Genomic DNA, 72,089 nt, shown 5'->3' with positions numbered 1-72,089 from the left:
TCCCTATTTTTTTTCCTTGCCAAGCTTGCTGGGCTGTAATGTTTCCCTTCGTGTAATCCATCACAGACACAATGTCGCTTGTGCAAATTAAAATGCACCTTGGAATAATAAAAAAGGGTGAGTTTTTTTTCTTCCTTCCCAGCAGCAGTTCCTCAACACAAACCATTTGTCTCTGGAAAGAAATTCAAGAATGTTAACCCTGTGTATGCTCCTATGGGGTACCCAGGACCTCCTGTGAGAACAACACTTAAAGGAGACCTTGCAGTTGTGGACCTTGCAGATGTGGACCTTGCAGATGTGGACCTTACTGATAGCTGGAACTGTAACCCACTACTTTTCTAGTGAAAACATTGGTGGTAGGGTCCAGTGTAACAAATTAAAGATACTCCCTGTCAGGACAAAGAGATACAATCCAGGAAAACTACACAGCAAACCTTGTGGTACTCTACAGGACTAAAATTGGATATTGGACATTGGGACCTTTAGAAGGAACCATTGGAAACTATTTGAGTGGCAAAAGAGTCACCAGGTTATCCCATACTGATGTACAGTTTTGGAGGCTATAACTGGCTCATGGATCAGGCACTGGTCACTTGTGATATAGAAATAAACTTACAATAAACCACTGCTGAATGAATTCCATCCTTGATGAGATGCGCATGTAAAAGGTTATGTCAAGGACAGGATTTTATATTTCTTCCTTCTTTCATTTCAGGGGAGGGTGTGAATTTCTCCTCAGTGGCATATAAATTCCATTAAGTTAAAGATGCATTTTAAAAATCCATTTTATGTGGTAAGAAAGGTCCAGAGTTGGATTGAGAGGTAGGCAGGCACTAGATGATTTGAATACTTGGCCATAGAGGTGTTGTGGCATTGCACAACTATCTAGGCTGCAATGACATGGAAATAGCAGTGTGGACTGTAGACCAAGAGGAACTACATTCTCTGCACAGAAGCACTGGTGCTTTGATACAGGATGCTTTCACAAGGTCATTATTGAGAGATAGGACATCTTTTTTGTTTGTGGCATAGGCTTTTCGCTTATGGCTTCAGATTTGTGCATCCTAGATTTTGCTCAGACACAGATGGATGATTTTTCTTACTTCTGCCAAAACCTGTTTCATCTCCTATCACAGATGTTGTTTTATTTACTATCATAGTAAGAGGGCCAGTGGGTCACCTCATACTTCCACAGAGTCAGTATTCTTTACTCTCCAGTTCCTCTCTTTCTTGCTGTTTTCCAGTTTAAGAGCTCACTAAGCTCTTCAGTGTGCAATCATATTGGGAACTTATGTTGGTGTACACTTACATGGCTTTCCATGTCAGGCACAGGGCTGGAATCATCCACTTCAACATGGGGAGAAATCATATCCCCAAAACAGGAGCTAGACTAAGCCATGAAGGATGCAGAAAAGACAGCTGGTGTGTGAGAGAAAAAGAGGACCAAGCTTGGCTGGAAAAAGGAACTCAAAGCTTCAGGTCTCCAAAAGAGGGGAACATCTTCATTGTTCTTCATCCTTACTTGGAATAAGACCAGTAGTGCTTAGACGAATGGGCATGTATTCAACAGTTTAAAATGCACAGGCATACTGAACATCACTAGCTAGGCTTCCAGAGGAAGCTCTTCTCTCTTTGGAATGGCCTGATTTTGCCCTCATAATTTGAGGTTTTTTATTTTTACAGTTTTGTAGAGCTTGGGTAGGTGGCTGGAATTCACTCTGTAGAGTAGCAAATTCTTTTTCTATATTGTGTTTTGTCTCAGTAGCAATGCAGTTCTATTTTTCATTTTCTTTAGGGGTCTCAAACAAATGACATAAAATCTTGGGGGATTGTTGCTTTAGAATTTTTTTCCCCAAGTTCTTCCTTCTGTGAGTCTTGCTGTTTCCATGCTTCACCAGTATAATCTGAAAATAATAATTCCAAGTTCAATCTCTTCTCAAAATTTTTGTTGCAAAAGAAATAGTGCTGTTTTCTTACAGTGTGATTGTCTTCCTTAAGCTCCCTCTTATAATTCAAATTTCATAATTTAAGAACCACCCATTTTCTGGTAAACTTTCTATCTCCAGTGGATACAGAGAAGATTTAAATTCCTCTAAAGCCCAACTTCCAAAGGAAACAAGGCTTAAGAGATCATACTGTCTGTCCATGATGGTCTTTATCTGTCTATTTCACTCATTCCTCACAATAACTTTTGAATTGAACCTCTCACCCACAAATAAATACACCTGAAAGAGATGCAGGGATCTTAAATGTGCTAGGTCCCATGAATTTCCCTGGACAGAAATGACAGTTTTTCAGTATCAGCTCTGAGTGAAAGATTCCTAATCTTACCACTTGCTAGAGAGACAAAAAGTCCTGAAAAGCGGATGCATGAACATCTTAGTTGTGGGGAAAACTCTGACTGGAGTTTACCTGTTTTATATGCAGCATAGTAAATTCAACACAAGACAAAAATCTCTAGGAAGCTGGGATTCATTCATCCCCCTGCTCACAAAACTACTTGAAATGGGTGCAGTAGGTGCTTTCAGGATTCCCCATACATGCTCAGTTGAGTTCTACCTGCTGTGTGAATTTGTAGGTTTTTTCTATTGCTTTCTTCTAGGCTGAACTTGCCTTTTCCACTGAATACTCACACTTTTCCCATTTTGCTTGAGCTCTTAATCATAGGGTGTCTTTAGCAGTGCATTCTGTTTAGGTGTCTGTGTCCATGGTCATCCTTCACAGCAGGAGGGGAAGTATCCAGCAGTGCTCAGATCCTAAAGAAGACAAGTCCAAGCTGGTGTGGCAGAACCTTCCTGCTTGATGGGGCCTTACAGAGTTGTTGTCTGCAGTGAGATGAAAGTGTCTACCTATTTTGTGGACAGTTAAATATGTGGTTGGCTGTGCTGGTTTGGGCTGCAATAGAGCTAATTTTCTTCACAGTGGCTGTTACGTGGCTGAGTTTTGGATTTGTGCTGAATGCAGGGTTGATAATAGAGAGATGTTTTTGTTAGGGCTGGGCAGGGCTTGCACAGAGCCAAGGCCTTTTCTGCTTTCCGTACTGCTAAGCTGGTGAGGAAGCTGGGGGGAGACTCAGCGGGGACAGATGACACCAGCTGATCACAGGGATATTCCAGACCACGTGGCATCATGCTCAGTATTTGAAACTGAGGGAAGAAAGAGGAAAGAGGAATGTTTAGAGTGATGACACTTGTCTTTCTGAGTCACTGTTACATGTGATGGGGCCCTGCTCTCCTGGAGATGGCTGAACACCTGCCTGCCATGGGAAACAGTGAATCTATTCCTTGTTTTGCTTTGCTTGCGTGTGTGGCTTTTGCTTTTCCTATTAAACTGTTTTTATCTCAATCCATGAGTTATCTCACTTTTCCTCATCTGATTTGTCCCTGATCACACCTGGGGGAGTGAGTGAGTGGCTGCTTGGGACTGGATCGCTGGCTGGTGTTAAATCATGACAGCTGGTAAAAGTCTTAGGTCAGCTTGAGAGAGAGCATCTGCTAAAGAAGGAGATTAGAAACAGTATGGAGAATACGGAGTTGAGAAAGCTTGTATATGAATCCTTGCTGTGTTTGGCCTTGGAAGCTCCCTTCTCTTGTAGTGTCTCAGTTTCCCCAGATGCAGGCTAAGAACAGTAACAGCTGTCTGTGTCTCTTGCCATTAGTGGAGTAAAATGAGATGTGCTTGCCAGTGGAAGAATCACTGAGTATTGTTGCTGTTCTGTTAAAGAGAATTGGGACTTTAGCAGGATATACTTTCACTGGAGTTTAGCAGGAATTACTTTCCAGTGCCCCCTAATATTGAGAGGAACAATCTGTCAGAACAGTAGTGTTTGAAAGTCATTCCTGGCTCAGGCACACAGCTTCACTGGGTGTCAATGTTTTCTGTTTGATTCAGTGTGGGAACAGGGCCAACTTGGGTCATAGAAGGAGACAATAGAGAGCTGGTAAAGGCAAAACTGGGCATGATACCCCATTCCATTCTTAATTCTGTGCTGGCCAGTAACCTTTACCTCACTGCCAAGCCTTGGACTACAACAAGGGCAGCTACACTGAGCAGAGCACTTATTCACCAAACCTGGTCCTCAGGATGCCTTACAGAGGTGATTGCTTTGGAAGCCTTGCATTCACTCGTTACTGCCATGGCCCTGGTGACCTCCTCCTGTGAGAGGATGGTAAGATGAGGTAAGTCTCAGGAATGGATTTTTATGCTCCCCTGCAGGAAAGCAAAGCTTTGTGTGGAGTCTGAATCTGGGGGAGCACTGAATGGTATTGGACACTGTGATACTCATCTTCTGTAGTACTTTTCCCAATCTGTCTTACAGCAGTGTCCCATAGTACCCTTTGATACTTACTAGGGCAGTGTGAGAAATGATCATCTAGAGCTCTGTGATCCACATCCTTTAACAGGTCTTCTGCACTGGCATCCAGTGCTGTCCTGACCCTGTCTATTGAATTCAATGCTCTATGGAGCAGCTGAAGTTCTTAGCTAACTGAAGAGAAATGATTGCCTCTTTCTCCCCTGCCCTTTTCTGCAGGAACCTGGAGAAGATGAATTGGTCTGTTGATTCAGAGCAGAAGTAACTTGATCGTTGTGTGCTTCTCTGGAAAATGACCACACTGCCCTGTGCCCACGTCTTGGTGCTTGCTGGTTTCACTGCTCTGACAGCATGAAAGATGTTTGGTTTGTTCCTAATGCTGTTGTCATTTATCATCCTCTTGTAAAGTCAGAACCTGCTGCTCCCCCTTCCTCCCTCTATGTTAGGTTTTCTGCTCCCCCTCCACTCCTGCCCTGGTTGAGAAACTGCTTGTATGCCAGAAACAAACTGTCTGTCCACTGGGTACTAGAAAAGACACAGGATCCTTTTTGCTCCCTGAAATCACTGTTGTGATAAATGGTGATGGTTTGAATGGGTTTCAGCTCTTGGGTTTTGGAGGAGCAGCTCCAATCATGGAGTGGAGAGCTGATAGTAACCTTATTTTATCCCATAAAGATGGTAGTTGGTCCTGAATCCAGGGCACTCTTCTACAGCTGATGCCTGTGGAAGGACATAATCATTCAAATGTTAGTGATGGTGAAGGGGAGGCAGTGTGTAAAATCCCTGTCCTTCTGCTGAGTAAGTATCTCAAAGCTGCTTGGACTATAGCATGCATGTGTCAGAGCTGTGGAATATGTGGGGCTAACACATGACTGAAAGAGCATCCTGCCATCTTCTGTCTTGTATGCATGTCCCCAAATAATTCACAGGCAGCCCTCTAACTGCAGATCAACGGTACATCAATTTCTGTGGATAAGCTGAAATATTCAGAAGGAAGCAGAAATATCTTATAGGACTTGGAGATGACAGGGTGAAGGAAGGAGACTTACCATTAATCCCTTCATTCTCTCTGGCAATGTTTTCAGATAGCAACAGCCTGAAACCTACAAAAATGTAGTTTGGGACTAGAGGTAGGCAGCACACTGCTACCGTTTGTGGTGTTAACATGGACTATACTGAAGGATGTATTTCTCCTCCCTTCCCTGTCTCACTCCTGGTTCAGCAGTAATGATAAGTCTCATCTCTAGAAGCCTACAAACATTGTACTATGTTTCTAGAAATGTTGTGTACTCCCTGTATGGGATTCCTCACTCACCTTGCAGAGCCAGGCTGGGATGAGCCAAGCCAGACTGCTTGCAGAAGGACCAGCTCTGTGAAGTTAATGATAGGAACTCCTGTGTGGGAGGACGGGGTCTGGTGTCTTCCTTGTGATTTAGAGGAGCATACATCATAAATCTGCAGCTGGGATGGTGGCACCTTCTCTGATGTCAAGCTCTTCATGGACCAGAGTGGCCTAAACTTTCTAGGAAAGCAGAAGTTACTTTTCACTGTCTGGTGTTGCTGGACATTACTTCTTATGTGAATTCTTTGTAATTCCGTGTTGCTTGGCAGCCAGATGTGCACTTGTGGGAATTGTTGCATCAAATTGGCTTCCTAACACAGCACTAGCTTTGCTCTTGCTAGATGGAGAAGGATTTTGATAGGTATTGGACCTCATGCAGAAGCCCATTTTGATATAAAGTCTTCCTGTAAGCAGAATGATTTCATTCCATGGGCAGGCCATCATCCCTTTCCTATACATCTGCCAGAGTTGCCAGCATTGGACTCTTACTATCCTTATTTATAGAACAATATAAAGATTCTGAGCATTTTACAGATACATAAAAGAGAAGATTCTCTCCCTTCAAGATGTTGACAGTATCTCATATATATTGGAGAGATGGGACAATAACTCATGTTCTGAGGAGGGCTAACAGTGCAAGAAGAGCTCAGAGCAGAAGTCTGCAACAGGAGGCTGTGAGAAGAGGGGAGATATTGGCAACAATTTGGTGCAGGAAGCAGGTGTGGGTGATGTGGCCAGGGACATGATGAGAAAAGCTGAGAGAAGGTGGCAAGATAGAAGTCTTAGGACTTGACTAGTAAGATAAGGGGAGCTAGGGGTCAGTAAAACTGCTACTGATGAACGGATTAAAACCAGCCTAGCAAGCAGTGCTCCATTCCTTTTCTGCTCTCAGCACTGGGAAGATTGAGAAATTCTGCACCCTTCCCACTCTCCTTCTACTGCTCTGGTTGCTGAGAAAGAGAGGAAATTATGTCAATGACTTCAGTAGCAGTACTTACAGTTTGTCTGCCAGAATGGGACAAGGGCTGAAGTTCACCTGTAGTGGGTACAATGAGAGTTGTGGTGTTTTTTCCCTAGTGACTCTTGGGCTCCGTGTACGATGTGTTTCGCTCCTCCTTCATGACATGCTAAACAAATAATTGTTTCTATGCAACTCTAGTTTCTTGTGTTAGTTTGTGGGTCCCTAGGCTTGATGCAGACCCCTGTTTTAGGTCCATATAATCTTAACAATGGTGGAGTTGCATGGTTTTTTACCTCTCCTTCATGGACTCATGTTCCCCTGTGACTACAAACGACAAGTCAGCAATGTCATCTGTTCAAGTCAATGCATGTGGTCTGCACTGACCTTCCTCCACAAGTATGATAATGATTGTGGGAGAAGGCTGCAAGTTTTGCTTTTTTGTGTGTCTGTGGTAATGGGCAACAGCTGCTAGACTGAAAGAAACCCTTGTCCTCCCCCCTCACCTCCCTCCCTGACTTTGTGCCCAACTGGGGCTAAGTACTCCTGCTGCCTTTTATTAATCTTCTCCTGGGACAGCACTATCAGCAGCCCATCAGCGTTCAACATGCCCTCAGTCACTAGTGCTAACTCGATTAGGGCAGTGAGGAGTGACTTACAGGGGAAGCTCTTCTCCACAGGCTGTGTTTGCATGCAGTGATTGATGCTGGTACCTCCTCTAAACACATCCACATTTTGCATTTTAAACAAAGCAATTGCTGCAGAGCTGCTCTCTGTTGCTCTGTGGGATTCCCAGTACCAGTATAGGAAGTACCTACTCTTTCTTGAAATGGCCTCTCCTTCGCAGAGGTCACTGCAGCAGGATGAGGAGAAGGTCACTGACCCCACCTTATGTTTGAGCGCATGACACTAAAACCTGTTGTGTGTCCTGTCTTGTGAAGTGGCTTGTGGAGAGTTCTGGGCTGTGGGGTCAATGTCACACAGTTGGTAGACTTTCACCAAGAAGATCGAGCTCATGTGGAGTACATAGCCTGAAGCGTCCTGAGTTTCCTTCAGTCTTTCCTTGTCAGATTTCAGGCTCAAAGTATGCTCCCACCATATTCACCATTGTCTCTGTCTTGGGAATACATGAGCTGACTACACCATGGAGCACTGAATGAATTGTGTGTGTTATCCACAAGCATTTTTCATATTATATGTATGTATTATGTGTATATATTATATGTGTACACCCCTCTCCCATATATATGTATATAGAAAAATCCATCTTGCAAATTGTCCAAAGAAGCAACAGGTGCCATACTTTATTACAGCTTTTACTGTGGATTTTTAAGCAGGGTGTATCCAAGTGAAATTCTAATTTGGAGGGAGGTGTCCTAAGCTGTATCTCTGAAGAGAAAAATGTACAAGGGAGGAAATGGGTGTGTTTAACTTCTGTTTGAAAGAAGGACAAAAGGAACAAAATAAAAAAATCTGTGGTGATACTGCTGGTATCACAGATTGCTTTGCGAAGTGGCAGTTGTTTTATCTTCTTTACTATATCCTAAGTGTTTCCTTTCTTTCAAAACAGAAGTAAATTTGCCTGGAAAGTAAACCCCTTTGAACAGCAGCAGAGACTTATCTGTAGTTGGGTCTGTGAGTCCCTTGGAGCAGGCACTCAGTCCTCCCCTTTGTCCCTGGGGTGCAGGGATCGCTATGGAGGCTAAATAAACAAAAATCACTTCCATCCACTGTCTAGTGGTCCCAGAAAGAATGGCTCTAGAGGCCCAGTGCTCTTTGCCTTGCGTATTGCCAGCTGCACTGTGAGAGTTTAACACCTTCAACAAAACTCAGAGGCCTGCTGACACAGTGTTCCAGTGAGGCCCAGAAGAGTTTTGATAAGGTTTAGTAGGAAATACCTATTTTCACTCATTCCTGTCATTATTTTATCATCTTTGTGCTTATCTTAAAGGACTTGCCATGTGCTGCTAATTCCCAACTCCATGTCTGAAAACTTCATGGTTGTGCAAAACCAGGCACTTCACCATTGAGCTCACACTGTCTGGCTCTGTAGACGTAGGAGCTCCACAGTGAAGGTGGCCCTTTCATCTCCTGCCACACCGTATTAATTTTGCAAATGTGACAAGCTCAGCTTTGCAAAAATAACATATTGCCCATGTCTTGTTCTATTTAATATTATATTCAAACGGTCCAAGTGCTCAGCAATGTGGGCTGGGGGAATGGCTCTGCAGACTGTTTTGTCACTTGAGTGGCGGCTGGCTTCCAGGAGTAATTATAGCTGTTCTGTGCTGTGGTACATCAAACCTCTTGGGGATTAGTGAGGCATCAGGTGCATGGTGACTGAGAGGCAAGAATAGAGATGGTCCAGTTCCCAAGCCATAAAGGTCATAATCTTTAGAAATCCTGATGTCCACTTAGACTTTGGACTACAGTAAAAAGGAAGCATTGCAGTGACCTTGCAGAGAGCATTCTAATTTTCCATAAGTCCAAACAGAGAAATTTAGACCTTAGGAGTTAGAAAGTGAATTGCATTGCCATCATGTGGATGCACGGAAGCTAACGTCTAGTCAGAAAAATTCTAGAACCTTCATTTAGTAGTTAGAAATAAAACCAAAGTCATGATAGTTATGAAAGTTGTTAAGTCAGAATGCTTATCAAAATGTGGAGTGAAATTATAATAACAATTTAACTATGGTACTGTCCAAATAAACACTGAAGTTAGTTTGACCCAAGTAATAGGGGTTATTAGTATGAATTAGAGTCTAACATGTTCATTAATGTCACTACTTAGTGACATTTGAGGCTTACAGAATTAAGTGTTAGAAATATTAAGTAATTAGAAAATGAATATTCAAAATAGCTAAAGTGGTATGGGATCAACATGATTCTTTTATGTGTTCTTCAGGGTGGTATTTCCAGACACAGAACTGCATGAAGAGGTGTTAGGGAAAATCCTATCTGCTCTGCTTGAACAATTACAGCTGTTAAAAGTGGTAGCTTCTTTCATTTCTACTTAAGTAAATGTGATTTTATGTAGCAATTGCAGTACGAGAAGCAAACCTGCAAAATTAATGAGTGTTTATTAGGCTCTATATAAGCTTAAATTAATCTAAGTCAACAATGGCTACTCAAGATAGGGTAGGTTTACAAATACTCATGGTGCAAAGATCTAAACAGAAAATGAAAAACTGTAATAGTGCCTGTCTGTGCTCTTTCAGGGCATGTCCACTGCAGGCTGGGTGCCTGCGTGCCTCCAGCTTAGAGTTTTGCAGGACACATACCTGTGCTCTTGAGTTTTCTGATTATGATCTTCTACCACTCTGCCTCTAGCCTCTGATGTTTCCCCATGGGTGAGAACCTAGCATATTGCCTGGCTGTCCCAGAAGGAACCCATGCTGGTTTCTGTCTTCTGCTTCAAGCTGCCCCGCTCCCAGTTCCTCAAGTGGAGCATGCTCTGTATCTGTCACATGCTCTGCTCCTGACTTGTCACCTCCTGGCTGTGCCCTCAACAGCCTGGCCATAGCTTGGCCAGCATCTTTCATAGGTCACTGCTACCTCCCACGACTTGTTCAGAAAAAAGTGTTGTGCTGCAATGCAAAAGCAAATCCTAAGTCAGGCACAGAACTGAGACACTTGCTGGATCATTCTCTTCAGTGTATCTTACTAAGGAAACTGAAGAGGTGATCTGGCCTTTCATTTCATCTTAAGACTCCATCTGGATCAGGAATCATATAAGGGTTTGTGTAGAAAACTCTTTGCTAGAATGTTCTTACAGGTGGTTGCATGATCTTAACATGGTAAAGCACAGTTTGCAGTAGTTTAAGCACTTGTCCTCCTAGAATATATAGTTCTTGTCTGTTAGGACTGGGGCAAGTGAGAGACTGATGATGGATCACTGGTACATCAGGTAGGATTTCTGCTATTGCCACTTTTCTCTGTAATACCCACAATGGCAATAGAGTTATGACATGAATAAATACAAATATTTCCTCATGCAGTTTTCCCCTGGACAGAATTGGGTGGAAAGAAGGAAGAAGAAAAGCCTTTTATTTCTGCAGGACATAACCAAATGCACAAAAAGTAAAGAGGAATAACCTAAGCAGGAGAATTCAGAAGAATCAACAGGATTTTTAAAGTAGTGAGAAACAGTGGAAAGAGGGCAAGGACACTGGAGCAAAACTAAATGAATTCTTTGTGACAGTCCTTCCCTGTGATTCTAATTTTACTTGATAATTCAACCAATTTACCTGATTCAGAGTAAAGTTCAGTGGTCTGTGACTTGCCAGATCATCCCAAATGCCTTTTTTAGAACAACTTACAGCATTTGCTACCCTTCATTACTCCAGTATAACAGATGACTTTAATGAGAGAATTCATGTCTTCAGCAGCTCAGCCACTTCCATTCAAAACTCCTACAGATCTCTTGGATGTACATGATGCAGTGTGCTGGTGATTTATCTGTTATTTAGCAGCTTGTTCCAACATCTTATCTTCTGACACTTTTGACTCAGAAGGTGTCTCATCTTCATTACTTGGAAAGGGTAATTCTAGGAGAGATGTCTCTCCAGTGGGTCTCTCTCTCTCTGGTGCAGTCTGGCACAGAGGAGTGCCATCTTCTGATGTCTGGGCAAGTACTTGTCTTTAAGGCCTGCTTCTCTCTCTTGTGTGCTGAAGAGACTCAGCCATTTCTTCTCCACAAAAAAAGAGCACTAGGGAACCACATGAATGTGGGAGCAGGAGACACTCTGTGTCTCTCACAAATGTGTATGAGTTGAGCTGCATTTCAGCAGCTGCAATTTTTGCTGCTGGGAAGCAGTCCCAGAATTTCTAACACTCCTCACTCCTTCTTTGGATTCTTTGCTCCTGGCTATCAAAACACAGATTTGGGGTAATAGGTTAAATTCTGTTTTTTAGACAAAGAGATGATTAGATATTTGGAAGATTAGATATTAAGAAGAAATTCTTTACTGTGAGGGTGATGAAGCACTGGACCAGGCTGCTCAGAGAAGCTGTGCCTGCCACATCCCTGGAAGTGTTTATGACCAGGCTAGATGGGACTTTAAAGCAACCTGATCTGGTAGAAGGTGTCCCTGTACATGGCAGAGGGGTCTGAACTAGGTGATCTTCACAGTCCCCTTCCAACTCAAACCATTCTTTGATTCTTTGATCCAACAGAAGATAATATTGTGCCCATGTCTCCCTACTCCCATTAAGAAGTGGAGGCTGGGGACTGTGAAGGGGAGAAGTAACAGAAGAGGGATTGATTATTTATTTATTTAACCTGCTTAGCAGCAGTAGCTGTGAAGCATAAAGTTATCTGCAAAGGATGATTGATTCCTCAGCAAAGTCTGAAGCACAGAGAGGCTGTGGTACTGCTTAATGTTCCCTTTGTGTTATAATTATATATTTTTCTCTCCTGTTTGTTTCAGAGTTACTACGTGTTCCTGACTTGCTGGGTAGCTGGTTACCTGATGAGTGCTCATGGAAGAAATGATTATTTCATTTCTCCATCACGGGTAGGAGGTCATGCAGATTCTTTTGTGAAGGACATCTAGCCAGGTCTGCTCACCTTGTGAAGCATTGCCCCAGTGCAGATTAGCTGCTCTCCCTTGGCATCTAGAAGGTGAATTGCAACTATTCATAGACATAGCCCAGACAGTTTCTGTTGAAGTTTCTGTTCTTTGACTTTTTCGAGTCTGACAGATGAACAGTTTGTGCCATGGAGGGTGCAGAGCCAGATTCAGTGAAAAGGGCATTTGCTGTGATGACCTGTGTGAGAATTAATGTAATAAGCAGAGTATGAGACTTGCTACTAAGGAGGTGACAGCATCAGCACTTAGCATGATGTCACTGACAACTTGGGGGTAGGTTATTTATTCCTTGTATTGGAACAAATAGCACACGCAGCAGGCAGCTGTAGGTAGCCTGCTTGTGGAGATACCTTTGCTTGTGAAAATGTCCAGAGGATTGACAGGAGCAGCTCAGCAACAGGCTCTAGGACACACAGCAATCACAAGCTCCAGAATGAGTCATTGTTGCAGACTTTTGTGAATGTGCTCCACGTGAAAGCAATACCCAAAAACAATTGTCAGTCCGAGTCCAAGCTAATTCAGCCAACACAGTGATTAGGTTTCCCAGAATTTGAGAGGTCCCAGGCATCTTCTATGTTAGGTTTTCAGTCACTTTTTACTTATTTACAAGCCCCATTCCCTGGGGAAGAAGAGGTGAGCCAGGGGCCTGCTGTGTGCGTAGTGAGCAGCCATGGAAGGAAAAGGACCCTGCCCAAAATGCTTGCGATAGGCAATGGATGGCAGAAGGAAGTGCTGAGCTATAATGGCTCAGTGTGCTGGGCAGAGGTCCTATCCAGCTGCAATCTCTCTTACAGAGCTCAGAACACACTCAGGGTATATTCCTCTCACAAACTTTTACTCTGCTTGCAGCACAGTCTGGTGGGCTCAGAGGAGATCTGCAAAATGGTGTCACATTTGCTTATCTATCAATTAAAATTCTACATAGTATTTTTATAGTTATGATAATAACATTATAATTCTGGTAAACTCAAAACATTTTATTTGCCTGTCTTTGGAGGTTTTGTTTATCCCTTACTCATTTACAGATGCCAGAACCCAGTCCTAAGGTTGTCCAGGCATTTTCTTTTTCTTTTAAAAAGGTGGAGTGGTCTCTTGATTCAAGCAAATTGTGAAACAGAGCCTAATGTATGTCCAGGCAGGCTTTGTTCTTTTGCACTGGTTGTTTCTCTCATGTTTACATTTCTAGGCACATTTAGAAGGTGTCTAGGATTTATTTATGAAAGGTTTTTATTTTCTGTGATAATTTAGTGTGAATTTCATAGTGTTTCTATAATTGCTATAGCTCAGTTTGGATTAATAACTATTTGCAAAGGAAACACAGCATCGTGGCAATGCAACTGTTCTAGTTAAAGCACTGGCAACCCCACATGTGGCTGTGTGCTGCTGCATGGCCTCGCTGGCTTATACTGGCAGGATTTTGAGGTTCTCTTGAGTTGTGCAGTGGAGCCTGAGGTGAATGTGGTATTTCTCTGATTTGTCCAATTAACTAGAGCTGCTGCAGCAGCTGCTGTGATCTAATCTGGCTGTGGACATAAGTTTGAGAATGATAGGAAAGGATAGCATGACCTAAAGGGCATCAAAGGTGTAATTTTACAAATATCCTCCTGTAGTTCTTCCTTTGGTTTGGAGAATGACGTTTGGTTGACATTGCATTTCTTGCAGCACTGGAAAACCAGGACATCTGAGGAAAGCTTCAGCAATGGGGAACAATAGACACTGTTAGCTGGGGTGACTCTCTTTCCAAGTGGAATGTGTTCAGAGCAGTGATCTGGCTGCCAGACACAGGGACTGTGTTTCTAAGGAAGCTGGAACAGTCTATCCCACCAGAGGTCTGGAGTTCAGTGTGATTGGCTGCCACAGGGGATGCCACTCATGGCCTCCTCATCCACATGTTTCTGGCAGGGTGCCAAAAACAGGACAGGAGGAGAGAGCCAAGAGAAAAAGAGACTGTCTAGTAGTGTAAAAACAAACAAACAAACAAACAAACAAAAAAATCCAAGCTAGCCAGGGAAAGAGGCTGGATCAAAGCAGGAACCTTGTGATGAGAATTCTTAGAGCTGTGATGAAAAGAAGAAATGTGCAAAGGAGTGATTTAGGGTTTTCTGCAGCTAGAAAAAGAGAGTCTGAGCTAGAAGAGCTCAAGACAGCAGAAGAGATGGGTGTAGCACCCCTCAAAGCTGATGTGTGTGCCAATGCTGGAAGCATCACTCCCTTAGGACACTGCTGAATTTTTGTGGTATAATGATGAAACCAATGGGGCACATAAGTGATTACTCGAGTCTTGGTTACAAGGGTTCATTAGGTCAAAAAATATCTGATGAAACCATAGTTCCTAAGACTGACCCAGAGGATCATTGATTTGTAGTAGCATTAACTACGGACAAAAAAACCCAAAAAACCAAGGGTTTGGTTGATGTGTTTGTTTGAGTTTAATAATGTAAATAGTGATAGAAAATTATTTGCAGCATTGACTGCTTTCAGTGCTGCAAGAGAAAAGAATTTGCAATGCTGGAAATGCAGTTATTGAAGGTGGTTATAATTTTGGCTTCAGCTAAAGAATTTTCATTCCAAGTATAACACTCTCCACTCCAATGTGATTATTTATAACTTAGGTATTGCACTTGAATTAATTGGCATATGGTGCAAATTAACCCCTCTCAAAAACATGATTTATGTGCTTTGTTCTAACTGATCTATTAAATGCAGCTTTGTTTTATGTTGATTCTTGCCAGTTTAGACAAAGTGATTTGAGTTTACACTGTCCTGGCTTCTCTTTATCTGATCACTGCCCTGCTTTTTATAATTTAACAATTGCAGTTATGCCAGGGATATATAATAAGGCTTATTGAAAATATAATGCCAGTTTCTTAAAATCAGAAAAAAATGTGTAATAATTTCATTCATCAAAATAATGAACTTGTTTCTGAGCCTTTTTATGCAATGGTAAATGTGCTGAATTTAAGTACTAAAAGAAGTAAGAGGTAGGTATTTCTGAATTAAGCAAGCTGGGACTTCTAGACAGAAATCAACTTCTCACTGTGCAATAGGAAGAAATAAATTAAAATTATTTTGTTCAATATGTCAAGGAATGCCTTAAAATATGCAGGGTTTAAAATAGTAATTTGTATTATAATAAAAGGATTACATCAGAAAGAGTGCCTTATTTTCTCTGTTTTTCAGGTAGATGAAAAAGAGATTGAGGAAAAGACTACATCCATATAAAGGAAGAAGGATTCCAACCTGTTATTGTTGCTATTATTAGGGAAATGTGATTTAAATAGGCTAATCTTATTTCTAAGTTACTTTGAAGGCAATTGTGAGCTCCAGTAGTGCTGTGAATGAGAACATAACTTAATATTGCAACGGGTGTGTACATTTGTGTGTAGCTAGCTACAGCAAGAGAGGTCTCTATATGTCTGTGGACCTCAGATAGGGATTAGATTTTTGTACTTGTCTTTAAAACATCAAGATCAAGTGATGGAAGGCAGCCATTTGCCTTTCTCATTGTCACATTTTCCTAACTTAATTGGTGCTGAGTGTACCCAGGGAAGGTGTAAGGCTGGCAGCCATACTTCCTCCCTGAGAAGAAATGACTGCGGGTGAAAACAAGACACCTAGAAGATTGTGAATGGTAAGGAAAATTGAGCAGGATCTTTGATCCTTAAATTGCTGGAAGACTTAATTATACCTCTTTGCCATGTTTTTACATTCTTCTCTGGTCATCTGCTGCTGGCCATGTTAGCAGAGAGGGGTGGTGGGATAAATGGGTCTGTGGTCTGAACCAAGCCAGGCGTTCCTGCATGTGCTCTGTGTGCTGCCAAGAGATGGTTGCAGTAGGCATGTGACTCATTATATTTATGAAGGACTCTGTGAAGCACTGAAGTTTTTAGCAAATCTGTGATATGTCACTGGTAGCTGTTTTCTTTCTTCTGTTTTTCTTGCACAAGATGCTTTGAGCCTCTAGCCAGTTTTGATCTTTCCTGTGACTTCACTTCTACTTATAATTATTTGTATGCTGCTGCTCTCAGCACACTGCTAGGTTAGTCCTCCTGCTCCCCAGGCACAGGTGTTCTGCTTTTCCCATGGTGTCATTTCAAAAATGCTGCAATGAGAGAAAATGTCTTTCTAAAGAAAGCCAGGCACACAGTGTAAGCTCTCCAGCTTTCCATTACTGGAAGTTGAACATTAAAGTTTTCTGTACCTCAGCCAAAGTTGGCTTTGATTTCCTGTGTAATACCTTGGCCTGAAAGAGAAAAATCATCATAGAATGATAGAATGGCCTGAGTTGGAAGGGACAGTTCTCTTGCAAGTTTTCCTTTTATTTTGTACGTAGGTAGCCACAAAAAACTACTGCACTCATGTTTTAACATCTGAAATTTAAGCACATATCCCAAGAGTTAAGCATGCCCTTAATTTTGGTGGGAGGAATGTGTTTAGAGAGCTCAACATTGATTAGTAAAGAAACCTGTTTCCCTCTCCAGCTAATCAGAGAAATTAGAGTATTTTCCTAGTATTTCCTGTGAAGCTCATCTGTAGGAGGGTTGGCCTCAGTTTCTCTCAATGCTACATGGGCTTACTATGAAGACAATCCCCTCCTCTTTCTTTCTTTAATTCCAGCGTGAGTGAACACTAGTAAGCAAAGCAAGGAAAGCCTCAAACAAACCTAGACAAAGAAGGATGCCCAGGAAATGCCAGTAAGGCAGCCACAACTTTAAAGTAAGGGACTGAGGAATGCAAACAGCCCTTAAATCGTGTTTGAAGAGTGGTGCTCAAGCTCTCTGTAGTCTGCCAGCTATCCTTACTAATCTCTTGACACCATCAGCTCCAGTGCCAAGGAACTTTTCAGAACCCCAAAAGCCACACATTTACCTCCCTTTGCTATATTTAATTTGAAGTAGGATCCATTTTAAAGTCCTACTGAGGTGGCCAAATCCAAACCTTCTGTGAATGGCTACAACATTGAGAGGACTTATGCACAGAATGTAGGAGGGCTGTGTGTGTGACTGTAAGCTGCTATGTGAACTTGGAAGGGGATTGTGTTGGTTCCAAGACTGCATCTGTCACAGTCAGGGTACTGCTGATGTGGGGCTGGGGGTAGCTGTTTCCAATGTAGAAAAAGCTTCTCACACTTCATGTCCCACTGCAGCTCTGTGCTCATCTTGTTTTTTCATTCAGGCTCATTTTTAGCCCTTGGCCTTTCCCACTGGCCACCACTAATTCAGCCATCACCTCCTCTTCAGAGGGCAGGCTGAGCAGCCTCTTGATTGCCTGGTTTGATGCATCATTAGGACATTAGCAGTGTTGGCTGAGGTGTGTTGGAGGTGCTTAAACAGGGTGGGATGGTGTCTGGTACCTGATAGAATCAGAGGTAGAACAAAAAACTGGGGTCCTTGTTTCTCACATCTCTGCCCCAATTAGCAGAGTGCATTTCCTTCTGCTTTCTCAAGCAGCTATGAGCCTTCCCTCTTGTGCTGCCTGACCAGCAGATCAATGCCAATGCCACAACTTTAGCACTTGCATCCACTTCATAAGCACTGGACAGCTGCTGTAGTGCTTGCAACACTCATGATGTCACTGCTGGTTTTAAGCCAGTGGTCTATTTTATGATTAGAGGTGTTTCTTCACTGGAACAACTTCAAGATTTTTTCATCTCTAGCTCCTGTTTATCCCTTGCACCACTGAAGTGTAGAACATGGAAAGAAAAGGAGTGAGGGGGAGAAATAAACTGGTCTGTGGCAGAGACTGGCAACGGTGCCTGTCTTAAAATTTCTCAGCAAAGCTCATCTCACAAAAACTCAGAAGCTTGCTGAGAATTTTTTTTTATATATGGGAAAACATGAAATGAACATTTCTAAGTGAGAGGGCTGGGGGTTTCCTGCTCTTCCTTAGCAAATACAGACAGATCACACTTTCCCCCCACTGGCCTTTTCTGTGGAGCCATGTGCCTCCTGGGGGACAGAACAGAGCAGCTCCTAACACAATAAACATTACTCTGTCTGCATTAGTTTTTACATTTCTTTGTTTTATTTCTTGTTTTGTTTGAAATGACCTGTACCACAGGAATACAATTTATTTAACAGGTTGTTATTTTTTTAGGAGCAGATAATAGTTAAGTAGATACTGTTTATTTCACTGACTGTCTATGACTACCTGCATCATTCTCACAGCCTCTGTCTCTCTCTGGCTTCTCCATGTAACCCAGCCACAAGAACAACAGAGCAGCCTTTGGCCATATGATTGATTATAGCTCCGATTGGTAATAAAAGCTCAACATGTTACATTCTAGGGTCTTTCTCAATTAGTTGCCCCTCTAATAGCTGCTTACATGTTTCTGGTGAAGCATGTTTTATTTTATATATTTATAATAGTTTAAAAAAAAAGATGATATAGCTTACAAAGAGAAAAATAATGCCCCCTTAGCATGAGCAATACTGCAAGGTTCTGATTGTTGTGGGGATATTTCTTGTAGCTTCACAGTTTTGCTGCGAGGTGTAATGCCCAAGTTTCCCTAGAAACCTAAATTCAGAGTGGTAATTTACCTTTTAATTGATCCCCATGAAATTTGTTTTGCATTACAGGTCAGACACTGCTGTTCCCAGAGAAGAATGTGCCCAAAACAGAAGAGCTGGTCACTTGGGAAGAACTGCCTTTTGTAGTAGCTGGCAGGTATATGGTTTCTGTTATCCACACATGCAAATCAGGGGCTGGAGCTGCTTTTACCATAGTTGCTGGTGTTGATTTATTCACTGTCACTGCTATACTTACCTCTACTGCTTCTCTTTTCTTTAAGTCACAGAGCCCATCCGTGTCCCGAGGCTCAAGCTCCATCATCTTTTGCCCCATGAAGAAGGACAGCTGTATGACACTGACTCTGTGAATCCTATATTACAAATGAGCAGCATAAAGACTACTGACCTAAAACCCATCTCCTAGTTCATGTCTCACCTTCCATATCCCCAGACCTTTTTGTAAGAGACTGTGAGCATTCAAAGACCTAAGCAGTTGCTGAAGCTTTATTTCCTACTTCAAAGTGCATTGGGGGGACTACACTGTTACCCTTCTCTGCAATCCCAGCCCATTGTGTAGCTGGAAATGCTCCTCAGCTGTGTCAGTGTGATAGTACTACTGATGCACAGCAGATGAGAGTAACTGGAAAGAGATTATTGTGATTCCTGCACTTGTTTGAAGGGCTCAAGAGACCTGATCTGCTTCCCAATTTAGGATGGTACAAGTCTTTTAAGGGTTAAATCTAGACAGGTGTTTGTGTCCCATTTCCTGGGAAAGAGTTTGCATTCCTTGGTTAGAGAGTTTAATATATCCTAAGTACTGTCTGCTTCACTTCCCATCCTATTTCAGAAGAAATGCAAACACTTCCCTGCATATTATCTTCAAGCAATGGAGAGTATTTGGATGGGGTCCAACATTATGCAGCTTTAATGGAGAAAGAAGTTCCTGGAAAAAATGTATTTGGTATCTTCATATTGCTATGCCAAGGCAGGAGTTGCCTCCATCCCATAGCCCTAATCTAAATAGCCAGCAGTCTCTGTGAGCTAGAAGCTAACTCGGCAGCTCTCCATAATCATGTTTTGTAGATAGTTTCCTGTTATGGAGAGCAGGCCTGAGTTCAAATACAGCAAAGCTAGAAGAGCCTTTTGGGGTTGTTTTTGGGTAGTTTTGGGGGTTTTTGAGGGGGGAGATTGGGTGGGTGTGTTGGCATGTGAGTAGTGACCTTTCTGGCAGGGCCCAACAGAGTAAGAATTGCTTCTTAGGATCTTTTCAGCCCATTTTGGGCCAGCTACCTTTGCACAGCAGGCTGGGACACAATGTGCAGCAGCTCAGCTGGGTGGCACTTGGCAGCATTGCAGCAGTGCTCGAGTGAGTCAAACTTACAGGTGATAATGCAACACAGCACATCTGTGAAAGCAATTCTACCACAGCCAGAAAGAGTTGCCAGAGTGCAGCATATGGCAAGCTGGCTCTGTAATGGTGGCATGCATTTCACTTTGGTCCCTCAGTCACAGATGGGTACAGGGATCATGAGTGCAACCAAAAGCCTCTCATTTTCTCCCCAGCTGCCTTTGGGAGGGAGTGGGAAAGAGAAGCACAGGTATCCTCTTGAAGCACAAGGATACTGTGTAATTGCTACTGCTGTGAGCAAAGAAGGAGTCCCAATTCCAATGTGCCTTCTGCCCCCAAGGTCTCTGGTGGTTTACTAATATGCCTGAAGTAAGACAATTCCTTTATCAAGTGAGTACAAAATGAGTGACTGTGTAACATAGGAAGAAGTCAAAGGAGATGAAATGGAACTAACTTAAGTTCAAGGTGTGGGCTGGCTATGAGAGCTGAGAGGTCACCATGCCAGCCCCTCTGTGTCTGAGCCTGCCAGGGCAGGGGTCTGCAGTATTGACAGCCCTGCTGGGACACACTCTGCTCCAGCAGAAAACAAGCACCCAGTGTTTCTGATCACACACCTCAACCCTGGTTTGGAAGACTTCCTCCTGAGGGCAATTCACTCCTCTTACACACCACCTTTCTCCTGGGGAAGCTAGGAAGGGGTGGAAGCTTGAGGAGAACAGACACAGTAGAGTTAGTGGTGTCTCAAACGTAGATCAGAGGTTTTTTCTCACCACAAGCGTCATGCTGTTGACCACAAAAAAAGAGAATACATTCAGGTTTTGTCAGCTCAGGATGGCTTAAAACTAAGTGACCTAGAAAATAAAGTTTCAGAGAACACCAACAGTCAGTTTTGTCAGTCACCTACATTCCCCTCTGGCTACTGGGAATGCAGCAGTTATGGCTTAGGCCGCATATCTAAACCAGGTCTTGGAGACAGTAGGAACCTGGTTATATAAGAGTAAATAAACACTCCCCCTGTACTTCTCCCACCACCCCAAGGTCAGGTGTTTGCTTTCTGATCAGCAAGAGAACCTCCTACCAGCCCCAGGTATAATCTATGCTAGCTCTTTTCCTGCTGTTGAGGATAATGGGATGAGGCAGGGGAAGACAGTAGTTGGAGTATCAGGGGTTTCATGCCATCCTCTAATTTATTTCCCTAGCCTGCCACAATAAAGCAATCTCTCAGGCTCTAGAGCTGCCTCCTCTGAAAAGCAGTGCCCTTGATTCCTAACTAGAATTTGGCAATAAGCCTAGTCTCTGTGGAGCCAAAGAGCTCTAATGAAGTCTAGGAAAGATCTGGTTTGGGGTGTATTTTTACTTGGGCAGTAACCATGCAGACAAAGCCTTGTGTTCTCTGCCACAAGGAACAGGTGGGGAATGGCACTCAGCTGAGCTGAAGAGTCAGGTGTGATACACTATGGGGTGAAAAGTGTGGAAGAATTGTAGTTAGCACCACATAGGAGAGGATGCAGAGATTATCAAGTCAACCCAGCACTGAAGTATAACATCAGGCTCTTCTCTCTTGCCATTTGGGAAAGACTTGCATTTTCTCAGGGACATACATCCTACCTCTTCAGGGGCCTGCAGGGATTGTACACAGGAGGGACTAGCCAGGCGTAATGACACACTGTACAAGGTCGCAGAATATCTTACACAGTTAGGAGCAGCTTTCCCAGTAAGAAGTGGGGCCTGTATGTACAAGTGTTAGAGGAGTCTGGGAGGCAGCCTTTTTGTTCAGGAGAGGTCCAGCAGCATTGTTCTCCAAAGGAGCATCTACTCTATGGTAAGAGGAAGAAAGGTGTCAAAAAGAACCATGGCTGCTTCCCTTTCTAACTGACCCCTCATAACACCAGCAGATAAAGTTTATATTTATTCTATTCTTCCTCTCTTCCTGCTTCTGTCCCCACTCCCCTCCAGAACTGGCAGAGGGTGCTGGGAAGCAGGCAGCCTGGACAGCGCTGAGAGCATCACTGATCAGAGAGGCTGAGCCCCCACGATGCCTCAACAAGTGCAAGAGCATAATCTGGTATTTCCCACAGAGAAAACAATGAAAAAAAGAGAAACAGGTGACTGATTAAAAGTTTCCCCCCTCCTGTACACAAGATTCTGCAGTCACACCGACAGATAGACATTAAATAATTCTTCCGTAATAAATGATTGGAGATAAAAGCCGGCGGTGGCTGCTGCTGCTGTTTGGATTGCTCCGATGTCTGCGTCTTTGTTTCTAGTTTGTTCCCCGGCCACTGTGGGCTGGTGCTGGGGCTGTCAGACCTTTGCCTCTAGCATTTCTAGGAAGAGTTTATGCATGGGAACCTTGCCCTGCAGTTTGATGCTGTAGAAGTGCTGCACAGCTTTAGCAGCCGTCTGCCGCAGGAGGGGCAAGGTCAGGAGCAGCTTGCCTGCTCGCCGGGGCTCCTCATTGCGCTGACTCAGCTCGTAGTCCTGCAGGGCTTCGTGGAGAAGGTCCTGGAGTTTCTGCACTGCATCCATGTCCTCTATGTGCATGGAGTCTGGGGTGAGGGAGAAAAGACAGCAAACAGACAAGTCAGATGTGAGAAAGGAAATCCTTTATGGTTCTGAAGCTAATGATGTTTTCTTTCCTTCTTATCTGTTCTTGTGGGGATTTTTTAAGTTGTTTTTGTCGTTCCCCCCCCCCCCAACCCACCCAGGCAGGGGGTGAGGGGTGTTGTTTGGCTTTTTCTTAAGCAGAAAAAAACCAGCTAGCTGGCAGGTGTTGTGCTGCTGCATGAAGTTTGGCAGCAGCCCAGTGTGTTGGCCCTAGCAGTGCAGGGACAGTAGGGTTGCCAGAGGTAGGTGGGTGACACACGTGCCCTGTGTGCTGCCCATTTTGCCAGCCACCCCAATGCAATGCAGGGGTCAGGCAGGGGCCTTTGTGATTTGCACTTTCACTTGCCCTCCATGCTCCTTATGGGGAGAGTCACCCTGCAAGGGGCAGCAGCTGCTGTTCTGCCGCTTGGGAGCAATCTCATTAAGAATAATTAACGCTGCTACAGTGCTTCATCTGTCTAAACTGCCTAATTGCTGTGCAGCTGCTAAGGGTATCAGCAAGACAGAAAAGCCCCACAGGTCACAACCAGTGCGCCCAGGGGTGTTGCCAGACCCACCTTTGTGCATATGCCCCTGCTTTCAGAGACTGCCAGCAGCTGCTCAAGGAGCTTCCTGCTGAAATAAAGGAATCCCATGCCTCCAGCAAGGCCTCTTCCCTTAGGCTGCCAGTCAGATTTCTATGAGCTGTTGGAGGGGCTACAGGGTTTGCAAGGCTCCTGGTGTGTCTGTGAAGTGAAGGTAGCTAGCTGGTAAGGACTCAGTCCAGGGCTGAGACAGAGAGCCAGACTGAACACAGACTGCTAAACTTGTGGGTAAGTCATGGTGTGAGAGGGCAGCACCAAAGAGCAGAGAGGCACAGCATCACCAAAGGTTTTCTCCCTTTTCATCTTGCTGATACGTGCTTCTTTCTTACAATTGTGACAGAGCTGGAGACACTGATGCCTCATCTTCATTGTTCAGAGAATTTTAATCAATACTGAACCTTTTGATAAAGGTTCCTGCCACAAGGCAACAAATCCAGAAGCAATGCCAAAGAGACAGTAGGGCAAGCACACATGCACACATGTAATTGCACCGCCTACCATCACAGCCTGGGCTTTGCTTTGTGGCAAAGTAGTCTCAGTGTAGTCTCAGCCTACACACACACACAAATGTGAGGACATGGGTTCCCCAGAGTGACAGCAGTGAAGAGGAGGAAAGCTGACTGAAGTGCCAAAATCTCTCTAGAAACATGTGTCATCTTTATGGAGAGCACAACACAAATTAGAGACTGTGAATTTTGTATAATTCATTTATGGTAAAAATGCTATTTATGATGCATGATTTATAAAGTATTACAACAGTTGGGAAAATATTATGTCTAGCAAGAAAGCTGTTTAAGAAGCTGTTCAGAAGGAATGCACTAATTAAGAAAGTATTAAAGGGAAAGTATTAAAGTATTAAAGGGAAGTATTCCCAAGAAGCCTACTGAAGAACAACTCTTGATACCATTTACACTTCTTATCCAAGAGACCAGGCAAAGAAGCTCAGAAGAGAGCTGCTAGGTCATCACAGTGACCTGAGCTAGACACAGAGGTTGATTCTGAAAAGCAAGGAGGAAGAAGCATGCTGCCAAGTCAGTCTGGCAACTTCTCCCAGCCAGGTAGCACCTCTGAAAAATTTCCATACACAATCCAAGAGAAGTGAGTGGGATCTGTTTCCTGCCAAGTCACAGAGGTCATTTTGAAGACTGGAAGTATCAAAAGCTGGAATGTCTTCTATCCTTTCTGTTTAATGTCCTTCTGGCTAGGGGCACAAAGGAGAGAAGTAATCACAGCCTGTCAGAGTTTGCAGTTCCCAGCGGGTGCTAGAATTACCATGCAATGAGCCATGTTTCAGGGTAAAGTGGGTGCTCTGCTGTACACTAGACAGAATCCCAAAACTGCCCTTCTGCCATCTGGCTTCTGTAAGGTGACAAGACTTAACAGCAGTAAATAAGTGCATACAGTGAGAGAAACTGGGGAAATAAAGCTCAAAGACTACCCCACCACCACCACACTGCTGAAAGAAGCTCAAAATTGGCAGCTGACTGCAAAAAATAAAACAGCATTGCAGGATTAATTTCCTTGCAATCCATCAGTGAACTGGTGTCAATGGCATTGATAAACTGTTAATTACGAAATCAATAGCTATGAATTTTTACAGCTATCAGAGCACTGAGGTGGGGGCAGGCTGCCTGACCATGTCCCTGAGGGTCAGCTGGCCTAGAAGCTGGGCTTCATACCAGGAGCCCTTCTCCAGCACTGCTGGCATGGGGTACAGGGCAGGTGTGAGAATGGACAAGGCCCACTGCTTCCTCACCTCTGTTCTTGCAGCTTCTGACAGGAACAGGACCCATTAGTACAGAATTTGCTATGCATCCCTTTGCCAGGTCCAGATATTGCTCACTCCATTTTAGCATTAAAATGCATTGCAGAAAAAAAAAAAAAGGGGAAATTTCAGCTGCTCTGGGATGTCCTAAAATGAATGTGTGCTGTATGCTAACCTAGAGGGCTCCTCAATACATAGGTTGATCTTTTTTTTTTTTCCTAAGGAAAGAGGACCTAGGAATGCTTAAAAATGGACTGCTGACTCTGAAGGGTAACAAATTAGGTCTACATCACCTCTACTCTGTCAAAAAATGGGTGATCATATTGTCTGGGACTTGCCTGCTACTCTGGGAATTAAGAATTCATCCCTCAGCTCTCTAGAATGCACTTACTAAATGGAGATCCCTGGAATTATCTTTGCCAATCCCAGCAGGTGTGTTGTTGGTGTGTCACACCAAGGACTCAGAGATCAGCCTGCTGTCAGCTTCTTCTCTAGTAAAAAGTGAGTGAGCTCCCGCTTCTATTTTCATTTGTTTTAATTTCTAGAACCAAAGGGTCAAGTATACACAGGGCTGCCTAAGTCCCTAGAACTTGGATTGCATGAGCAATTACACCCAGAATTTATCTGTGTGGGAAGGAAGGCAGAAAGCAATTTTAGGCAGCACAAGTTCTAATCTTAAAGATGAATCTGGTGTTCATCTTTAAGCCCTATCTCTGATCCAAGGGAGCTGAAGCCTGGCCCAAACTGCTTTCCTCCCATTTTAGGAATTGGCTGTTTGCATGCAAGCACACACATGCAGGCTCTATAAGTTTATCCCTGTCAAAAATACACTAAGAAAAATAACTGGCATTAAAAGAATGTGAAGGTTCAATGTTAAGTTACAACAGAAAAATACACTTGCCCTATTCCAGCTTCCTTTCCTGTGTGTCATGAGAAGCTTTAATTATATGAAAAACAAAATCCCCATGCTTCACTTTCCCATATTTCAATACAAATAACAAAACAGGTCTTTTGTGCATTATGCTTCTACATAGCTACACTTCTAGCTGCACCAGTGAAGTCAGAGTCATTTTTTCCATCCAGCTGAGAACATGCTTTGGCCTGTGCCTCCTGACCCTTACCTTGGTTTCTTTTTTCCACAGCACTGGAAATGGAACCCCAAAGCATCTGATGAGTGTTGGTTGTTCTGCTCTGTCTTTGCTGAGTGTTACTCCACTCCTGTGGAGACTGTCTCATAAGGTTTACTCTGGGCTTAGTCCTGAAAGCACAGTGAGCAGCAACAGCATAGAGTGCTTCTGTTGCACTGTGAAGAACTTGACAGCAGTGTCCAGAGCACGGGCCAGGTAAATGTCCCAGTGTGCCACTTCTCCTGTCACAACTGCTACCTTAGACTTCAGCCTCTCTGAGGAGCCCTTCTCCCTGTTTAGTCCTGTGACCCTCCTGGTAGACAGGTTCTTTAACAAGTTGATTACATCACCCATAGCCACCATTGCACAGAGGAGAGAGGCTAGCCTTGGCCATCTGCCCATCCTGGTTCACTGGCAAAGTGAAGGCAGCAATTAAAACTAAAAAAGCACTATATGAAAAATTAAAAAAGGGAGCAAAGTTATGAAGTGCAGAAAAACCATAAGGGAAATGAAGGACATAGGAGGGAAAGCAATGTCTAGAAGGGCTAAGGACAGCAAAGAAGTTTTATAAATATTTAAGGAATAGAAGAAAAATGATCATTTGTAGGGGGGCTCTTTTCATCTGGAGATTATTAACCTATTAATAGCAGTGCAGAGTAGATAGAAGTCCTCTGTGAGTATTTCTGTCTTTTTTGGAAAAGAGAAGCATTATATACCTGTGTTATACGAAGGTGATAAAGACTTCATAATCTGTTGTTTATGCAAGAAGATATTAGAACTATTAGGACAAACTTCACAGAAATCAGCAGAGCTGGATAACTTGGCTTTAAGAGTTCTAAAATTGCTGGCTGGGGGTCATCCAGGGCAGATTGTAAGTCTGATCATCCAGGCATGATTAGTAAGTCTTGGTATTTTTACAAAATTCAAGATGAATGGAAATGTTCTAATGATGCACACATTTTCCTAGGTCTTACCTGATAATTTCTATGCTAGCTTGATGTGAACCAGGGCAAAAGAAAGGAAAAAATAAAGGTGACATTCAATTAAGACTAATAAGATGGCATTTATAAGACATGTAAATGTGGCACTTAAGGACATAGTTTTGTGTTGGACTTGGCAGTGCTGGGTTAACAGTTGGAAGTGGTGGTCTTAAAGGTTTTTTCCATCATAAATTATTCTGTGATTTTACTGCCAGTCAACATGATACTTGAGAAGAGAGGTCTTGTCAAACAAACTTGATTTCATTCTCTGATGAGATTACAAGTTTGGTTGATAAAGTTAACTGCACAGATATAATAGACTTAGGTTTTTATAAAGCACTTGGCTTAGGACCACGGGACATTCTCATTAAAAAATTAGCACTATGCAATATCAATAAAGAACACTTTCAATTGATTAGTAACTGGATAGATGACAGATCTCACAGTAGCTATCAGTGATGAATCATCCCTGAAGAAGGAGTTTTCTCATGGAAATCCCCAGGGATCAGTAGAAAAATCAGCTGCTGCTCAACATTTTTATCAATGAGCTGTAAGGAAATTTTTTTTATTTTATATAGCTATTGCTAAGGAGTGGATGGATGGCAAACAGGGACAGAAAGGTGTAAAATGGTGAGGCAGCCTCACAGAATCCTGGACCACATCCTTACACTTGAAATAATATATCCATAGCCAAGGAACATGACTATGGAACAGGAAGTTTATCATGTCAAGCTGTCAGATATAAAAAGACCCAGAGTCATAGGATCCAACTCAACAAAGATCATTCTTTCAAGGCTGAGCTCAAGCAAACAAACATTAAGACATGATGCCTATTGTTTTTGTTTTTTTTAAACTGAGAGAATGAGTAATTATTAGAGTCAGCTGCCAAGCAAGATGAAGATTCCCCCTCTTTTAATCCTCCCAGTTTCACACTGGGTGTTTTTCTGTAAAGTGGCTTTAGCCAAACACAGATACTGGTTTCAGGGCTGGGCTGCAATGGTGAATTCTGTGACATGCATGATGCAAATTTGGCAAAGGGATCTGATGTGAAACAATGAGACTCAGGGGATGTAGAGGGAGCCCTTGTTACGCAGTAGCTTTAGCAGTTTCCCTTTCCGATGGGACTCCTGAGCAAATCTGTGTCTGGCTGGCTTTGATACAATGCAGCCTTGCTGGATTGAGAGCTGCAATCTACACCCACACTGTCTCCCAGTTAAAGGGGGATTCAGTGTCTCTGGTACCTCAACATCTCCAGGACAGGGTCAGGCAGCCCCAGCCCCGCAGCTTTTTGAAATTGGGATGAGAGTTTCCCCATTTGCTGTATCTCACCAACGCTATGGAGGTGGATGCAAGTGTGGCTCACTTTTCTGAGCCCACGGCACTGGAGTTAGCTTGCTAGTGGAAAAGGCCTCCACAGACCCTTTTACTGCCTGAAACCAGCAACCAGTCCATCCCTGTCTGTTCCACTCCCTCCTACAGGGTCAGAGCACAGCTGGGGCTCTAGCAGCAATAAGCCTCATTTCTCCCTGCTTTCCAGCTTAGAGTGGAGCTTTGAGAATATTGCATGACACAGGCAGAAATTCTTAGACAGTAGGCTCTAGTTTCCTACCAGGTAAAATAACAGCATGAGCCTGGACTGGCTGGGTGCAAGACTGGATGGACCAGGGCTGTACCTGAGTTGGCAAGGGCCAGAGCTTTGAGTGTGACAAACTCCTCCTTTTCCACCTTGAGCTTCTTATAGCGGCGCACCAGTTGTAGGATGGCCAGGTAGAGCTCCAGCAGCCCTGTCAGACGAGAGTGCTCTTCATCCATTATGTAGTCCTCAGCATAGACCAGCTTGTCCTCGTATGGCAGGGAGCGGTACACAATGCCCAGGATGAGAATTTCCATCCAGGCACTCTGCAGAAGGCTCATCTGGTCTCCAAGGGAGAGGTTGGAGAACCCTAACAGGGCAAAAGACAAGCAGGGTCAAATGGGTGTGCAGCAAAGCCTCTAGGAGACTAGGGTCCTTAGTTTCCCTGAGATCCAAACCACACACTCTTCCCTACTGACTTGCTGCTTTAAAAATACCCCAAACAACTCACTAAAGGGACTCTGTAGCAATGAGCATACATGGACCTTACCCTTCTCTTTGCTCCTATGCCCACCCACAGCCTCAAACAGGAATTCTGATGCTCTGATTGCATTTATGGGAGTCCAAGGTTGGTGACAACCTCTTTTCAATGACCACTGCTTCTTTCATAGCAGCAACTCTTTTGTACCACATTGCCTTTCCTCTCTTCCTCAGTATTGCAGCCCATTTAGTCTGTCCCAGCTGAAAAATGAGCAGAGAAGAGCTCCAGATGACAGAAAAGAGGGCTTCTGATGGGATAGGAGGGAATGACACAGGCCTGAATTAGAAGTATACTACAGTCTCATATTTTGGCAAAGATGGGAAAAAGTCCTGCCACAACAAAGCACCAAAATGTGTTCAAAAATGAATATCTTTGTGAACAGAATTCTCCTTTATTCGTCATCCCACTCTGATTTCCATACCAGCAGCTCTGCCTACAACCCTACCCAGAGATAAAAATACCTTTGTGGGGACACTGAAGTACCTAAATCATAGCCAAACCTGGTAGCAATGGGACAAGCCCCTGTGAACCAAATATTCTTGCCAAATAGAGCCTGACAGCCTGACCTTGACAGCCCCAGAATCCACTTGAGAGAGTGGAGAGGACAAAAAACAGAGGCAATGTCCACCTCAAGGCGGGGAAAAAAAAGTGCATGGGAAGGAAACCTGTCTGTTATGCCTTCCATACCTGGTACCCTTGAAGGCCAGACCATGAAAGATCCTGGGAGATGGGCACTCTAACAGTCATTACGAACAGCAATGTCAAACACAGTGTGCTGGTCCTCTCTAGGCAGCTTTTGCCCACCATGGACAGACAGAAATTGCACTTTTTTTGGCAGCCCCTTGCTTCCAACGGTTCCTAGGGCTGTGAAAGAATGGGACACCCAGGCATGCCTCAGCTGGAAAGGTGAAGCCTCTCCAGGCAGTTTTCCCCCCAGGTGCATATGAAGCCTTGGGGATCACCAAAGACCTGTGAACTCATGAGCCTCCATGCAGAAGCCTCCCAGCTCCACTGGCTGCATGCAAGGCTCAGCTGGGCTTCTTCATCCCACACCCCACCCTGCTCACAGCTCTTGGCCCCACATCGGGGCTTATGTAGACAGCCACCATGATGATCATTTGATTTTCTCTTGTTATCAAGTTGGCAATTAACAAAAGAGCTGATGATTGCTATATTGACTGACTGTGGGATCTCTTTTTCTATCTGCACTATCTCAGCTGGGGAAGGGAAGGCAGAAGGGTGGGTTAGTGGTATTTTATTTATCTCTACGCCATGTTTTGTGTTTGTGTTGCCAGGGGAAGCAAAGGGTGATAATGGCCTGGCAGCCCTTGGACATCCAATTTCCCTTATCAGGCCACTGAATAGAAAAGAGGCCCCAGGCCACATTAATTAACAGATACCAATCAGCTGTCACGTGCTGTGTGTGCAAGGTCTGAGGGGAGCAGTGGGTGGGAGGGAAGAATCAATAAACCATTGGGGAGGAGTGCCAGAGGGAACAGCTAAAGAGGCGTCCAGGCTACTGGCAAGAAGAGCTGCAAATCCAGCTCCATGACTGTGAGAGTGATTCCTGTACAGCACAGCCTGTGCTCCACAGAGCTTTGATGAATCCCACCTCTTGCTTGGGCTAGCCTTGTCCTTTACCTCATCCTTCTGCCTCTCATGCCCTGCACTCATAACTGTGCTGCTCTGGAATGCAGCCCTCCTGACTCAGTCCAAGTGCAAGCTGCTGCAGCTCCAGTGCTGGGGATCCTGTCTCCACAGCTCTGTCTGATGGACAGGGAGCTGATGAGAGTAACCCTGAGATTAGAGTAAAGTTGCACAGCCACTGCTCCACTCTTTAGAACCTGAGATCTCTCCTTTGGTCATCCCTCTCCTAGCTCTGACCATGGAGATAAGTCCAGCATTTAGGCTGCTGCCTTAAGTCCATTTTCTGGATCAGTCACAAGGCCTTTCTGCATCTTCATCCCCACCTGGATTACAAAGGGCATTAGGCCATTGCCTCATTGCAGTCTGCCAACAACATTTCTTTAAGATTGAGAAACAGTCACATAGCAGAGTGAGAGGATCCAGGACAGGCATGGCTTGTACTTTTCTGCTACAGAAAAAGCAGAAAAATTGATTTAACTCCAGCAGTAGCCTGTACACACAGCATCTCTATTAATTGCCCTTTCCCACAGGCTGTTGTGACAAGTAAGAACAGGAGATACCATATTTTACCCTTTGCCAGGAAGAACAGAAGAGCCAGCTGCAATTGCCCCACCCACCTGGGAAAGCCCCTGGCCAGAAGCACTCCCAGGTAGCCAACAACTCCAGCTCCAGCAGGCGAGTGGGAAGAGGGAGCGCTATGGTGTCAAGCCTGGACTTGAAATGTCTGACAGAACTGGGACCCTTTTCCTCCAGTGTTCACACTTGTGGAGTGCAAGGGCTAAAGAACTGGCCCTGAATCACTGAAGTAAAGGGGAAATCCTATGACTCTCTTCATGCTGTAAGAGTTGAGATCAGGGAAAGTAAATGTTAATTTCACCTGGCCAAAATCACAGGCTTGCTATTTATTATAGGATTGTAACACTGGGGAACCTCTAGTTGTGAAATTATCTGTCATCTTACAGCTCCCAGGAATTGCTAAAACACAACTGCTTTGCATTCTTGAGCTGTTGATGGCTCAGCATCCACAAAATGCCCTTCGTGATCCGTTTCATGCTGCTTTTCTCAAGTCTGACCCTGAAAGGTGCCTAATCCACCATTGCCCCAAAAGAGAGCCCCTGGCTCTAGCACAGAGCTGCATGCATGTTTCCCTCCTTCCCAGGTGCCCCTTGAGAAAAGCTGCTTTATTTGCAACAGCTGATGTGACATTCAGGTTGGGGATTTTTTTTTAATTTCAGGGTTTTTTTATTATTATTTCAGTGGTTTGGCAGTGGGAGCTCCCAGAATAAGAAAAAAAAATCACATAATTTGTGGCAAGTGGAGTTCATAATCTGTTAATTTATTATCATTTCTGTCATCCTGGAGGGCCATTAGCAGAGGTAATAAAAGGAGATGTAATTATAGGATCTGAGGCCACTCCAGACACAGCTGCTGTCACTCCACTAGCCATATTTCATTCTGTGCTACTACTAATGTCTTCCTGGTGAGAACAGCACAACAGCTACCCTGGGAGAGCCTTCATCATCACCCCTCAAGAGAAGTCCTGTCACCCTGCATCAAAGCAAGAAGAAAAGGAGGATGTTGTTCCAAGACAATTTCCATGGGGGGAGAGTGAGTAGTGGGGAGGGGGCCTCATACAGAAGGGAACAACCCCACATTGGCTAAGTGTGGCTTTTGAGCTCACAGCTAATAAGGCTATTGAGCTAATAACATTTAAACATGATTAAACATGTTTTATTGTTATTATAGGAAAGTGTGTTTAAGTTTTACTGATTTTATTTGCTAATACTGTGGGATAGAAGGTTGTGTTGACACTTGGGATCCTTCAGGGCTGGTATGACTTTAATGTCACATCTTTCTTTACTAATTCCAGTGTGAATCCAAGGCAGGAAAGTGTGACTTTTTCTCCTTTCTCCATCCTTCTCTGACGAATAGTTTATGCACAAAGGAAGCAATGCCATGTTTTACTCAAAATTTTTGGAAGGCAGAAATACAGGGCATAGATAATTTAGACACCTGGCAGACTCCTGACCCTGCCCTGCTCTGCCCCCTTGCTGCATAACTCAGTATGCTTCATACTTGTTGCAGAACTACAGAGTTTTTGTTTCATTATTATGAACTGTCTTTTATTATCTTTTTTTCTCAGTACTGCTCTCTTATGTAACAATTCTTGAGCTCTTGCCTGTGCACAGTCCTGTTATAAAATACTCCTGCTGGTCTGAACTGTGCCAGGCTGATTACTGTGGCTGTTACTGTGTTGTAGGGCCTTTGATAGGAGAGGAAAATAGAAAAATTTGAGATGATGGCTGGTATGTCCTGATTTCAGAAAGGAGAGGAAGAGCCCCTTTCACAGTGCAGGAGCAATCTCTACTATACTCCTGTTCTGGGACAGTATTGCCAGGATGGAAAACTCTGTAGGAATTCGGCTCTTCCCACAGCCACAAGATAGGGAACTACAGTAGGGCACACTGTGTGAACAGATATAGCCAAGGTTAGAGGGATGTACAACAGCACCTCACTGGACAGCCACAGCACCTAATTGCATTGCATTAAATCCATTCCTATAACACGCCAGGTATTGGGTTAGTAGAGCAATCCAGGCTGAGTTCTCTAATCACCACTGTAACCCCACTTGTGATGAATCAGCCCCAGATGGATTCCAGCACTAGTGATGGTTATAATCCCTTCAGATAGGGCAGATCTCATGTAAGAAGGGCATCACCAAGATTAACCTCTTCTCAGAAATACTGTCCTGAAAATGTTTCTTCAGACTTCAGAGTCCCATCTCATAACAATCCATATTCCATATAGCCCATAAAACCATTAACTCTTGGGTCCCAGGAGAAACACATTACAGAAAAAGAGAAGCAGCTGCCAAAAAGCCAAATGAGAAGCAACAGAAAGAAACAAAATACATGGGAAAACTAAACTGTCTGATCACATATGTTAAGATGCTTCATCAAAAAAAAAAAAAAAGAAGAAAGCCAAGAAGCAAAACAAAACAACACAGAGCCCATGCAGTGGAAGACATAGTCAGCATGCAGTAAATCCTGTGATCCTGTATCAGAGCCTCATATATTCTCCTGACAAAAGGAAGGGGAACAGAAGGCAGGAGATAACTGAAGTGAGCTGTTTATAAACAGCTTTAGTGAGCTGTTCATAGTGAATTTCTGAAGCAATCTTTGGAAAGCAGCCTTGTAAATCCCACGGCTATCCTCTAAGTTCCCTGGCTAGCCTTCTCTACACACAAATCCAACCTGTTTCTGGTGAGGCTGGAGAGAGACTAGAGAGAGGGGAGCATTTTCCCTTCCCAATCCAAATCTGGGAAGACCCCACAACTCAACCCTGAGGACCGTATCTGCTCCTTCAGCCTTGGTCCACCCTACCTGCAAGTGTGGGACACTTGCTATGTCACTCAGTCACACAGACACACATTGCATATAGTCAGTGAGTCTTCCAAGGCAGTCACACTGCCAATAAGTTGTCCTCATTATTTGTCAACAAAGAAGCTTTGAGATTCACTGGCAATAGCACATCGTCCATCGCAATGGGATTTGCTCTGTCATAAATCCATTAGGACAAGATTTCCTGAGTCTGGACAAGAATGCCCACTGCTGAGAAGGTGTGTATCTGCCTTGTTATTAGCAGTAAAGTCCAGTCACTGCCATAGTATTTATTCAGCTATGAACACAACAGAGCTAGGTCATGTTGATGTAGTGCAAAACTACGCAAGTCTACCATACCATCCATAAGGCTGTCTCCCATGTGCTTCCACTGGGCCACTCAATGCAACAGAGAACTTCTTGTATCATATCAAAGCCTTCTGCATACAGACATGTACAGTGATCAATTTATGCACCTCCATCATAGGCTGCACTGGAGTTGTTACCAATGAGAGCCCATCACTAGCAGTATTTCCCACCCATCACTATAGGAAAAAGTCCTCGTTGAGACTAAAATGGATAGGCACATAGATAAATAATAGCTCCCTCTGCTGTTCATGCTTACATCCTTGTAGAATTACCTGGGATGTGCTTTGCCCAGCCAATGATCACCACCAATTCCCTGTCTGCCAGGTCACAGAGGGTTGTCAGGGCTTTGATGTCACTCTCCGGCATGGTTGGATCAGGCATGGCATAAATCTTCTCTGGCTCAGCCACCAGCAAGTGGGAGACGATCTTAGTCACTGCACATTTCAAAGGAGAAGCTGTTGTATCTCTTGTGAGATAAGGTGAACCCTCCTGGGATAAGACATGACTATAGAGCCCCTAGGACCTCGGTAATGGTTTTGGTCACAACAGAAAACCACACTGCAGCTACGCAAGTTGTAGTGGTCTGCCTATGACAAACCAGCTCTGAACAGGGATGACAAAAGCAGGAAGCTGCTGTAATGTTGTCATTGTCTCAGGCAGGTCCACTGAGGGGAGAAGGAGGTATAAACAAAAAGTCCGTAGATGTGGAAAAGTTTAAAGAGCTATGGGTAGTATTGAAGAGAGTAATCAACATGGGACTGGTTTTGTTAACATGGCTTGGGTAAAGGAAAAGATCAGAATATCACTAAATGGATTTACATAATCTCCTAGGAAAGGTCTGGTATTTAACCTTAGGTACAATGAATCCAGTACCTGAGCTGTACCTAGGCCTGTCTAGTTACCTCTACAATACAATCGTGAGAAAAAATTCCCGTACTGTTGACTGATACAGGAATTGGAAGTGACAATTGCTACACTGTACTTTTGGGAGACCAGTGAGAAGAAATATAGTGGCAGCTCAGAGGACCACAATTCAAGACCAATACATACATGGCTTTTTAGCTGGGGGAGGGATCTGTAAGCTCAGGTAAGTGCTGCTCTCAGAATCCAGTCTCCTTTTGTATTTCTGACGACCTCCACGGACTCGATCCAGACGAACACCTGCAGGTAAAACCAAAAAGTCCTCATGATTCCTTAGTGCCTTACGGAACCCTGGCATGCAAATACTAAAATTTGCTAAGTAGGATGTTCCCCACACTCCAGGGAGCTTCCCTCTCCCTTGAGATAAGATCTCAGAGATCTCACTTGAGATCTCAGCTGAACCCATAAATCTCAATACCAGCTAGACTGCCTCCAGCTCTAAGCATGCTGCTCTGAGCTTTACTTTTATTTAAAACATTAATGGCCACAGAAATTAACCCATTCAAACTCTTGAATTGCTATAAATCTGATGGGAAAATGAAAAGCTTCAGAACTCAATGCCCTCTACATGATCCTGCTTTTAAAAAGAAAGACTTTAAGTGTCAATCAAGCCAGCAGTTATAAAAATAAGCTTTTAGATTGTTCTTAAAAATGAGAAGTTAAATGTTCTGTGACCTCTCACTGTTTATATTTGAAAAAAGTGATACAGCAAATAGATAATGAACTATGAATTCAACAAAGATGTTTCAGCCTCGATCAAGTAAGGCAACTGTAATAAAAGTAGAATCCAAATAAATAGAAACAACCTTGACTACAATAAAGCAATGATAAAGACGAAGTAGGGAGACACTGAAGAATTTGTTGCAGCTCTTTCAGAGTACAGTGAAAAAACTCCCAGTGACTGGGAAGTACCAGTGATTGTCACCAGGCAAAAAAAACCATAGCATCATCAATAGACCAGGAACAACTAAGTTGTCACATTAGTACAAAATACGATGTTAAAAAGAAACTGTGAAAAAAACCCTACAGATATTTATGCAGTTGTCTGTTATTTTCTCAGCAGCCCTATGGACTCTGATAGTCACTCTGTGAAATTGGGGTAACTCAGTCTTGCTGGGAGAAACAGCTTTGGGAAAAAATTCTTTCAAGGTAAATGTAGGAGCATTTGATTAGAATAAAATTTTGAATTTACACTATACAAGTACTTCCTTAGAAACACACAGGAGTTTACCTAGTCTGATCATGGGAACCAATTACATGATACACTTACTAATCACATTAAGTCATTAATACTTTGCAATCATACCGCTATATAAACACAAACAACTAAAAGCAAACACTCCACATCAGTTTTGAAGTGACACTTTTTGAACAACCAATACACCTGAAAAAATCTGCAGTCAGCTGGCAAATATTCTACCCTAGAAGGAGGCATGTCTGTCACACTGCCTTTCAATGCCATGTTTGCTTACTCTGCCCGGGAAAAGATAAAGCTTTTACTGTGACGCTCACACCAGCCACACCTGCACCACCTGAAACCGCTACTTGCAACAACGTCTAGATCCTGATACTCTTCCTGGCTAGAGCACCAAACAATTTGACTACCAATTGCCCCCTAAGCAACAAGAATACCAGGCCAACAACACTCAGTCTGGCAGCAGGATCTCACACTGAGCAGGAGAAGCAGGAATGAGCAGGTGTGACGCTCTGCACAGCAAGGGAGCTGCTGCTGTGGGTGACTGCTATGGGAGGACAGCAGGTGTTGGAGAAGATGGAGAGAAAGGTATGAAGCTGATGTAGGTGAACTCAAGTCACACTGAGTAATTTCTTTCCACTGTCCCATTTTCTATTTCTTACTCCGTATAGAGAATTTACGGACATCCCTAAGTACCACCTTTCTCTTCCATTACATGGTATTGTTTCTGAAATGATGCCTATTGCTTCTTCTACTTCCATTTCCCGTGGCAGATAGCCTGTGGGCAAGACTCCTTCCTGGGAGCCCAAACACACTTCAGAGAGCAATTTTAAAAAGGACAGCCAGGGAATCCCAAACCTGAGGTTATCTAGGGAGATCCCTAAGGAACAGCAGTAATAAAATCCTGGATGAAGCAGGACATTTTCACTTCCATCCATGATTTCTTTCCCTCTATAAACATGCCCTGGTTTCTTAAGAAATAAGACTCTATTCCATGCTTTGCTGAATGAATGACAGCTACCTATAAGCCCGGAGACAAGGCAGGGACACAAATTTCTGGAACTGCCAGTAAACCAAACAACCAGGTATGAAAAAGAAAAGAATCAGGAATATACTGTTGGAAGATTATAGAGGAACAGGCTGCCAAGATTCAGGACTGAATTACATCTTCCCAGGACCCTCCCAGATAAGGATCATAGCTGGGTGCATTCCCTCACACCAGTGGTCAGGGGAGGGAAAGAGGGAGATGCCATTCTCGGCTGACAGAAACCAACACACAGCTCTCCAGGATGCTTTTGCTGTGCAGTTTGCTAAGCAGCGGGAGCGGGAACGAGGAGGAGTAGGGAGGAAAGAGGGAAGGAGCCTGTCTCCTCCTCCCAAGGAGAATGCCATCCTCCAGTGCTTGGCAGAGGGATGGCTGCACAGGTTGCAGCAGTATTAGGGACCCTCAATCAGATTATAAGGACACAAGGGACTTAAGTGCATTAAAAAAAGATAAGAAAGACGCAGAGAGATTTACCCTCCATCCCTCCTTCCCTCACTGAGCAGATAGAGGTCTGTTTGCCCAAGGACTTCAGCTTGTTAATTTTGAACAACTGTTTGTCCTCCTCTTGTTCCTCTTCCCTTGTGACACTCCTTGAGGCAAACATTTTCAATCAGCACTTGCAGAGCCACAATTCTAGCCTGTCATCATTGCTCCAACCGCAGAGCTGGTGAACAGGCTGAGCCCCACACGGCACATGCCAGGTCCAGCTGCTGAGTGAAGTGACGACAGGTTCTGTAGTCTACAGTGACAGATACTACAGTAAACAAAAGCATTTCAACCCTCCAAGTCCCTGACTGCGACACTCCAGGCATAAGCATAATGGTAAAATCCTTTTTCTAAAGATCTGACAGCCTAATGAGTCATATCTAGATGGAAGGAAAGGGCATGGCCAAAAATCAGTACCTGTGGTATCTAGGTACTCAGGTTAATGCCTGCTGCTCTGCTTGATTTCCTCTGTGGCTGATTTTAAGACAGACAGGCTGGTTACAGTGCAGCTCTGAGAGGGACACTAAAGGACAGACATTAAAATGGAGTGGGGAGGTGTGGGGGGTGAGCCCAGAGAAGCAGCATGAAGGAAAACGCTAAACAGAGAAGAAATGGAGGGGAACGTAAGCTGGGATATGAATGGAGGTGAGAGACTGTAAGGAAAAGGAAGATGAAAGAGAGAGGGCTGGAGCAAAGCTGAGGGGCATGTACACTGTAATCACAAGGGCAGGTTAAACACCACATGTGCAGCCACCTGAGCCTTAACTGCAAGGTGCAGCAGCCACACATGAAATGCAGCTGTCCATACTGAAGACTTACACAGGATTTGGTACTGCGGCCTCACAACAAGACAACAGCAAACTAAAGCTCCTGCACAAACCCTCTGCTCACATCAATCACAACTGGCCAGTTCAAAGGAGAGAAGACACTCATCCCACAAAAATGTCACTGCCACAGGCACTCCTGGACCCCCCTTTGTGTCAGCAAGGAGTTGAGATCAACAGTATAGGACAAAGTTTGGAAAGCACCACTCTTTGATAACTTATCTTGATGGCAGTTCCTTCAAATTAAGGCTCTCTATTCTGGACACATGCCCTATCCTCCCATTCCCCTGTATGGCAATAAACTGCTGCTGTTCATTCAATTTTGTTACCTTTTGAGAAATGCTGCATAAAAGTCCTCCTCATCTGACCTAGCTATGGAGCTGACCCTGGTGTATGCCCCAGGAGCTGAGTTCCAGCTCCCCCACAGCTTGTTCTCTGCTCCCCTGCCTGCCCAAGCCCCTCTGACCTTGCAGGGAGGAGGGCAGGGCCAGGACTTGTGCAGGACTTCTCAGCTCAGCATCCTGCCGGGGCAGGGATGTCAGTTTTCTAAGTGTCCTGTGGGTGCCACTCGTGTTCCAAGCTCTCTGGCAGAGAGGTCTGTGCCAGCACCAAGCCTCTGCAGAAGGAGAGCTGATCTGCTGATCGTTCAGCTCCCTGCACTTCTCTGACATGCCCCTTGGAGAGACGTCTGCCCGACAACTTTGGGATCAGATGTCCCCTTACCGACTTGATAACATCAGGCCTTGGGGTTTTTTTCTTAATGGAAGTAAAATAATTCCATCTTTTTTTAAAAGCTGGACCCAGGCCGAGACTGTCGGAAGTAAAAATAGCCGAGTAGGCAGAGGCGACAGCACACAGAGTCAGGTTTAGTTTCTCTTTTATTTTCTGGGGACTAAAAATACCCTTAAAAGCTCTGTGAAGCTAAGCCCTGGCCAGTGGGAAATGCAGTCAAGGCCCAATATCAGCTGTCGTGTCAAATTACCAGCCTCACCTCACTTTCCATCGAGTCCTATCACATGGCCATGGATTGATAGGAACAGAAAGATCTATCTTGCCAAAAGAGCTAACAGAGGAGCCAAGCTACAGGGTTTGCATGGTACAATATGTGTCTAGACCAAGAAGGACACAACCAAAGGGAACACAGGGCAAGTGCTGGCCAGGAAGCAAAAGGGCATGCTCAGGTTTTGCTGAGCTTCCCTGATACACTAGCCAGGTTCTGTGTCCACTGCCCACCTAATCCTTGAGCTGCAGTTTCCACACTGCTCTCCCAGGGTCTGAGCTGGGGTGGTGCTCTGTAGCTAGCAGAGCACCTGTCTCCAGGAGCTGCAGTACATGGGTTAGTACTGGCCAAGGAAGCCAGTATGGGCTAAAAGCAGAGAAGAAAGGAAGGGAGAAGGGTTGTATCCAAAGTGTCTCCTACGAAATTTCCCTCTTCCTTTCTGCTCAGAACTTCAGGAGAGACAACAGCATGTGGTAATGGGATGAGTGAGCCAGGAGGAAGCCTATCAAGGAAACAGCAAGTAGAGATGACCGTTAAAAGTCAGGTCTGCCAAGATGGAGAAAGAAATAGACTACAGGGAAAAGCATCTCTGCCTAACAGGAATGGAGAGGCTGCAAACTGACTAGGCTCTCTTTTGTTACTCAGATTCCAGCTTGGGCATGAGAAAAGATCCCTTTATACTATTAGGCTCTAACATTGTGGCAAAAAGAGGCCAGGCCCTAGAGAGTCTTTTGGTAGGTGACTGATGTGATTACCCAACTCATCTGAAATACAGGAAAGCAACTTGAGGGTCACAAATCAGCACCACCAGAAGAGCCTAGTGACTAGCCTGGTGCAGGTGACCAAACCTGGAAATTACACTTGGAAAGAGAGGGTGAAGAACTGTCCTGGGGATGAGGGGAAGTGGAGATGAAAATCCACCTCCTGTGTTTCAAGAGCCTACAGAGAAATTAGATCAGTTCAAGTAGGATGCTGCAGCCTCTTCCACCTTTGATGGTTTCAGGGTTATCTTAGTCAGGTAGGAAAGTTTCTTCACTGTCAGGCTGACTGAAGAGTCCCTGGATGCAGAGAGACAGGTTAGCCCTGTGATACCTGATGATACCTGGTGCCAGAGGCTCCCAGATGCCTTGGAGCAGGACACAAGGTGTCAGCTCCTCACACACAGAAACACAAGCAGCACGTCCCAAACAGTTGGTCCAAAGCATACAGAGTCAGGTGGAACCCACACAGCTTCAGACCAGTCCTTCTCCTCTGCCAGTGCCAGCTGCATGGCTGCCAGCTCTGCAGGGCTGTCTGCAGCACCAGCCACTGCTGTCTCTCAAATGTAAGTCTTTCTTCTCCTGCTGAGCCCCTCTCACTTTGCTCCCTCACCTTTGCTCCCTCTGGAAACTCAGGAACTAAAAAGGGCCTCAAGGGCAAATGGGAATAAAGAATACCTCAGTACCTTGTTCTCTGCAACACCTCTCTGTAATAAGCCCCACACCCATGTGTTCACCCTGTATCCATGGTCCATGCAAATGTTCTCCTCTGACTGCTTCCCTCCCAGCCCTCCAAACAGTCTGAAGCAGGTCAGCAGCTGTATTGGTTATGTCACCCATGGCCACAATACCACAATACCTGCCTGCACAGCAGAGGGCTGAGGGGCACTGTGCAAAAGCAACAGATGCAGGCACATGCCTGCTAGGAAAAGACCAAGGCTGCCTTTCACAACAGGACCTAAAAGATGGCAAAGCCTCAGTCCCACTGATTTTCCAAGAGGTAGAACTCAGAAATAAAGCCCCAAAGCAGTGTTTGCTGCCTAGAGGAACCTGCTGCCCTAGGTGTGATTTAACTCACCTTACTTTAGACTTTGATAGCTCCTTCTGGGCATCTGGGCTCCCTTGACCCACAACAGAGAAAAGGGCACCTCCACATTCAGCTCACTGGCCAGACACTTACCTGAGGAGGCATCATGACAGATACTTCTCTTCACTGACTACCAAGAGAAACCCTGTAGGGTGAAACCAGTGCTACCTCTAGTCCAGTTTTCTGTCTCATGTATTTCAGTGGAGCAGATTTTAGAACAGCTAGAGGAGCATAAGTATGGATCAAGAACAACAATTTTTAATATGTGACACAATGGAGAAACCCCACCATGACATGGAAAGAGGTCTACTTGTTATGGAGATCCACAGAGGACAGGAGTTAGACCCACCTACACAGCATGTTCTGCTTTGTCCAGCCTCTAACAGCTGCTCTGCTTGAGCCTTGAAGCATCTCCTCAAGTCCTCACCTCAGCAGTGGTTTTTCTAATGCTAAGAACTACTGTCCACTTATTGAATTCTTAAATTGGCACAGTTGAGCCAGGAAGTCCTGAATAAAGATCCTCTCAGGATACCCTGCAGGTCAAGAGCTGGCACAGTCTTCAAAGGTGAGTCAGGGAAAGGGATTGAGAATCTCAGCAGAGCTGAGTCACTGGTGCACACAGGTTATCAGAGGCACATGCCTAAAGCCACTGTAGAGCATTGAGGCATATATTCAGTCCCATCCCATTCTTGCTTACATTGAAGAATCTTACCTGCTATGTTGTCAAAACTGCTTAAAAGCTTCTAGAACAATGGCTGGGTTCTAAAAATCCCAGGATGGTTGTTGCAGTTTGTATCTGCTTTCTCTTTTCTGTGCATATTATAAGAGCACTAAGCACAGTTTTGGTGACAGAATACACAAAGTATTTATTATAAACCTATGTAGAGGTGATGCCTCTCTGAACCCACCTAGATGTATATTGATGGAACCTGGACTTCAATGTTTAAAAGAATGGAGATCTGGTTAGGTGTGGTAAGAACCACAAAATTAAAATGAATGAGAGGAACCAAACTGAACAGATTCATAATCCATTAGATAAGGGAGAAGGTGTAGGGATGGTCCTGGATGTGCCATTTTTATGTCCAGAAAACAGACACCAAGTGCACTCAGCCCAATGTACAATTTGTGAACAGCCCATCTGCTGGAAGCCTCCTCTTTGGAGAATTACCATCAACCTGCCAAAGGCAGCACATGCTCTCTGTCACAACTCAGCTCCAGCTACATTGCAAATGCTCAATTTATGCCTTGGAAAATAGTTGGGTGTGGAAGATAGAGTCATCAAGATGCCACTCACTGCTCCCAGAGATCCCATTTCAAAGGACAGGGGGTTGCCTGTCTGTTTTTAAGCACAAAGACATTTTAGAGAAAGAAAAATCATTTTTTCATTCTCGTTTTTCATTTGGGTACCTCCAATAGTGATATATCTGGCAGCGGCTGGAGGCAGAGTACTCTATAAATACAAAGCCATTAAATTGCACACAGCAGCAACCTGATCGGGGCTACCTTTTAATTTCCTGACATGAGCTGGCCACTAACCCAATTACCCAGGGTCCCCGGAGGAGCCCTCATCCTTCCCAGGAAGCACAAAGCAGGAGCCCAAGCATATTGCAGGGATGTCAGCTGAGCTTTCACTGAAATCAAATATCTTTTTGAGAACACATGGTCTGGAAGAGGGAATGGGGGCAGGAGGGAGAGGCTGCTGGAAGCACTTTGCTCCATTGAGAGATTCTTTCACTTGAAAACAGAAATTAAGCGCCCTCCATTTGGTTACATTGCTGAAAAGGAGCGCTGCTGTTGATTCAGTTATCTGGATTTTAGTAGAAGATGAAGGCAAAGTTGTAAGTGGAAGCGGTTTGAAGTCGCCAGTGCTTGGAATCCCTTGCTCAGATATGACATGACCGCATCAAATTTACAACATCACACAGCCAAGTCTGTCCGGGATGACAGATTTTATTCCTTGTGAAAAATTTATGACATCAGCAGCCGGTAAGGGAAACTGAAGAGTTAGGAATAAACACCAGGGCAATTCCACTGAGTACAGGGTTTCCTAATCAGCCAGGGTCTTGAAGAGGAAATGGATTTAAGAGATAGCTGCTTCTGAAATTTGGAGATTACAGTCTCACCATCTTGGAAGTGGGGATTACCTCCAGCATTCACAGAGATGCAGGCACTAGATAATACAAGGGTTACCAGGTTATTGCAAGTTTCTGGGAGGCAGGGTATTCCCAAAGACACCAGGGAGAGGAAGGAAAAGGGAACAGGAAGATGAGCTGAATGAACTTTGTGACTCTCTTCTGTAGACTTCTCTTGCCCGTTTCACTGCCTGGTGCTGCAGTGTCAGTATCCGCACATTCCAGCAAACTTTACATCAGAAATTATATTAGACAGATAGAAGTCCAAGAGCTTGGGAGATTTGTAGCATAGAATTTGGGTTCCCTGTTGAATTCAATTTTTGAATGTTCTCTAGTGTTTCTTATTGAAATGCATTGGGAGCAAAGGAACAAAACCTGGGCAAGGAATGGTTGTACCTGAGCTTACTACAGCATAACAGTTTTGGGAGGAAAGAGAGCCATGCAGATGAGATAAATCACATGTCTTTACTGGATAATTGCCTAACTTCTCCCTTGCTGTTAAAAAGCCTCCCTTTTGTGCACCCAGATCAAGATTACACATCCTTCTACCTTCCTTCCTTTTATTTGTAGACTTCACCCTCACCACACAAAGGTGATTCTTGAGAGCCAGGAGGCAAGGCCTGAGGACAACTTACCTTCAAAGACATTCAGAGTGGGGTAAAACAACTCATACAGGGCAGGTTTCCTATCTGAGGAACCCCCTCTCCTGCTTTTAGCACTTGCAGTGCATGTACTCCTGCAAACTCCTATCTTCTACTTTCTGAAATAAGGTATATCTGGTCTATCACTGGACACATCCCCAGGGTCCTTTCAGTCTTTGCTCTCTTTCTTGGAAGCCGGTCAGTGATGTTTGCAAGAAACTGGGCAGAAGCCACTCACACATCCCAAAAGTTGCACTTAGGACTCCCTCATGAGCAGGACTCTGAGGAGACAAGTCTCAGCCCTGGCAGGGAGCAGAGGACAACTTTAGCAACATAGTATACATTACTTCCATTAAGAAGGAAAAGAAGACTCGAAGGCTGGGGGAATAATCAATGCTTTTCAATGCCTGGATGAGATTTTTTTTTAACAGACATTTTCTTTGCTGTGTGGTTTTCTGCTGTGATGTGACACAATTGCATGTGCATGCACTTCATGAAAAGCATTTCATGACCCAGCTTTGCTTCCTTTTCAGAACTGTTCATGCTCTATTTGGGTCTCTGCAGATGTGCCAGCACAGAACAGGGAACAACACAGCTTTAGAAACAATACAATCCTTTGAAGAAAAAGTTCTGCAGAGCTTCCACAAGAGAAAGGGCCAAACAGCCAGACAACAGCCAGTCTATTCTCGTTGGTGTGGCTGCCTCTCCTCCACTTGCCTGTCTGTCATTTCCAGCCAAAGATGAGTTCTATAATGAGAAGCCTTGATTCATTGCAATTCACCTGTTATCCCCATCCCTCTTCTGATGATCTCAGAACATTTTCCTTTCATGGGCAGCACTTCATCTATGTAACGAGGTTTTTGTAGCAGGAGACTGCAGGGATGGTTTCTGTGAGAAGACATCAGAAACTGCCCCTATGTCCACTCCAGACAGCTCCAAAATGGACCCACCACTGCCCAAAGCTCAGCAATGCTGGTGGTGCCTCTGCGATAACAAATTCAAGAAGGGGTAGAAGCTGAGAGAGAGGCATGAGAAAATACAGAAGAAACAGGCCTACAGATACCAAGGTCAGAGAAGAGGAGTTGCCACAGATTCTGGAGGACTTGGGGTGCCCCAGGTTCAGAGAGGCAGCAGAGGTGTGGAGGGCAAAGTTGTGACGTCATATTTAACCAGCCAACCAAAGTCCAAAATGAATCCTCTAAGCCCACATACACAAGCACCATGCCATCTGAAATTACATCTGCCTCTTGAAGACAAACAAATTGCTGTACAACAGAAAGTCTATGGGGGGCTAGAGCATGAATGGCAAGGGTATATTCTTCCTAACACTGACAAGGTATATTGAGTTTTTAAAAGAGTTTTGAGCAGCCAAACTGCTGAAATTTCTCAGTCCATCATTCCAGAAATCCAGGAAGGTCTACATCTACTCTGTAGGGCCCACAGTTAAAGAACTACACTTAGTCATTGGAGGCACAAGAGACACAGCGATGGGAGCAAAGAGAGGCCATGGGCTGGACCAACCCCAGGATTCCCAGCTCTGAACAATGCCTCTCCACTGCAAGTTGCAGGGCACACTTTTCCTGCACTGGCCATCCCCCCACACCAGACATAATCTTCCCCATTTGGGGTGAGCAGTATCACTGGTTTCCCTGATTTTTGCAGAGCAGAGGGATATGCAATTCTACTAGACAAAGCTGGGAAGATGCCCATCTCCACTGCCTGCAGGCTGGTGGTGCAGCAAGGCAAAGAGCAGCAGAGCACAGATTTTCTGGGGACAGTGCATCCCTACAAGAACACCGGGACTGGAGTCTGCTGGAATGCTGGACTTGAGATTCAGCAGGTTCCTATAGAGCCTGCTAGGGCTAATTAATGCTCCCTCGGGGCACACTCCAGATGGAAGGGGAAAGTGAGAGACAGACAGCCAGACAGGCCAACACTTCAGACATCTGAGCCAGCTGGGCTCCATGGGCAGAGCTTTCTGCTTGCCACTTTCCCCAGTGAGTCTTGCCTGCTCTGCAGCACCACACCAGGAGAACCTGAGACAGCAAAGCTCTGGTGTCCGTGCAGTTCCCTTGTTGCAATACATTGATCAGAGCTCTCTTAAAGAAAGTGGCCTGGATATCTGAGACACCTATTGATTGCTCCATTGGCTCTCTTCCTGCCCTGATCCTCATTCACTCGGCATTGCCTGAATAACCTGCATGTCTATGTCAGGGCCAGTCTCCCTGGATCTTAAAGGGCTGCATTCACAGCTTTCTGCGCAGCTGCAGCCTGCGCAGGGAGAAGAGATGTCTGGTGACCCTTATATGCAGTCCCCAAGTGGAGGATTCAAGTCTCCTGCAGCATCAAGCTGAGCATTTCAAGTGCAAAGCAGACCTTGAAGTCATGGTTATTTGTTTTTTGCCATCTTTGAGTACTGTAGCCTTCTGCTTCTAGAACAAGGTAAAGCCACATGCCCAACAGGCAGGAGATGGCATCATGTATGGCAACAATAATCAGGAAAATGAGAAAAAATAATGAAGCCCTTAACTAATTACTCATGGAATATCATATTCTTCTTGAGCAAAAGCATAGTTGCTTTACCCAGAAATATCCCCACTGAGTTACAAGCCCAGTGGCTTGCCCAAGGACATTAAGGAGAAAACTGAAGAGAAGAACTGATTTCTAGATCTTGCCTTTAACCAAAAGACTGCTTTTCTCCAAGCTTTTGATAATCAAGCAGGACAGAGAACATGGCTTAGCAACCTTCTGCCATGCATGAACCCAGGGATGATGAGAGAGGTACACCAAGGAAAAGTAGAAAGGGGATCTATTAAAAGGGAAAATAATCATAACCCAAATATCAAGAGACCTCTTGTCTTAATGAGAGTTTGGAGACTGCAGAATAGGCTCTCTGGGGAAACCAAAACATCAGGGATTCTTAAAAACAGTTAAACTACTAGAATGGTACAGTTGGGAACACTTGTGCCTTGGCAGAGAAAAAGGATGGATGAGCTAATAGGACGACAGATCGGAGATGGAAAAGACCATTGAACCTTTTCTAATCTGAAATCCCTTGTCAATTCTGCATTTTGAGCAATTCAAACAATTATGGATTTGTTCTTTCTAGAAACTCTTGGCTCTGTGGAGACCAAATGATGTGACACCATTTTTCTCCCTTCTTGGATTTGGCTTTTAAAGATGTATATTGATTGAGTTCTGTATACCAATACTTTGTGCTTCCACCAAGCTTCACATAAAGTTAACTAATTGGTCCTCACAATTATTTTGCAAAGCAAAGCAGTATGACCCTTATTTCTCAGCTTGGGATACTGAGCAAAAGAAAGAAAAAAAGATGCCTGCCCAACATCACTTGACCACTCTCTGTTAGGACACAGGACCCCTATTTGCAGATTTCTAGGGTAGTCTCCTCTGCTCTTCTTGATATTATCATGTGCTCTTGTATCCCATTGCTATCAATAAATCTTTATGCTGTATTTTCCACAGCTCTAAATATTATGGGCAGGATCATAGATACACTAACATCAATAGCAAACCACTCTTCCCCAGTGACTTTAATGATGCCTGATCAATCTCTATATAATAACTTAATACACTTCAGCACAAAAGCAGCCATAGGGTCAAATTTCAGTTTGCCACGGGTAGTATTCCACAGGGTGTGGGAGTTCAGGCACAATGGGGTATGAGTGAATTTACACTGCTTTCCAGACTAACTCTGGTCTGGAAGGAGTTAACTGTTTTCACAGAACTTGGAGGCTAAGACATAAAACCCTTCACAGGACCCTACTCTGAACAGTGCTGAACTCCCAGAACTGGAAGCAGAGATGCCCTGACCACACAGCCAGCACACCAGCACTGCCTCCTGTGACTGCTCCCCCAGCTGCCAGCTCCAAGAGCCTCAACTGCTCAGAAGCAGGACAGCACAGACACTGGCAGCCAGCAAGCCTGAACCTGTGCAGCTGCTCTGCAGAATGCCTGGAGCCACTACAGGCATTTAAGGTTGTTTGTGGGATTCATATGAATAGGCTACAGTGCATTAACAACCTGCACTGCCACTAAAGCCAGTGTCACCAGCGTATATTGGCTTTAGTGGGTAGTGGGATACATCCCCTCCCTGAACTACCACATGAAGAGAAGCAGGTTTCCAGTGGTCTCTAACTACAAAGCAGGTGCCTCCCTCCCAGTAGGAGATCAAGATGCTCTGAGCCTTCCACCTCTACACCTAGGTCAGGAAGGGCCAAACTGCAGAAGCTTGCATCTCCTCCCGTGGTAACTGGTATGCTCTAGAAGAAAGATATTTAACCTCAGAAACTACACATCCATCAAAGAACAAAATGGGTTTAATGTCTAATCTACATTCTTAAAAACACTGGCTGCCATCAACCTGCCTCTCAAGAAATGAGAGAGCTCTAGTGAGAAGCAATACACACCCAACTGACATTGTACAATTTATTACCAGCTGCTGTGATGTTATGACCTGGAAGAAAGTTGTATGCTGGCATCTTGGCTCCAGCATACAGGACTCGTGCATAACCACAGCTGCTTCTTGTGGTTAGCTGAGAGGACCTCGCTCTGCTGGCATAGTGATGCAGAGGCTATGTGCAGTGTTTCTCCTTCTTTCCCCTCCTCCCCTCACTGCCTTTCCCAGAGGGACCCAAGGGAAACAAACCTTTAAAGTCAATCCATAAGAATGTGTTTAATTGCCACTGAATTCCCTGTGGTTCCTCTTGAATGGACAAGGATTGAAAAGGAGGGTGTGGGAGGAAAAACAGCACAGGAGAGAAGCTGAACACTGCTCAGAGAGTGCTGAACAGATCAATAGGCTGAGCAAAACACAGCCTGAGTATGCAGAGCAGGGGACCCACAGCTCCCAGACAAACCTGTGCTACCAACCATCTTCAGAAAGTCCCCTGAGCAGTAATACAGGCAGACTTTCATTGCACACTGTGCCACAGCTATGAATTAACTCCATCCTTCCCTTATGAAGAGCTGCCAACCTAGTAATGAGAGCCTCTCCTCCTCAACACCAAAAAATTACGAGAGTGCAAGAAGAGAAACACCCTCCAGCCCAGGGTTCCTTTGGGAAAGGAAAGGGCCTGGCACTACCAGTTTCCAGTTGTTTAATAACAGAGCACAAGAGCCCTGACTAGAACCACTGTCCTCTCTGGACTGCCCCCTTGGTCACTGCCCATCCTGACTCTCTAACAGAGCCTGTAGAAAGATACATTCAGAAACACAAAGAGGGCAAGCATGTAGTTAGCCTGGGAGATTCTGCAAGGTCTGGAATCCCTGGCACTGTTGGGACAGAGAAAATTTTTATTCTGTCTCTGTCTTACCTTCTTTTAGCATCCCCACTTTGAGGCATTTCATGAAGCGACAGGCCTGACAGGACTTGCGCCTCCGTTTCGTGATCTCACACTCATTGGTGGCCGGGCAGCTGTACTCAATATTCCCTGAAAGCAAACACAGACATGGTCACCCAGGAATCATGTTCTCCCCATGGATAGGCTGCAGTGCCCAGATATTTCCATCACCATCAGTCTGTAAATGTTGCATGTTTGCTCATTCACTTACACACACATCCTCTGGGACTCTACCCTGCTGACCCAGCCAAGGGGATGACAGCAGTGCTAGGCTTTCAGGCACGTGTCCTCCAGGCATGTCATCATCCCTTGTGCTGCACCCCTTGAAACCTGGGCTGCTCCCTGAAGTCCAGGGATGAGACTGGGAGCAGTTCAGTCATTACTAGAATTTCCCTTGCTGCCAGTCTTGCTCCATGTCTGTGGGATGGATGTCACCTGCCCTTTCTTGTCCTGCTTGGGCAACCAGGGAGCTCAGAGACAGCATTTTCTCCTTTGCTTCCTCCTGCCAGCTGGCATACTACAGGTAGCAAGGAAGCAATAGGTCTGCATTGAGAAAGGTGAGTAACATGTCCTGTAAAATGAACATGGGTTCTCTGTGCAATCTTTACATTTTTATTTTATTAGTCCTTGTGTACCTGCTGTCATCCTCTGCACAGGATTCTTTCCCCCTTCCCACTTTCCTCATTCCCTTTTATTTATGATCACCCCTCAACACTGCCTATAAGACAAAACTAGAAAGAAGCACCCCAAATTTATTTTTAATCACATCATATTTTATTATAAGCCAAAATATAACCAAAACAGGGATGCAAGGGTCTGATAAAAGGATGTAAGTGGAATTATGCTGGATCACAGTATAAGACAACAATTACTTAGTACTAGAAGACAACAAACAGAATCCTGCCATTCTCTTTGAGCTGATGTTTCTGAAGAGGGCTGGGCAATGTTTGCTGAGGAGCTGGACTGGAAATCTAAACTTGGCACTGATGCATTGACAATGACAACACATTTAAGGCAGTCTAGTTACTGGTAAATCAGGCAGCACTGAAAAAGGTACCTAAGCTCTACATGGGTGAAACAACAGAAAAGCTGGTTTAATGATTTAGAGTAGGAAACTGAGGTTTGAGAGTTCAATCAGACCTGTAGGGAGAAGTGTAGGTAAGAGCTGAGAGAACACACAATATGGACTTTGTCTAGCATCAGATTAGAAGTATAGTTTACAGTTTAGTAATACTGGGACAAGACTTGATTTCTATTCCTACTTTTGTAATGGATTTTTGTGTTTTGTGCAAGACCTTCCCTCCTCTAAATAAAGATCAACAATCTGAAACATATCAATCTCTGGGAGTGGTTAATAGACCTTGGGGTTCACTAAGCTATTGGAAAGCCCCTTGGATTTCTGAGTGGAAAAACAAAGCACAGAATCAAAAGAAAGAAAGCACCATTTGATTTATCTCATTATTCTTGGCCCATGCTGAGTGAAACCCCAGGAGCACCCAACTCCCAGAGCCTAAAGGTGTTCAGCCTACTAGATATAAACATTCTTCCTCTTGCTTCTTGTTTTGTCATAAGACTTGCAACTTCCCCTAAGCTTCAGCCCAGCCACCCCATTCCTCTCACCACTGCTCATCTGCCCCCAAATGCAGTTTGTCAGCAAGAACAGAGTGTGCTGCACAAGTTGCTTCCACTCAGGCTATATTTCGTCATTGTGCAGCATCTGAATTTCAATAGCCAGCCATGTATCAACATTCTCAGAGAGCTGGAAATTGAGATTCAAGCTAGATCTCAAGGTAATAAACCAATTCCTGTTCTAGACACAGAGCTCCAGCACATTACAGACCCATGAGTATGGTGGCCTTGATCTCATGATCAGATACTTGCTGTGCCCCGCACAGGAAGGAATAGAGCAGGAGCAAACCTGGGAAAAATCTCAGACACAGTCTCACTTTTTTTTGCCTTTGTTTGAATGCCAACCTTTCTGACCAAAGACATGATCAGAGCTCTGGAGAGATACTAGATTTCATGTTTTGTGGTCCAAAAGCCAAAAATTTGCCCCCTAACATAGTGACACTACAGTAAGGACGCTGAGCCTTTATAGCAGTGGGAGACAGTGACAGCTCTCATCTGGAAGCTCAAGGTCCCTCCATAGCGTCAAGCAGATCCCCAGGCTTCCCCATGCCTCTATTCCCTGGATCCTTTGGCAAGCATAGACTGGAAAGAGTCTACAAATCCTACACCACAACTAACTGGGAGAGTGTCAGAGATGTGTAGGTACTGGTTACCATGTACACACTCCATGTGCAGCTCGAATAAGCAGCTCTCAAACACGCGTCTGTGCTGGGATCGCGATTGCTAAAGGAGCCTCAGAGGAGCCTAAGCACTGGGAGTTTTATATCAGGCCCCAAAAGATGCTGTGCACTGCAGAGATTGAGAGCCACAGCTGGGGGCAATGCCTGCCATTACTGCAGAAAGCAGGGGCATCACTAGGGAAGGCACAATCAGCATTACCCAAGCAGAACTCGACCAGAAAAAAAACTGTCATTTCCAAAGTTTACCAGAGTTCTCGGGTTTTTTTTTTGGTTTTTTTTTTTGTGTCTCAATTTCTTTTATGGGTCCTGGGGCTGGCTGCCAGCACAGTGAGTTGCTCACAGCTCCCTGTAATTTCTGTAAGTGCCCTGTGATAAAGTGATGAGATTAACTCATCGAAATTCCAACAGTCTCCCAGTGGCTGGCAGTCACATCACCAGCCCAGCTGCCAGCACAGGGGCCTCGGAGAGAGAGCTTCCCTTCACTGCAGCAGCTGGGCATGCTGCAAAGTCCTGCAGAAGAGTGTCAGCACACAAAGGTGCACACAGACATGGACAACTCTGTATGCAACTACAAAACATGAGTGAAGTCTCTGTGTGTCATGAACTGTAGATTATGTGCCCCAGAAGGAAGGGGGGGAAAAAGGGGATAATTCAATAGACAAGGCCTTGCTTTGAGCTGTTGCTTATTAGAGAGATTTCCTTTACTTAGAAAATAGTTACATTTGATCTTAAAAAATGGTAGAACCTCGGCAATGCTATGGCACAAGATTTACCTTAAAAATGGTAATCAAGTGGTAGGTGAACAGATCCGAGTTTGGATTTCTTGTAAGCCTTCATGTATCACCTTGGAGGTCAAATCACTTCCTCACCATGTCCTAGTTTGCTCATCTGCAAAATGAAATGAACACCAAACCTACCTTCTGGAGAGATTGTGAGTCTTTATTCAATAAGGTGTAACTGTACTTTAAAGCCCTTAGATGAGAGATGCTACAAAACAGCAAAGGACTATTAAAGTGATAGATCATGCTTCTTTATGCTGGAGAACTGCAAAACTACCCTATTGTCTGCAAAATTAGACCTCTGACTGTTAAACAATTTGGAACGTATTTTTTAGTGCACATATAATCAGTAGCACCTGAGAAAATTGTACACCAAAACTTCAAGAGACCCTATATTCACCCCACCTCTCTGGAACAGGATTGACTGGGAAGACAAGAATGCCTCCCTGAGCTTGGGGAGCGCAGAAAATCCCACCCATCTCCTGCTTAAATTAGGGATAGGGGTCTCAGGGGAACAGAGCTTGAAATCAGTACAGCACTGGGGACACAAGCTACTCCCTGTTGCTGGTTCTACCTTTCTAGAAAGCCTTTTTGCAAGGAAACCCAGGAAAGACTGGATAAAAATAGCCAATAAAGTCCTTAAATAATTTTCAGCTTCTGATTGCTAAAAAAAGCCCATCTTGCTTTTTCTTGTTTCTTCTTCATTGCTCTTCACTTCAATTAGTCCTTCTAGCTGAGGCATCACAGCTCAAGCCCTGGTGTGAGGAGAGGTACTTTGTGAAAATCAGAGGAGTATCTCTCAGTGATATGCATGAGGTAAGAAGGGTTATTTTTTAAGCCTCAGCTTTCAAATAAAAGGATTCAAATGATGCTACAAGGAAAACAGGATACATATAGGCGTAACACCAGCACTGTTTGCCTCCTCAGGGCGGCACACCTGCCTCCTGCTCACAAAAGAAGGCTTGGACATTTCACAAAACCTCACTCAAATCAGCCTCCTGCTTGCACAAGCATGCAGGATGGGGGTTCTGGGGCTCCCTATCAGCAGCAAATTTGTCTATAGGGTTTCAGGCACAGAAATATTTTACAGAACTTCCACAGAAAAGATCCTTCTGCACAGAGCTCGCTGTACAGATGTACTGAGGCAAACAGAAAACACTAGGTTAATAGAGCTGAGGTTGCACTGAAGATGGTTTTTTAGATTCAACTGATCTGTGAATAGTAAGCAGCAGTCAAGCACCAGATCATGAAATACTGCACTTACCCTGGGTAAGCTTTAGAAGTTTTTGGAAAGCTGTGAACTCCCACCTGAAAAGTGGCAGGGACATTTCTGAGAAGGACAGAAGGACAGGACAGTGCCCAGCTGATGTGGATGCTACTGTAGGGACACAAAACCTCCTTTGTGAGTGTGGATTGTAACACTCTTCTGCTCAGGAAAACCTCTGTCAACCACTCCTCTTCCTAGGAGCCACTCCAAGCACCACAACAAGAACCAGAAAGCCCTAGAAGACTTTATTACAAGCCTGTTATAAATCCCTACAAGTCTTCTGAGCTGCAATATCCACCTTTTAAGCCCCTTCTTGGTGTAAAGAAATCCCAACACAGCAGTTCTGTTGCTACACTCAGCTTGAAGCTTGCAAGACTCAAGCTGCAAATCCACAGATGCAGACACTTTGCCTAACACAATTTTCCTACCCAGAAGATGATGGTAAATGTGTCTCTTTGAATCTCCAATGTTTTGCTGAGCTTTGAGTTTTTATTTTATAATAATGGGTCATTTTAGAAATAGCCTTTATTTTCACCATTTGAAGATGAAAAATAGATGCAAGGTTGTTACAGTCATGAGTATATTGAATAATGAAGGACTCATATTGTTACACAGCACTATTATTAGTCAATATTCAAAGTAGGCAAAACTACCTACTAGTTGTAACAATTAATGAACAAAAGAGAATGACAATATATTTGACTGATACATAATGCTTTACTTACTGAGCAAACTCTTAAGAGAAGGAATAGACTTTGATTGAGAATTTCTATCCTGTAAAAAAATCCAGTATCTGCCTTTGTCTAAATTTGGATGAAAGGATTCCTTAGGATTTCCATGAAACAGAAATTTAAAAAGCTTTTATTTATAAACGTCCAAAACTATATTTTAGGTAACAGACCCATTCCTTTACATTCAACTAGTATGAAATCTTTCGTTTCAAATCAGACTTCTCTTGAGCACCAATGGCAGCACACTTAAACATGTCTGAAATCAGATTCTTTCCTATCTGCACTAGATTGCACATTCCACAATATTCACAGTCAGGTGAGGTAAATGCAAACTGCTACTAGAATATAATCCCATGAAACAGTACAATGATAGAGAAACAGGATTAAAATTTTGTCAGCCTAGCTGAGACTGAAAATGCTTCAGGTCAGTTTAGGATTTCTGACTGCTTCAAAGCATGGGAAATATAATCCTGGGGTTCAAGATATCATGTTTAGAGAGAAAGACCTGCAGCCCAGGGATGTGTTCTCTCATCTCACCTCAGGTTTTCATTTTTCTGTCTCAAGCATTGCCAACACTGCAAAGTGGAAATGCCACACAGGTTTCCAGGCCTTGATCCTTGGGCAATGTAACACAACATAAGAAAGGACAGAGGTGTGATGCTTCCCCATAATCTGTGGGACGGGTTAAGGGTGTGTTGGGTGATCCTGTCTTCCTGTCCTAGCTCAGGAAAACCAAACACTCCATTTCAGCTAGAAGGGAATCAATGGTTTGGATTCTCCTGCCTCCTTTTTTTTCTCCTATCATCAAAATTTTTCTTGAGGAAATCTGACTTGATAAAAATTCCACTTTTCTTTCGAAAAATCCTACTGACAGAAAATTCCCACACAGCAATATTAGTGACCTCAGAGATATTCAGCCATGTCCATGCTGGCTCTCAGTCTATCTTCTCCCCATCATTTGAAAAGCAGCAGCCCTTTTGCTGTCCATGACAACCTGGCCTCAGCTGGCCAAGTGAAAGTCAGCTGCAAAAAAGTCATCATGCTTAAAGAAGGTCTGCAGCTTGGATGTCCCTTCTTTCTGCTGCTGCTAGAGCAGCAGAGGGAATCAAAAGGCCATTGCAAGATACTCTTGCCTCAAGATATGCAGGTTTTATGTGAGTTAATGCAGCTTAAAAAACTGTAATAGGCACGGGGTAATTTGTAGCGGGGGGAGGGGGCAGGGCTAGTTGGCAGTGGGACCTGATGTGAAGCTCTGCTTCATGGTCAGGGGTATCTAGACAGGGCAGCAGTAGTTTAGTAACTCAGCACAGATTTAGACCCATTTTATGGCAGCATACACGTGTAAGGCCAGCAGAGTAAGTACTGTCATAGTATTCATTAGTTTTTCACCTGTCAATACTCAAGGACAGAGAAGGGAAGTGGCTTGTCCAAGACCACAAAAGCCTGATGATGAGTTTACCTATTCCATCTCTTGAGCATCTGGGAAGTCCTGGGGTCATTGCTCCACCTCAGTGCTCAAACCATTGAGTCAATGCCACTCCCGCATACTGAATCATGGCAAGATTTTGGTACTAGGACACTGGGAAAGCAGTTATACAACATACACATCTGCATCCTTTCTGCAAAGCCTACATCAGTGTTAGGCAGCCTGGATGAAGATGTTTCACTTTTTCTGTTAGATGCTTCAAACAGCTACTGAATATAATAAAGTTGCAGGATAATGGAAATGCTTTCCTTTTGGAAATGCTCTTGCCACTTGCCTCCTCTTTCATTTGATCCTTAAATCCTTTCCTCTGCACACCCAGGGCTATACTTGGATATCACTCCCACAGCAGCAGAGCCCTGGGAACAGTGCATTTTCTTGACTCTACCAAACTCTGCAGACCTGTTTGCTGCCCACTTCCTTGGGCTCAGCCTTCAGCTCCATAGCTGAAATTGCTCACCCTCAGGCACAGCACACTTGAATCTCTCTGAGGAATAAAAGCATTTTGGTACCTCAGTTGCCAGCCCAAGCTGATGACAGGGTGAGAGAAATTTCCACTTACTCCTTTCCCCCCCCACATCTGCTACATGTTAACAGGCAATCAATTAGGGAACCGCAGGGAGCAAGAATATGGCTCTGCTAGGGAAAGGAAGATGGAGGGAAGCACTCTCCCCTGTTGGGATTCAGTAAGCTGGCATATCACCTGGCTGATACAGGCTCCATGTTCTGCTACCATGCATTATTTACTTTTGAAGAGTTTTCAGAGAGAAAGTTCCTATGTCTTTTTCTCCTTCTCAAGATCTCTTCTGCTCTGCCACAGAGTCCTCCAGTATCACTTCCATGAAGGGTTAATTATCTGGTCTTTCCCTGTATTAGAAGACACCAGGACTTTGCTTCAGAGTGCTACCCTGTCCCTGCTTGAGCACCTGAATGTGCCTAAAAGAAACACTAGGAAGGGTCCAAGGGCTGGAGAAAGGATGGAGTCAGTGCTGACAGAAATGCAAGTAAAAGTTCACATTCAATCACAGAGATTCAGCAATGACAAATCACAGAAACCCTGCCAGGGAACAGGCCAATGCTAGGCCTGTTGTGATGGCTATGGTATAATAAGGAAGGAAGTATCAGTGGGGCAGAGTAATTATTTCCACAGCTAGATTTCCACATTAAGGAGAGATATCTGAAATCTATGAAAACAAGATAGATATAGTGACTTTTGAGGAGACCTGGGATAAACTACACCCTGTACTGCTCAAGAGTTGAACATCCCCAGCAACATAGTGTAATCAGATCCATTCAATTAACAAAGTGAGTGGTCTCTCCACATATGCATTTCTTTCATTTCACAGGAGGCAAGGAAGTATTGATGTGGTGGACTAACCCCAGCCAGCAGCCAAGTACATGCACAGCTGCCTGCTAACTGTAGAGCTGCCTTCAGTCAGCATTCCATATTTGGCAAACCCAATACACTTCCCACTGGCAGGTGAATGATCCTGTCCTTTTTCCAGTTAGTGGAGGAAATAAAGGGAGTATCTGTACTTCCAGGCATGTTTGCTCACATGGGCCGTGTGTATATAAGTATACCCAAGCATCCACGGATATTGGAAGTTGTTTGGATGCACTCCTGCTTTTGATTACATTGTAGCTGCACATGTGCACATCTGCAAGCACACTTTTGGCAGTCAGGACACAGCCATGCTCCTCATATGTGAATTGTACATGAAGGAGCAATGCACTGCAATTCATCTACACATACGTGCATTGAGGTTTTCAAAATCACCTGAGGAATGGCTCGTCCTTAGTGAGGCTGACAAAAACTTCATCTTCTTCAGTGCCTAGTTTTTTTTATCTTCAAAGAATATGCATCTTAATGAAAAAGGTTGGTGAAACTGGAAAAGGAGAAAAAGACTGACTATCACCAAAGTTCACTGTCCAGTTTTGTGCTGAGGTTTGTATGGATTTCATTGCTACATATCAGGACTAGTAGGACAGTAGAATTTCTCTACTCTTGTAATGCTGGAGCTTTCACCTCAGGGTACAGATATGTCTACATAAATTCCATCTCTTGGCAGAAGCATCTGCTCTTCAAATGGGCCTTAAAACACCATTAGAAGGCAAAGCACTTCCTGTCCAGGCCTTACTCCACTAGCTGCTACATTCTCATAGTATCAGTGCCACTAGCAGAGGCAGGAAGATCCACTAGTCCAGATACCCAAATCTGGTAGCCAGTCAGGCATGGAATTTAGCAAAGGTTCCTACCATCACATAGTTTAACTCCATGTCCATGTTGATTTGGAAGGACCAGAACTGAGCAGGAGGAGAGAGGAAGCATACAAAAGGATGGAGAGTTAGGTGCATTACATTCATTCTCCCTTTCCCCCTTTTATATGACACCACAGTCTCAGCAACATCTGGGGCCATGTCCCTTTATTTCTATGGAGTGAATGCCTCAGTTCGCATTCCTTCCCGCCATACCTTGAATAGTCCTCTTGAAGAAGGCTTTACATGCCTCACAGGAAGCCACGCCGTAGTGGTACCCCGAAGCAATGTCCCCGCACACCAGGCACAGCCGCTTGGGGATGGCATTGAGCATGTACTCGCACTTGGTGGGCGAGTCCTCCATGATGGCGCTGGCGCAGTCATCGTAGCGCTTGCGGCAGGACCCGCCGCCGATGCCCGTGCCGTTGAACATGGGTGGCGAGTCCAGGCCATTGGGGTGGCCCCCCATGGCCATCCCGTAGCCACCGCTGGCGTCGGAGGAGCCGCTTGGGCTGTGGTGGCTGATGGCGTCGATGCCAGAAGACGGGCTGGAGGGCTCGGTCTTGATGAAGGACCCACAGCTGGAGGAGAGGTGCCGCTCCTCCGTGGCCATTCTGCCGAGCAGCCTGCAGGGAGAGAGCAAAGCACTCAGCAACCACCTGGCCAAACCCCATTCCAGGTTTACTCAAAAGAGAGCCCTCCTTTTGCCACCTCAGTCCAACTCCAGTTGGCTCAGGAAGTTCAACCCCATGCAGGCTCTTCTTGAGGAATATCGGTACAATTGACTAAGACCAGCCCACCTGCTCCCCACAGACTCACACTAAAGACAAAGCTCTTCGTGTAGATCATAATTTCAGGCTCTTCACAGGCTGCAGTGCTGGGAAGGAGCATGAGTACTGATGAAGCACAGTCTACCCAGAGCACCATCTACCCTGAGACAGCAGAAGGAAACAAGCTTCCCTGTGGCAGACCAGGTGAAAAAGGTGTTTGGTAGAGAATGGGCTGTCCTAGCTTTATGCAAAATGTTCAGTAGCATATTCTGCAGAAAGGACTGGCTCAGATTGGATTTTCATTTTTTCATTTGTAATACAGAAGTCTTTGATTAATTTTCAAGTTTAACTCCTTCTCTCACTGCATCTCACCCTTTACCCTGCCCTGCTGCACTATCATCACTAAAAGAGGAGCCTCAAAACAGAAGGAAAAATCATCTGCTCAAAAAATCATCTGCTCAATCTTAAATCTTAATCTTTCTTCTATTTACTAGTATTGAGCTTTTGCATGGCCACACAAATTCCCACTTCTTAAAGAGGGGTTATACTCTAAAATTTATGGAAAGAACGTCACTATTTCAGTTCAGGAAAGAACTTTTCAAGCATTTTGTATTTATTTTCATCACAGATAGTCTTATTCCTTTTAAAAGTGTTCAGTCTTTTTTTGGAAGATTGCTAAATGTTATGATATTTACAGCAATGAGTTTCAGGGATTACTTGTGCGGTGTATGAACAAATCCCAGTTTTATTTGCCTATAATATATTCACAGTCTGTCAGGATCCCTGAACATCTCCTGACTCTCCTTCTCAGGAAATGTAGTTTTGCCATGTTCTCCTCATTCAGCTCTTCATTATCTATATGATTGCTCTCCATGCAGAAGATTTTGCAGATCTCTTATCTGCTTCATCATCCATCTCTGAACTTCCTTTAGTCTGGCTATTTCTGTTCAGTCCAGAACAGAGTTCAATGAGCCAGCTCCTCAGCAGCATGGAACTGGCACTGCTCCATCACTTCTCCAGCTGAAGGTCTGGACAGTAGTCAAGGCAAAGGCATGCCATTACCTAGTGACGTTACAATATTTTCAAAGTTATTTTCAGTCTACATATTATGTAACTCCTTGCACTGTTTGCTTTTTTCCCCTCTTTAAATGAAAACCTGAATTGTTACCATTTCTTCAACAAATAGTATTAGGAAGTTACTTACTGCAACACTCCATCTTATTCCTGAGTTGCTACAGTTAATTTAGAATCATTTAAGATGAAAAAATCAAATTAACCGTTCTGGTGTGCAATGTTTTTTTAATAGTCAACAGTGTATTTCATGTGCTACTATGCTGTGCAGGCCACACACCCAGCTTTATTAGGATCCTCTGGAGTTCTTCACTCTTCCTTGGTAATTTGATTTCATCTGCAGTCTCATTGTTCACCCACTTCCCAGATCATTAACACATGGATCAAACACCACAATACTGATCTTTGTGGGTAATGCATGTTAACCTTTATCATGCTGAAAATTGACTTCTCTTTCTTTTCTGAGTAGGGTCTTTGACACCTTTTAATTGATAATAGTATTAACCTGAGAGGTTAAATTTTCCCTTCAGCAAGAAAATTTGTCAAAGGCTTTAAGAAAAACTAAACATGCATTTTCCTAATGACATGGCAAAGAATTCTGACTGACTTGAGATGCTTGACTTTTCTTCTTGGAACCTCTGCTTGCTTAAAGTTTCCACACCATGGTCATGTGGGTAATTTCTATTTCAGTTTCAGCCTATTTACCTGGTATTTGTGGCAACTCCTTCTCCCAAGGATTCAAATCCATCAGGGGACAGGACAAAACATTCTGTGAATCAGCAAAGCTGGAGTGCACACTTTTATGTATCACATCTGTGAGTCTGATGATAGGAATATAGATGTTTGATATGCAGTAAATTCACGGTCCTGCATCCTTATGATCTCATTTGACCTAAGTATCCCCTAATTTTCCCTTCTCTGTTTCATCCTCAAAGTTTGACCTCATCTCCTATCTCTGGGATCGATCAGCCAAGTTTGTTTTTTGGCAAGACTGTTGACCTTGAGAATATGGGCAGGCATCTCACGTTCCTCAGCTGCTTTGCCTGGTGTTACTTGAGAGGAATCCAGGTTTTGGGCCCTCTCAGAGACAGTGTGATGAGTTGATAAATGCCCATGCTTTGCCCAGAGGGCCACAATGAACTAGAGGTCATGGAGCAGTTACAGAAATCACTGCAGGTGCATCCATCTCTATTCCCACAGGGCACCTAGACATATTGCAGATCTGGTCCAATGACAGCTGACCGTGTGAAGGAAGATGAAACTTTGCTAGCTGAGACTAGATTTTAACATCTCACAGCAAAGCTGAAACCTGCTGTGCAGGCTCTAGAACCTCTCCCTACCTGAGAAGTGCATCTGTCGTAAAGAAATGAAGATCACTGGATACAGCAACATGAGATTAAGGTTAAAATGGAAGGCAAAATAACCATAAAACACTGTTCTGCACTGTGGAACTCCACAGTAAGAGGAGCTGGAGTTGTAATTTTCAAGATAGACAGAGAAAAGCACTATCAAACAGGAATGATAGGGAGATGACCTGTACTGGTAAATTCCATCAGTGGAGCCCAAATCCCAACTTCTGTTACTTAAATAGCCCAACATTCACAGATGACCTCAAGAGCGCTTACCAAGGTACTTTCCTTCAGTGAAGAGAAAACAAAAAATAAAACAAACAAAGCAAAAAGATAAAATAAATTTTAGAAAAAGAAGAAAAAGAAGAAGAAAAATAAGAAAAAGAAAGAAAAAGAAAGAAAAAGAAAAAAAAGAAAAAGAGAAAAGAAAAAGAGAAAAAGGAAAAGGAAAAGAAAAAGAAAAAGAAAAAGGAAAAAGAAAAAGGAAAAGGAAAAGGAAAAGAAAAAGAAAAAGAAAAAGAAAAAGAAAAAGAAAAAGAAAAAGAAAAAGAAAAAGAAAAAGAAAAAGAAAAAGAAAAAGAAAAAGAAAAAGAAAAAGAAAAAGAAAAAGAAAAAGAAAAAGAAAACCTGGGGAAATAAGGAGCCTTCTTCCCCCAAGGCATGCAAACAGTGAGTGTTTGAGGGTGAATCAAGAAACAAGCCCCCTACATCCTTTAACTGAGGACCCTCCTGCTCCCTTCCAGCAGGCAGCAGTACATAGCAAGTTCTGGTTGGATGTGAATGCATGCTTGAGAGCTAAAGCCCTTAACACGAAGATAGATCAAAGATTACTGCTAAGGTGACTCCAGCCATTCCAGAGCATGTGCTTTTCTTTTCTGGCTTCTGACTTTCTGCAAGTCTCATGGAAATCCCATGCTGATTTTTAAATAGTCAGAGTGTCCCTTGGCAATGAGATACAACATCTTGAACTTCAAGAAGAACAGCTAAATGTTTTTTGCAAAGAGTTCAAAGTGATGAACAGCCATTTTGCTTGGCTCTAGTTACCTTAATAGGAATGTAAAAGGAGAGAGACTTGATCCAACTCTCCTCTGTGCTGGCACAGGAAACTCCGTTACTATTTCTGTGCCCATGTAACAGGCTTAGAGGTTCTAAACATTTCGTTCTTTTCACCTTTCCTCATCATAGGTCATTTCTTCTAATCCCTTTAGCATCTTTGTGGTCCTTCTCTGGATTTGTTCCAACTTCCCTGGGTCTCTGCTGCAGCAAGGTGCCCTGGACTGCACAGTGCAATGCTGCAGCACTACAGGGGAGAGTCACTCTGGAGAGCACACAGCCAGGAAGACATATGGACCAACGGAGCAGTAGCTTTGCCAGACATCAGGATGCACATCAGCTCACACAATTTGATAGCCTGTCTCATTGGGACCTCTCTGAGCATAAGCTACTTTGGCCACCATGCTCTGCACAACACGAAATTTGGAGATTCTCCTTGTTCCAAAGTAGAACATCTTTGAACTACCCAGTGCTAATTATCACTTGTTTTACCAAAGCCCGTTCACAATGATCATTTTATCAGCCTAGCTCTTATTTTTTTCTACGCTGATTTTTTTTAGTATTTTTTGGTTCTGTCAACTGCAAATTTGAGAGTGATCACTTTTACGTTCCTTCCAGGTAACCAATGAGTATTTACAGTCAAAGCATTGTCCTTTTGGACATCATCTTTGCAGAAGGATAAAGAATATCTCTAACCCTTCTGTTTACATTCTGTCATTTAATCCATTATTCATTTCACAGGATTTGTATCAAAACCAATTTGATCTAATTTCCCTAATAAGATTTTGCACAGCTTTGTGTCAAAAGCCCATGCATGGTCCAGAGTCAGTCTATTCACTGCATTCCTTTTGCCCACTAATTATCTAATTGCATCAAGAAGGTTTATTGTCTGCTGTACTCCTGTTTCATAAACCCACTGCTGTTTATCACTAACAGTGTTCTTAGCCTTTATGTGCTCGTAACTGCCCTCAGAGGAGCATGCTCTGACCTCAGTGATTCTGGAGGTAAATACACAAGTTTAGACCAAGTCAGGACTGTGCTTTAGGTTTTTATCCATCAGCGTTCTCTCCTTTGGGCAGCAATGTTGGTTAATATTACAAGTTTCCTCAATTCTTCTCCAGCCTTTCATCTTTTGCTATTTCTCTGCAATGGTTGGTATTTAGCCATTAAAGGCTTATGAGTTTAATGATCTTTGAGAACAACAGCAATAATAAGAGAAGGAAAAATTGCTAGATAGGGAGGAACAGAAAGGGACAGAAGACTGGAGTTATAAAATTAAGGCAGTAGTACCCCTGATTTTCATTCTTTTAAACATCAAGGATTACAAGTTTGGGACTGATGCAGGTAAGGCTATTTTATTGCACATCCTTCTGGGTTATTATACTCTGACTATTTGCCCGAAATAGTAATTTGTACCTACATTCAGCTCTTTATCCCACTTAGGGATTTGGAAATGACAATAATTCAGTAGTCTTTGTGTATAAGTGAGAAAAAAATGTCCGCCACTCACACCTGATTAGCAGGACAGCCAGAACACCCCGCTTTGTAACAGAAGGTAACTTCTCCCCTCCAGGGGAACTTTTTATCAGCTAAAAGTATAGACAATTCAGTAACAATACCATCTGAGCATTGACATGCAAACATAAGTATTTGACCTTCTACATTCTCCAAGTACCACTTGCTATTCCAAAACTGGATCAAGAAAAGTTTAGTGACAAAACTGCTAAGATTCCTTAGTGTCTGAAACCTCATCTTCAACAGGAAATGCAAGGATAGATCAGTTCTATACTCCAGTTTCCTGAAGAAAGTAAGGAATGGGCATACATTCTGCCATGTAGTCCAGCCCCTTCACCAGTATTTTCTGGATTAGTCATCAAGTCACCAACTCAGCATGTTGGAGATTTTCCACAAAAAGACTGAAATTATAATTAAAATGGGTACTGAAATACATCTGTAGAACTAGTATCAGCTTATGGAGGGGAGAAATAGAAAACACTCAGCCCCTCCTCAGGAAAAATCTTCCCTATTCCCTGGGCACAATGAGAAATGTAAAAGGTCAGAAATGGACTTTTTTTGGATGGCTCTCACACTGGATATGGATTCCAGACAGAATGAAATCTTGATTTTCCAAAGTTCCATAAACTGGAAAACCCTGCAGGAAGGATGGGGAGAGCTTGTGACTTCCAGGAGCCATATGGCTGTACTTGTGAAACTGTACTTCAGTCCTGAAGTTCTCACAGTAGATTTAAGTTATACTTAAATAACAAAATTATTGAACTGACAAAACCTGAGAAATCTGCCAGTAAAAGCTGCTCAGTTCAGGCACCAGCTTGTGACAAAAGCACACTTTGGATTGCACAGAAATTTTTAAACCAGTCATAGAAGATGAAAGTAGCTTTAATCTGCAGAAACACCAATGATAAGAGAGATAAAACATCCATTCTCTTCTCTGGTAGTGACCTATTTCTGCTCTCAGTATTTGTCAGTTCAGATGACACAAACTTGCATTACATACAATGCAATTAATGCAACGCACTGCATGTAAACGGGATGTGCGCATCATGGGCAACATAGATTCTGTGTCTTTTGTGAGCCACATGAGAGAGCTTTGCAATCCACAGTGGAGTGACAAACAATGTAGGTTAGCTTCTAAAACACTGGCTGCAACTCCAACAAGCCAAATTTTGTCAGGTGTTTTTTTTAGATACAGAAGACAGAAATAAATAATGTTTTCCAAGTGTCAGGCTAGATGTGACAGCTGCAATAACAGCCAGTGTAATTTTAGGCCACTTATGCAAAGAGTTAATGTCACAGAGCTCAGCCACACCTGTTGGTCAACCTGCTTTTACCATGGACAGCTCACAGACACACTCCCACTCTTGCCTCACTGAGAACACCCACCAAAGTGCTAGGGAGGAAAGGGATCAGTGCCCACACTACTTTCTCATGCTCTTTTACTCCATGTGGACTTCAAATGAGAGAGCCATCATTTAGAGACTATCTATATTGACAGCTTTTCTCCATTCAACAGTCCAAGAATAATGGGATCTGTCAATGTGCCACTTTACTCCTGTACAGTGGATAACTGTGGGTAACTGAGTCATATCAGGAATCTTTTCTGGGCTTAGTCTATCACACAGGAACATACTCTGTTTCCAGGACAAACTTAATTTCTCTCTGAGCATAGGCAAGAGCTTGGGTAGTACCAGCATGATGGGCATGATCATAAACATAAATACACCAGTGCATGTGCTTTAGTGATTTTTGTTTCAATCACAGTATTTTGCATTGCTATAAAGGACAAGAGTCAGAACTCAGCTCAATTTAACTATTTTTCTCTGGAGTACAGATCTAATTTTTAAGAGTTCTGCTATGTTTCCTAGTGATGGCCCCCTTTGGTTTGCATGGGTTATGCTCCTATTCTGTTGTGGAAACCCAGACAGCCAGTTTTCAAGGCATTTGTCCATAATATGCCTCCCCACCCTCCTAATACTACACACTTGTCTTTGGACGAGCTAGTGCTCACATTCTGGCTATTACACAAATAGTACTTACTTGTCTAATGCTCAGAAGATATTTTATCCCTTTGACCCATTGCATAACCAGAGCCCAGTTACATATCAGTAGATCTTCTCTAGCCCAAGTTAGCTCATGCTGAAAAAAGCTGCCACAGCAAAATGTCTGGAGGCTGCTTAATAAATAAAAAAGGCTCTCATGGGCAGAAGACATTATGGATTTCCCACTAGCCTTCATCCCTCTCCTCATTACTGCAATTTCTCTTCACACTTACGACAACAGTCTTGTTAGTAAACGGTAAAAAGTATTACACAGATGAAGTGACAATTAATCTGGAGGTGTGACACATATTATCAGTTCACTCTCTTATTAACACACTGCCTTTTGAAGGTATCTTGCCCTCTGGTGTACTAAATGGCACTTCCTCCAGAAGTGCTCTAGCACTTGAGCTAATGCCTCTTGCTTATACTTACTGCTGATACCACAGCAGAACAAGGACAGGGTTGACTTGCTGTTCACTATTTATCCAAATTCTACCACCACCCTTCCCTTTCCCCCCAACGTTATCATTCTGTGCTTCACATTTCCACTTAGCCCACTATTCCTACATTCACAGCAGTTCAACAGTTTGCCTGCACACAGCAAAGCTGCAACTCAATCCCTGTTGAAATGCTCAGCTAGACCTTCATTTCTTCTTGAGTGTCTTTCTTTGTACTCTGCCTATCTAGAGTACTTATAATCTGTATCTCTCTAAGCACCTTCAGTGTCCTTCAGACACTTGTGAATGAGATCCATACACAGGAGGCTCGGTAGAGCACATTTCAAACACTTATACATCAGAATTTTTCTTCCACCTTCTCAGATGAGCAAGGAAAGGAGAACTTCTAGCACTGCCATTCATATCACACTTACTTTTGCATTGCAGCCTGATCCAACATCTCATCTCTCAGAGACCTTTGACTCAGTATCCTCTCAGCATTTCTGAGAGAAATCTGCCACCAGTACAAATTTGTCAGCCTGCACTTCCTTGCATTTCAAGATATTAATTGAAGACATCCCCCTTCAACCTTGCCTACAATTCATGGTGAACAGTGGTATGAAAAAAGAGAGACCCAGAAGAATTGCTTAATTTTTCTAAGTGTTTGGGGAAGGAGTTAGGATGGGAGATACATATCAAAGACATCAGCCTAGAAATAAATGTGCAAAGAGACTTAGTAATTTACATTTCTTTAGGAACACTAGCTTACTGAAAAGGAGGACTTTGGGTTTATCAAGACGAAATATGAACTTGAATGTTATTCAACCTGGATGCATTTAGAAATTCTCTGGGTTTGAGCTGGTAATAATTGTTGGGAAGGTTTCTCTTTCTTGTGCTTAAACTACACACTACTAGTGTTGGAGTGGGATTCTGCCTCCTTCTCCCACCCTGGCCAAGACAATGCAGATAGATTAGATGGGCTTTGCCTAGACTCCACCTGTAGCACTGAGAGAAATCTATTACTAAGTGCCTCATCATTAGAACATTGCTCAAAACCTGTCAGATCTTGAAAAACTAACTGAAATTAGTTCCACATAAATTACAGCATAGGAAATAACAAAGGGAAATTAGTGCTTTTTAATCTGATTTTTTTTTAAACCCTGACTATTCAGAAAGTATTTCTAAGATGATATAGTGGCAAAGCAAGGTGATTGTGAGTAACTGTAGAGCAGGCTCCTTTTCTGCTAATGAATACCACAGGTGTAAGGAGAATAGGTTACACAGAAACAGAGGTTTCCTTCTGCACACCTTACACTGCTCTAACATACAGGATTATCCTTAGCTACCTATTTAGAATAACCTCATGGTTCAGTTTTGCTGAGTCTCTAAACTCTCACCTTTGGTAAGTATTTAGATCTCTTAGCATACACTGCATATATTAAGTAGGCAGATGTATCTGACCCAAATTCCAGCTTCTGGTCCCCATAACTTATTGTAAATCCGTTTCATTCATCCATCTCACAGACTGTCCCCATTTCCTCTAACTGACAAAGCAGCTTCCTGTCCACTCAAGTCTGATCTTACCTGAGGCCCACATTCTTACTTGCCTGAACCAAGAGATGAGATCAACAAACTGCTCACTAGACAGAAAATGTATAGCAGATTAACACATCATTTTCCCCAATACTCTGCAAAACTTACATGTTCCTTTCCCTAGATTAAAAAAAAAAAACAAAAAAAACCAACCAAACAAAAACCCCCCAAAAATCTCAGTTCAGTCAAAACAAATTCTGAAGCAAAATACTTTTAATTACTTAGATTTTCCTCACAAATTGGAATCACTGTAGGAAAATTTAACTAAATGTGATTACAAAAACCCCACAGAAATAATCCTTTTAGCATCATCAATAGATTATTTTCTCATCCCATTAAGTTTTCACTTTTCTCTGTTACTTTTTCTGGATATGAAAGAAAGGAACGCAAGCTTGCAAGCTCCTTAAACTTGGTTTCTCTTCCTCTTCCATTCTTTAGCATCCCTGCTAATGGTTAAGCAGAAGATAACACAGACATAGCAAAGCAGACAGGCAGTCAAACACCAGCAAAGAAGCTATACAGCTGCTTCTACACTTTCATATAGTACCTTTCTGAGACAGCTTGAAATGTTACATAGCTTCATTCTGGAGGATATCTGTGTATGCATAAATTTATTATGCAAATACACACAATTCCCTTCTCTCATATCTCTCCTTTCCTCATCATGTGCACGCACCTAGATACCATTCCAGTGGCTTTGCTACAGGAGCCAAACAATGACTTCATACTTCCTGATCATCACTGTGAGTGGTCAGACCTTTATAGCAAACATAATGCAGTAAAGCAAAAACAAACAATCAAACACCACTGCCTAACTAAGCCATATCATCTGCAGTCTGCACCTTGAGGCACACTCCTCAGTCTATCAGAGCATGGGAGGAAGAAGACCTCACATGGTTTTACGCGTCTGCAATCTGTCCTAGCCCATATTTAAACTTGTTCTCTCTCCAGAGGTCAGGAAACCTTTGCTGATGCAACTAGGAGGGAGCCTGCCCTCTTCCAAGTAGGGACCCAAAAAGAAGCAAATTTCAGCAACTGACGGCCTGGTGTGACCCAAGTGAAACCAGCCCACCCTGACGGCATGTCCTCCCCGCTGAGCTTGTTCCCTTTGCCCTTGGAATGCTATCACTTGTTATCACGCTGACTTCTCCAGATGGGGCATTTTGGCTATTGATCTGATAAATAAACAGCCTGCTCGCTCGATCAAAATGTTATTTTGCATTTCAATTACTGTTCGCTAATGCAACCTTCATCCCGCCAAGAGTGCTGCTGGCAATGACACTCGACCTGGCACAGGCGGTTGCAAGCAAATTCGGCAGCACCCGCTGCAAGCACCTAACGGGATTACCAACTTCCATTAGATGCACAGAGAGAGAGGATGATGAACAGACAGGAGTGGGCTGAAGGGGAACAGACATGCAGAACAGAAGGTGTGAGCAACCTGGCCAAGGGGTAGAGAGAGGCAACAAGACAGCTTTACCAGATATTTTGACAGTGAGAGATCTTGGAAGCTAAAGACTTTCCCTCCAGTGAACAACCCCAGCAGCTCATAGCAGATAGACTGAGCTCTCTGTGTGTGAGCCATGCAAGAGTTCACAGCAATGGTAAATAGAAATCGATGTCTGCTGACCAGCCAGCAGTGAGCACTGCAACCCATCAGGGCAAACAGGGTCAATTCTAAAGCAAGTTCTGAAACCTAGCTCCACCAGGGTTCAGTAGGCCCTAGAGATACACACAGTATTCTGTATCTAAACTTGCAGGGAGAAAACCCTCTTAATCCTTGCTGGATTCTTCTGGGAAATATGACTGCCTCTGGAGAATCTGGTGGTGAAACAGGAAGAAAGGGGCATCCAGACACGTTGCTAAAATCTCTGGTACGTGTTGATCTCTAATGATTCAGCACTCTGTTTGCATCAGGGAATCCTGTGCCAAATCCACAGACTGGTTTCACTCAAACCCTGTCTACAACAAGAAACAGAACACAAATACTAAGTCAGTGAGCAGCCACCAGCAGTGAGATCAGGCATGACCACATGGTTATGAGACATCTTCTAGTCCCAAACTCTTCTGGTCATCTGACATACTTCACCAGGTGGCTGGTTTTGCACCAGACTCCTGCATCATGCAGAATGTACCTTACCCCCTTTCTTTTTCCAATATTAACTCCTAAAGGAAATGTAACAAAGTGACACAGTCATTTACCATTGCAAACAAATAGTGGTCAGGGCTTTCACCACCCCATGCACAGATCGCCTGTCTGGATTTTGCTCCCAGCTGACAAGATAATATAAGTCAAGTAAATGCATTTCTCCCAATTTCCAGAAAGCCTTTGTCAAAGACCTCTTGCCAGGTCTGGACAAATTTCTCCCATTCATAAACAGACAGGATTCAGACTGAAACTGCCAGTCATCCAGGAGTTAAAAATAAACAAACCCCTGTAACACCCTGTGATTATATAAACAAAATGCTAAGTATAACACACTGAATGAGATCAATATGATGCATAAAGACAGGATCTATAACTCCACACACTCACACTTCATCTGCTCCGTGTGCCCAGCCTTCCAGTTCCCTCTGCCCTTGGCAAACTAAGCCAGCGTCCCACACCCATCTCTCTCTAACCAGTCTATACTGTAGACCTTACCCTCCCAGACCTGCCTCTGTGCCCAACCTTTCTCTGTGCCCACTCTTAGGAGCAGAGTTTTGGGACTCATTCCACATGTCAATCACCACTAGGTAGCCATGCCCCAAACACAGCCCAAGGACCCACACACATCTTGTGACTCCTAGTCACTGGCTCTGTGCTACAACGTGGGGCAGTGAAGTAAAATGTACTCGGCCCTTCAAATGCAGCCAAAATATCTCAAAGTCTGATTCCAACCTCAACGCTGATCTTCTTATAGACATCAGCAAATCATTGCAGCTCTCCAGGACACTGCTTCCTCCAGCTGACATGGTCCTGGAGGATCTACCTCTCAGGAACACCTTGAGAGTCAAACAGCAACTATGATTGAAAGAATGGAGCATGCACATGAGTGTCATAACCAGAACAATGGACAGATAAATTCTATGCTCACATGGTGTCCGCTGCTCCAGGCTGTCAGCAGAATTTGAACATCCTTCTGCAGCACCACAGCTCTCCAGTTTGCCTGTGTTAAGCAGTGTGAGTCGCTAGTGTTTTCCTGCATGCAAGCCAGCCAGAGGAAGAAAACACTGGCTTTGCAAATCTGTTTATTTAATACACACCAATTCTGACCTCCTTCTACACCTCACCATACTTTAAGCCCAGACCCCTGTGACCCAGTCTACACAATAACCTAATCTCTAATACTGCCTAATCCTATCTCCA

General features: G+C 43.8%; 1 protein-coding gene across 4 annotated transcripts; it reads right to left on the bottom strand.

Moving 5' to 3' along the window:
• Positions 1-22,364: 22,364 nt before the first annotated feature.
• ESRRB (estrogen related receptor beta) lies at positions 22,365-59,536 on the bottom strand. Of its 4 annotated transcripts, none has more exons than XM_066551928.1 (6): positions 59,127-59,536; positions 50,059-50,175; positions 35,684-35,794; positions 34,906-35,067; positions 28,797-29,066; positions 22,365-22,609 (listed from the first exon to the last, which is right to left on the bottom strand). In XM_066551928.1, the coding sequence occupies exons 1-6, from the start codon at positions 59,521-59,523 to the stop codon at positions 22,365-22,367; spliced, it is 1,302 nt and encodes a 433-aa protein (XP_066408025.1). In that variant the 5' UTR covers positions 59,524-59,536. The 4 variants fall into 4 exon arrangements, with proteins under 4 accessions (XP_066408025.1, XP_066408028.1, XP_066408027.1 ...); XM_066551931.1 differs by having other exon boundaries at positions 34,906-35,097; positions 59,127-59,532; XM_066551930.1 differs by having other exon boundaries at positions 34,906-35,088; positions 59,127-59,244.
• Between the last annotated feature and the right edge of the window lie 12,553 nt (positions 59,537-72,089).

This window comes from Molothrus aeneus, chromosome 6 (assembly GCF_037042795.1).
Source record: "Molothrus aeneus isolate 106 chromosome 6, BPBGC_Maene_1.0, whole genome shotgun sequence".
NCBI lineage: Eukaryota > Metazoa > Chordata > Aves > Passeriformes > Icteridae > Molothrus > Molothrus aeneus.
The sequence above is the reverse complement of the archived record's forward strand: the minus strand, read 5'-3'. Positions and strand labels throughout refer to the sequence as shown.

What these genes read in the sequence shown, in the direction of transcription:
- ESRRB (XM_066551931.1), bottom strand. Translation starts at nt 59,523, where the DNA reads ATGGCCACGGAGGAGCGGCACCTCTCCTCCAGCTGTGGGTCCTTCATC. An exon ending in CTTCAAGAGGACTATTCAAG is followed by an intron (nt 50,176 to 59,126) that starts GTATGGCGGGAA and finishes GTTTGCTTTCAG; the next exon opens with GGAATATTGAGTACAGCTGC. An exon ending in TCTGGCCCTTGCCAACTCAG is followed by an intron (nt 22,610 to 28,796) that starts GTACAGCCCTGG and finishes CCCTCACCCCAG; the next exon opens with ACTCCATGCACATAGAGGAC.